This window comes from Haematobia irritans, chromosome 3, assembly GCF_050003625.1.
Source record: "Haematobia irritans isolate KBUSLIRL chromosome 3, ASM5000362v1, whole genome shotgun sequence".
Classification (NCBI taxonomy): Eukaryota; Metazoa; Arthropoda; class Insecta; order Diptera; family Muscidae; genus Haematobia; species Haematobia irritans.
The window spans coordinates 201,302,348-201,374,436 of NC_134399.1; the positions used below are offsets into that span (position 1 = coordinate 201,302,348).

Consider the following 72,089-nt stretch of genomic DNA (forward strand, 5'->3'; position numbering starts at 1 on the left):
CAATTTACGCTACATTAGGTTAGGTTAGGTTATGTGGCAGCCCGATGTATCAGACTCACTTAGACTATTCAGTCCATTGTGATACCACAGTGGTGAACTTCTCTCTTATCACTGAGTGCTGCCCGATTCCATGTTAAGCTCAATGACAAGGGACCTCCTTTTTATAGCCGAGTCCGAACGGCGTTCCACATTCCAGTGAAACCACTTAGAGAAGCTTTGAAACCCTCAGAAATGTCACCAGCATTACTGAGGTGGGATAATCCACCGCTGAAAAACTTTTTGGTGTTCGGTCGTAGCAGGAATCGAACCCACGACCTTGTGTATGCAAGGCGGGCATGCTAACCATTGCACCACGGTGGCTCCCTACATTGGTCTCATTAAAAAAATTAAATATCAATTAGTTGCGCATATATGCATGTTAATGTCCAAGGCGGTATTAAGATAATAATTGGCTTCAAAAACATGTTAGTTTGTATTTTCTTGAAAATAACGCACACACTAATAAAACGTACTTGGTTTGTAAGACCATGTATTGCATAATTAATGGATTTTTAAGTTGTGGGAAAATCAATTACTTTTTTTTATATTTTTATTAAAAAAATTAAATATCAATTAGTTGCGCATATATGTTAATGTCCAAGGTGGTATTAAGATAATAATTGGCTTCACAAACATTTTAGTTTGTATTTGCTTGAAAATAATGCACACACTAATAAAACACACTTGGTTTTTAAGACCATGGATTGTACAATTAATGGATTTTTAAGTTGTTAGAAAATCAATTATTTTTTTATATTTGTTATTATATATCATTATAACTTAAGATGCGTATAAGATTATCTTACATATCCCTCAGACAATGACGCGCACACATGGGCCTGTCCACCGCTTTCCAAAATAAACTTAAATGCATAACTGATATAGCCTATAGCTGATCCCATAGCAATTAATGTCTGGCTTAAAAAGTCATCTCAAAAAAAAAAAAAAAAATTATCTTAAACCCATCTACAGCTATGCAAAGGAAAATTAATTGGATAACTGTTGTTGTCTATAGTGAATATCTAGGCAATTAAACTTTAGTTTAATAAAACGCCCAATACAATTTATCATCTCAAATTTGTAGAATTTACTAGCTTTTTTTTTTAATGGGCTTTTCATTAAAAAAATGGGCTTTCCATGCGAAGTCACAATTGAACAACAATGCACACAAAAATGAAATGAAATGAAATGAAACTTTTTTTGTAAGACAAAGCAGTGTATACTTAATGGGTATTTAAGTTGTTGAAAAATCAATTTGTTTTAGATTTTTTTTTTTATTATTTAACATTATTACCCTTGATTTTTATAATATTATCTTAAATATCCCTTAGACAATAAATTGCACACATTTATCGGTCCACCGTCAGCCAAAAGAATCTTTAATCTGTAACCTCTGCAGCCTATTGGTAATGTCATAGCAATTACAAAATAGTTAAAAAAAACCCATTTCAAGTCATCGCCTTTGTAGAATTTATTCTTATGAAATTATAATTTCGCTGTTCTGTAGTTAATGTCATACACACACGAGAAAAGTGAAAAATCAATTAGTTTTTCTATTTTAATAATTTATCATTATGATTTTCGCTGCATATAAGATCGTTTTTAATTTTCCTCAGGCAATGAAGTGCACACATATACCCGTCTAACGGTGTCTAAAAGAAATTTAAATAAATATTCTTTACAGCCTTTAGCTAATTTCATAACAATTAAAGTGCAGCTTAAAATGTCCACATACAATTTGTCATCTCAACTTCGTAGAATTTATTCTTTTGAAATTTGGCGACAATAGCATTGAATCTCATATTGTGGAACTTGTAATCGTTTCTTCCAAATTCCCCTAATAATGGGAAGCCTTTATGGAGTTAACCATTGTATATATTTAGCCTAGGTTAGGTTAGGTGGCAGCCCGATGTATCAGGCTCACTTAAACTATTCAGTCCATTGTGATACCACAATGGTGAACTTCTCTCTTATCACTGAGTGCTGCCCGATTCCATGTTAAGCTCAATTTGGCTTAAAAATGTCGTTCTCTCACAATGTAAAAAAATTTACATTTTGAAACCCTATATTACTCTAAATTCAATATGCACACATTGATCGGACCATATAATTGTGAAAGAAGATGCAATGTAATATTTTGTAGCATTCTGGTTTTTAATATAACAGTTCAATTTAAATTGTATATATTTTTTTCAACTATAGGTTTTTTTGCAATATAATTTTTTTTTTGCAAATTATAAAAATTTTCTTTTCTATTACTTATGCGAAAAGTGTTTCGAAATGTTATTGAGTATATACCCTACGGGAAATGGAACAACCACAGGACCTGTACAGGATTAGTCCCTGGTGTGTATGGACCAGTCCCAGTTCTGGTCAAAACGTATGGAAGGGACCGGTCGCTTTAACATGGGTGTGTCATTGACGGGGTAAATTTACACTTTAGGACACGTCTTAGACTCATTCCAAAGGACATGTCCTGGGACAATTTAGCAAGAGCATCCCATAGACAGGTCCTCAGGAACCACTCTCGGAGAAACACTAAGAAATCTGTTTCATTTTGGGCATCCGAATCGCATTCGGAATTAAAAAAAACTTTTGAAATATGTCAAACATTAGGTTATTCTGATAATTTTATTTCACTAAATGTCTAGATCCAATAAGATTTTAATATCAAGCGAGTACGGGAATCAATAAATCACGACTATTTCAAAATAGCAACTAACTGGAACTCCGGTACCAGTTCTGCGGTAGGTCCATTAGTGGCAATTTGCATCAATTTCCCGTAGGGTATTTATCTCTTCAAATTTGTAGTAATTATTTGGTTATAAAAACATTATGTAAAATTTTCTAAAATATCAATGCACACATAAATTGGATAGTGACTATGTTAAAGGTGTTGCAATATTCTATTTGAAAATGTTAAATACAGCTAAATAGCAATTACTTTGAAAGTTTAAATTTCCTAATGATTAAACTATTTTTTTCATTTATATGATCGAAATTTGTTCAATTTCTGTATTAAAAAACACAGAAAATCAAGAAATTCAGTTCAGTATTTTTAGTTCTTTGGAAGTACAAATAGACTGGCTAAATTTATAATAATTAATATAATAAAATTTAAAATAAATATTTTTTTAGGGATTTTCATGGAATTGTTTTTCTTATTTAATAATTTATTTGTTTAAAGTATATAAGTTTGTGTTATTAGTTTTCTCGTTAAACATACAAATTAAATGTTCTAAATTCACAGTTTCCTGTTATAAAACTTGAATTAAAAAATAAAAAAATTATCATAATAAAATAACTAAATTTAAAGTAACAATAACAACACAATATAATACATTTTTAAAATATAATAATAAAATAAAATAATAGTAAAATATATATTAAATTAAAAACATATAACATATACAAATTAATTAAAATAAATTAAAATAATATATATTACTATGTAAATTAATTTTGTATTAATAATTAGTTCTGATCGAAACTATAATATTTTACGACATTTATGTAAATAACATTTATTTAGTATAAGCAAAAAACATTTATATTTTTTTGTAAATTTTTTTATATTTTTATTTTTTTTTTAAGTTTTTGTAAATTTTTTATTTTTTTTTTGTTTGTTTTGTTTAGATTTTTTTTTTATATGCCATATATCGTATATCTTAATAAAGTTTTATAATCATTAATGATGAATTAACAAAGACAAGCATTAATAGATGTAACATTGTTTTCTTTTTCTGGTTAGTTTGTTTTTTAAATAGACACCGACATTTATAGAATAATAATAAGATTTTTTTGTTCAAATTTATATATTTATTTAATTTGTATAATATTGTTATAATTTTAATGAACTTGACTAAAAATACATTTGCTTAATTGTTTGTGTGTAATTTCTTATTTTTTTTTAATATTTATAGTAATTTATAATTCTGTGTATTTTGTCTACTTGCTAGGAATGAATGGATATTTATTATTTAATATATGTTTATAGTAAAATTGAAAATAAAAACTATGGGAAAAAACAAATTTCGTCGTAAAGTGAAAATTTCTGGTCTTATTTAAGATCAAATTGATATTTGAGAAAAAATCGTAACATACTTTTGGGGCTCTGTTGTAAAGCATGTACGATGTGATTGTGTAAGGTATATAAGGGTGGTAGTTTAATTCCTTGCGTTTTCTAAATGGGGTTTTGTCTTGGTTGTCTAAAAGAAATTTCCATTTTACAAGTACTTTAGTATGTAAGGAAACATGTGTTAAATAAATAAAATAATTAATATATAAATTGTTTAACGAGATTTTTTATATAAATATTAATATTTATTCAAAAAATATACTAAACTGATAAAGAAAGTGTTTGTGTCTTTTTAGGAAATTTCCTAATTTTTGGAATTTAAAGAACTGAACTGAATTTTTAATAGACGGCTAAGTTTATAGTTATTGGAATATTTTATAAAAATTGAAAAAATGTCACTTAAGATTATTCAAGATTTTTTATTATATTTGTTAGAATAATCTTATTCTAAAAGTTCGAGCAAAAGGTCCTCCCAAGTGTGCATTTCAATGTATGTATATTATTTTTAAATTCTTCTAAAATGTTGAAAATTTTTTTTAAATTGTTTTAATTGAAAATTGGATTTACTGTTTTAAATTAATAAAAGTTTTTAAAAGTTGTGTGTTTTTCTTAACAATTTATGCATTTATATTTAATTTTAAATTTGGCTTTGTTTGTTGTCTTTGATTTTTTTTATTTTTTTCTAAAATATTCTATTACATTTATTTCTGTAGTTGCTTACTATTTGCTGGTTTATAGATTTCTATGGTTTAATGTATTTTTCCATTCCTATTTGTAATGAATTCCTAATTTTCCTAGTATTTTTATAGTTTTCAAATTTGTTTATTGTATAAATAATTTATTCATTTTATTTTAAATGTCTTAATTTTTTTTTTCAAATGATACCGCCATATTTTGTTAGAGCTAGTTTTGGAAATACTCATAAAATATGTTAGATTTGTCTCATTAGAATTTCCGAAGCGATTGTAGTAATAAAGTTGACAAAAGTTTAACTAAGGTAGATATCGTTACGGTGTACTAAATTTTATGCAGGTATTCAAATTTTATTTTAATTCAAAATTTTATTCACTTTATATACGTTCTCTACACCAAAACCGAGAGTGCACACAAGCACAAGAGATATTGTATTTGAAAACTAACACAATTTTTCATAGAAGCGCGGAAACAATTATTGTAAATCAATTTCTATTAATATTTCAAAGATAATTGAATTTTCTCTTTTGTAAGTTCTGGGAATTTCATTTAATTAACAGTAGTATAGAAATAAGTACAGAAATCGGTAAGAGGCTATTTGTAACACTGAAAAAAGTTGGATGTAACAATTCAATTCGTTTGAAGTCCTTTATTGATCTGCATTACAAAATAGAAACGCATACAAAAATTGGGGCTACTGTATTTAAAAGTGGAAACGGTATTTAAGAGTGGAAACGGTTATAGTAAATCAATTTATTTCCAGCGGAAAACTTGTAGTAAATAAAATTACGTTTATCAAAAATATCCTGAATTATTTTCCATATTAAAAAACTTTATATTTTTAAGTTCTTTATATGTATTTAGAATGGTAAGAGTCTAATTCAAATACTGCATCAGCAGATGTAAATTCGTTTGAAATTATATGTAGTGTGGGTCTCCTTAAGAAGCATATAAAACTAGAGTGAAGATCCCTAAAATCTTAAAATTTTAATTAAATTATTCATTTATGTTTTTGTTTTATTTATTACAAATACTGAAGTTTACTCTGATCTCGTTATCTATAACACACACGTCAAAAGATCTAGCATATATATAATATATCGAATGGCATGTTTGTATATTGAAATACTTTGATGTTATAGATTAATTTGTTTTTTTCATAAAAAAATAGTCGTTAAAAATAGTCCTGTGTCGTTCCGGAACGAACTAGTTCCAATGAACGGTTCACTAAAAGAAACGATTGTCACTAGTTCCACCTCTTTCGCTCTCATCATTCCTTTTGTCATTTATTTTTATTTCTAATTTATATTCCATCGTTCCGCGGATCGCATTTTGATTTACATTTGTTTGACAGTAACTATTTGCTAATTCGTTCATTTTGCATTGATTAGTATGCTGCTATTTAATAGGATCATTGTTTCCATCTCAATCTCTTCACAAAATACAAAAAAATCTTTTAGGATATTGTCATTGGAAATTTGAGTTTAGTTTTGTAAATTCTCCATTTCGTTCTTTATTTTTTCTAATAATAATTTTCGTATCTTTCATTTGACCACGAACTTCGTTGCAAACAAACAATGTCTTTAGTAGATGACTGTGATGACAAATATAAAAAGCCGGAACGAAAAGGAACGATGGAACGATTTGAAAGAACTAGTTTCTTTGTACAAAAGGAATGATGAGTCCGAATCACTACGGTGAAGGTTTTCGTCCAAGACTAGTTAAAAACATAATTATGGGGTTAGATTAAATTTTAAGTCATTATGTTAGGTCGCATAAACTCTTAATTTTTTTACTATAGTCATAGAATACTATTTTGGAAATAAATTGAATTATAGCATATGAACTTCTGAATGTTAATAATATACATTTTGAAGGTAGACATATTTTTTTTTAATCCCTTTAAGGAAGCTTGAATGCACACACAAAAAATCTTATAGAATCTGAAAGTTAGGGTTCCATATTATTAACTGATATAAATGGAATTTTCATATTAATTCGCTTATTTTTTTAAATCTCTTATAGGGAGCTTGAATGCACACACAAAAAATTCTAATAGAATCTGAAAGTTAGGGATCCATATAATTAACTGATATAAATTCAATTTTCATGTCAATTCGCTTTTTTTTTAATCTCTTAAAGGGAGCTTGAATGCACACACAAAATATTCGTATAGAATCTGAAAGTTAGGGACGCATATTATTAACTGATAGAAATGAAATTTGCATACCAATTCGCTTATTTGTGTAAATCTTTTAAAGGGAGCTTGAATGCACAAACAAAAAAATCTTATAGAACCTGAATGTTAGGGACCCATATAATTAGCTGATATAAATGCAATTTTCATATCAATTTGCTGATTTTTTAAATCTTTCTAAGGGAGCTTGAATGCACACACAAAATATTCGAATATAATTTGAAAGTTAGGGACCAATATAAGTATCTAATATAAATGCAATTTTCATATGAATTCGCTTATTTTTTTAAATCTCTTAAAGGGAGCTTGAATGCACACACAAAAAAATCTTATAGAATCTGAATGTTAGAGACCCATATAATTAACTGATATAAATTTAAATTTTCATATCAATTCGCTGATTTTTTAAATCTTTCAAATGCACACACAAAAAATTCTCATAGAATCTGAAAGTTGGGGATCCATATAATTAACTGATATAAATTCAATTTTCATATCAATTCGCTTTTTTTAATCTCTTAATGGGAGCTTGAATGCACACACAAAATATTCGTATAGAATCTGAAAGTTAGGGACCCATATTATTAACTGATATAAATGAAATTTGCATACCAATTCTCTTATTTGTGTAAATCTTTTAAAGGGAGCTTGAATGCACACACGAAAAATTCGGACATAATCCAAAAAATTGGGACCTACATAATTAACTGATATAAATGCAATTTTCATATCAACTCGCATATTTCTTTAAATCTCTTAAAGGAAGCTTGAATGCGCATACAAAATATTCGTATAGAATCTGAAAGTTAGGGACCCATATTATTAACTGATATAAATGGAATTTTCATATTAATTCGCTTATTTTTTTAAATCTCTTAAAGGGAGCTTGAATGCACACACAAAAGAAAATCATATAGAATCTGAATGTTAGGGACCCATATAATAACTGATATAAATGAAATTTTCATATCAATTTGCTGATTTTTTAAATCTCTTAAAAGGAGCTTGAATGCACACACAAAAAATCGTATAGAATCTGAAGGTTAGGGACCCATAATATTAAGTGATATAAATTGATTTTTCGTATCAATTCGCTTATTTTGTTTTAAATCTCTTAAAAGGACCTTGAATGCACACACAAAATATTCATATAGAATCTGAAAGTTAGGGACCCATATTATTAACTGATATAAATGAAATTTTCATATCAATTCGCTGATTTTTTAAATCTTTCAAAGAGAGCTTGAATGCACACACAAAAAATTCTCATAGAATCTAAAAGTTAGGGATCCATATAATTAACTGATATAAATTAAATTTTCATATCAATTCTCATATTTCTTTAAATCTCTTAAAGGGAGCTTGAATGCACATACAAAATATTCGTATAGAATCTGAAAGTTATGTACCCATATTATTAAGTTATATATATACAATTTTATTTTTGTAAATCTTTTAAAGGGACCTTGAATGCACACACGAAAAATTCGGACAGAATCCAAAAAATAGGGACCTATATAATTAACTGATATAAATGAAATTTTCGTATCAATTCGCTGATTTTTTTAAATCTTTTAAAGGGAGTTTGAATGCACACACGAAAAATTTCGGACGGAATCCAAAAATAGGGGCCTATATAATTAACTGATATAAATATAATTTTCATATCAATTCGCTGATTTTTTTAAATCTTTTAAAGGGAGTTTGAATGCACACACAAAAAATTCGTATAGAATCTGAAAATTATGGACCAATATTATTAACTGATATAAATGCAATTTTCATATCAATTCACTTTAATAAGTAATTTCATCGTTTGCTTTTATTTTCTATATGGTTGAAATATATATTTCTGTTTTATCAGAAGTTGAAATCATGATTTGTTTTTTTTTATTGATGGTTAAACCCATCTTTCTTATTCTAATCAAACTTTTGTCAACTAAACTATTCCAAGTGGGGATTTTTCAATATTTCATTTATCTAATAATTCAACAGTATATTTATATCATATTCTTTACATGCAACATTTTTCTTTTTTTGGTATCTAAAACTCAGCCACTTCAATTTAGTTTTAGCTTTTTCTCTTAAACTCACTCAGTATAACATTCACATTCACATTTTCTATAGTTTCTTGTTTTGCATTCACTTAATTTTAAATTAATTATTATTTGTTTGTTGTCAATTAAACTAAAACATTAAAACTATTCTCAAAAATAATGCCTTAATATGCTAATAGTATTTTTTTGTGGTTTATAACATGTTTTTCATTCTTCTTGTTTTTTTTTTAATAGCATCCTTATCTTTTAAGATTTCTTCAAAAGAATATTTCTCCGAAAAATAAACAAAGGTAGCCGTAGTTTGTGCTTTTCCGACACAGCTTTCATCACACATTTTCTTTAGATTAAGTTTAGTTTTTTTTCTTGTTGCCAAATTGTTTAATCTCTTGATGATTTCAGCATTTGTTTTTTTAGTTAAATATCTTAAACATTATATTGGCTTTATGGTTTTTTTGTTTCTCATATACTTTTCTTTAACTTACCATCATCGTTTTCATTTTATTTTTGTTCTGCTTTCATTTATTTGTGAATATTTTTTTTTTTTTTGGTTTTTCTTCTTCTAAGTTTTAAGCCTATATATTTTGTAGATTTTATTTTCTATTATTTTCTTTAGCATAGAATTTCATAGCTTTGTGGTTGTTTGGGATATTCTTGATGTTGCAAATGTTTTGTTTTTGTTTTCGGCTTTAGCGGCGGTGATTTCTTGTGTCATTTTTTGTAGGTTTTCTTTTTAAGAATTTTATTGACCACTTTGCGAAAGAGATTTGGTTTTATTCATAAATACCCAAGTGTAGCATAGGTTTTGGTGAAGGTACCATCACTGGTTGTTACATTTCTGTAAAGATAAACAATACTAGATTTTTATATATTTTTGACATTTGGTCGCTTGGCTTGATTCAATGGTGGTGGTGTTGGTGCTGGTTTGAAGATGAAGCCAAAAGCTAGCTAAGCTAATACTTTAATACTGCGTATATACCATAATATAGAGGAAAGCGATAAAATATGTTGATATAGCTTTAATGCTGACTGCTAAATAATTTCATAGTTATAAATAATTAAATTCAATTAATTATAGCGGAGAAACTATTTGTTCGAATATATAATGGGATGCTATTATTATATATTTTGGTAATTAAAAAATAAATAACTACTAGAAATTTTATATAGCTTTAATGCTGACTATTAAATAAATTAAAAAAAAAAATAATTAAATTAATATTATTTCAATTCACCTAATTATAAAGCAAAACATTGCTGTTTACAAGATTTTAGATATTTTTTAATATTAGAAATCATTCCGTTTCAAATTGAAACTTTAGAATAATCCAATAAATAATTTAATTTTTTTAATGTAGAGTGATATTATATATTTAAATATTGAAACTATTTCGATTCAAATTTTAATATGATATATAAGAAAAAATCTTTCAAATTGTTTATAACTTGATTGAATAACATTTTGCAATATAAAATTTTTGATAAATACTATAATGATTTTTCCAATTATGTTCGAAAATAAATTGGAAAACATGTTACAATTTTTCCAAAAGCCTGTTATTCAACAACTTCTTTTAGCTTTTATGTAGTGTGGATCTCTTTATAAAGCATATAATGAAGCATTCGAGTAAAGATCCTTAAGGTGATTCAATTTTAATATTTACTCTTTTTACTCTTTAATATAGTTATCTATAATTCATACGTAAAAAGTCCTAATAAGGATTAATAAATATCATGTTTTTATATTGAAGTAACTTTATGTTATGGATAACTTTTCGTTTCATTAAGAAAATAATAATCTTTCAAAAATAAAATAATGCTTAAATTTTTATGTCATTAGTTCGGATGAAATCTGCAAAATTCATTTTTATATTATAGTGAACGTACGGAAAAATATTTTGGGAATGAATTTAATAATAGCATATTAATTTATATACTGTAATTTTAATAACATAAATGATTAAGGTAGAATTTTTGTGTCAATCTTTTAAAGGGAGATTGAATGCACACACAAAAAATTTGAATAGAATGAAAAAGTTAGAGACCCACATAAATAACTGATATAAATGTAATTTTCACATCAATTCGCCTACATTTATAAATCTTTTATATGCACCTGCACACACAAAAAATTCGTATAGAATCGTTAAGTTAGGTTCACATATAATTAAGTGATATAAATGCATTTTTCACATCAATTCAATTAGTTTTTCAAACATATAAAGAAAGCATAGTTAACTGATATAAATGCAGTTTTAGCATTAATTCGCCTATTTTTTTACATCTCTTATATGAGTTTGCACACACGAAAAATTCGTCTAGAATCAAAAAGTTAGGGACCCATATAATAAACCGATGTAAATGTATTTTTCACATCAATTCGCTTATTTTTCTAAATCTCTTATGTGAGGCTGCACACACGACGAAAAATTCGTATAGAATCATTAAGTTAGAGTCCCATATAATTAAATGATGTAAATGCATTTTTCACATCAACTCAGTTATTTTTCAATCTTCTAAAAGAAGCTTGAAGGCACACACGAAAAATTTATGTAGAATCCAAAAGTAAGACACCCACATAATTTACTGATATGAAGGTATTTTTCACATCAATTCAGTTACCCATATAATTAACTGATATAAATGCAATTTTCACATCAATTCGCTTAATTTTATAAATCTTTTATATGCGGCTGCACACACAAAAAATTCGTATAGAATCGATAAGTTAGGTTCCCATATAATTAACTGATATAAATGCATTTTTCACATCAATTCAATTATTTTTTCAAACTTTTAAAGGAAGCATAGTTAACTGATATAAATGCAGTTTTAGCATTAATTCGCTTATTTTTCTACATCTCTTATATGAGTTTGCACACACGAAAAATTCGTATAGAATCAAAAAGTTAGGGACCCATATAATTAACCGATGTAAATGCATTTTTCACATAAATTCGCTTATTTTTCTAAATCTCTTATGTGAGGCTGCACACACGAAAAATTCGTATAGATTCAAAAAGTTAGGGACCCATATAATTAAATGATGTAAATGCATTTTTCACACTCAGTTATTTTTCAATCTTCTAAAAGAAGCTTGAAGGCACACACGAAAAATTTATGTAGAATCCAAAAGTAAGACACCCACATAATGAACTGATATGAATGTATTTTTCACATCAATTCCGTTATGTTTTGTTTTCAATCTTGTAAAGGAAATTTGAACGCACACAAGACAAATTTATGTAAAATCCAAAAGTTAGACACCCACAAAATTAACTGATATAAATGCAGTTTTCACATTAATTCGCTTATTTTTCTAAATATCTTATATGAATTTGCACATACAAAAAAATCGTATAGAATCGAAAAGTTATATACCCATATAATTAACTGATATAAATGCATTCTGCACATCAATTCATTTATTTTTTCAATCTCTCACACACACGATAAGTTTGTATAGAATCCAAAAGCTAGAGACGCAAGTAATTTACTGATATATTTGTAGTTTCTATATCAATTCGCTTTAATGAATAATTTCATGGTTTACTTTTATCAGCAAAGTTTTTATTTATATCAGCTTTTTGGTGATTGATTTGGTCAGGTAAATTCTATATTAGATGTTGATTTATTGAACTGTAACATAATAGTAACAATATTGCCTAGCCGTTTGAAATTTACTACTGGAACGGTACACGATACTCTATGAATTGAGATCAGTAGGCCTTACTGTAGAAAACGTTCATTATTTGAAACAATAAACGAAATGTTTAAAATCTATAAGAAAAAGATCTGTAAAACTGGGATATCGACGTATGTAGGGAATATATCGAAATATGACCTGATATATGAAAAATATTATAAAATAAACATTTTAGGAAAATTTGATGAAAACGTCGACTTTTAAAACTTCAAAAATGAAATCTGTAACAATAAATGAGGCGACAAAACGTGTCAAGGCAATAGGAGACATTGCGGTTAGATTGCATTGCATGGGGCATGGGAGACGTCTAGTACGATATGGACCAATGCAACGGTCAGAAGGGCGATGAAAATACTATGAGGTGACATAGAAAAAAAAAACTGGAGAAATACTTTAAGGAGAGTAGGACGACAGTCCATGCGACGGTGTGATCCCATGCAACTAGAATTGAGAGGACATCAGTGCCGAATAGGAGCAGCAGAGGATGGTGATGATGATGAGACCTTGGAACACTACATTTATCACTGGCCTGCCTCTACTAGGCAAAAAGTTATCATATCGACGAAAAGGTGATTTGAGACCTAGCCCATCTGGGAAAGTGGAAGAAAATTAGGGAATTCGTTAGAGATACAGAGTTGCTGGCATAAAAGAAGGCTATGATGGAAAGAAGGCTTATGTGTATGTCAGGTTGGGAGCCACCGTGGTGCAATGGTTAGCATGCCCGCCTTGCATACACAAGGTCGTGGGTTCGATTCCTGCTTCGACCGAACACCAAAAAGTTTTTCAGCGGTGGATTATCCCACCTCAGAATGCTGGTGACATTTCTGAGGGTTTCAAAGCTTCTCTAAGTGGTTTCACTGTAATGAGAAACGCCGTTCGGACTCGGCTATAAAAAGGAGGTCCCTTGTCATTGAGCATAACATGGAATCGGGCAGCACTCAGTGATAAGAGAGAAGTTCACCAATGTGGTATCACAATGGACTGAATAGTCTAAGTGAGCCTGATACATCGGGCTGCCACCTAACCTATGTCAGGTTACATGACATGAGGCAAACTGAATCCTCTTTTGAACCCAACTCAACCATATTTGTTTCATGGTGGTAGGTATTTAGAATTCAGCCCGGCCGAACTTATTTTTCCAATTCTCTCATTTCAAATGATCTACTAATGAAGCCATTAAAATGACGTGCAAGTGAAAAGCTTCTGGCGTATGACAGATTTCGAATTGTTCTCTAATCTTGTATAGGAGTAATGAAGAATGGACTATGACCATGACCATGCTAGGGGCTACAGCAATTGCATTTTTTTATGGAATATGACCGCCACCAATTGAAAAGCAATGCATCCAAATAAACAATATTTATACTCACTCGTCCTCCCAAGGACAAACTGTGGTTAGATCCGCTTCCGGTTTGGCACTACTACTCTCTTTTACCACTGTGGCTGTAGTGACTGTTGCCCCCGCCGCTGCTGATGTACTGGCTTTCTCTTTCTCTTTTTCCTCGGCTGACATGGATTTCTTAGCCTCAAGATGGCGCTTCTTACGTTTCTTGCGAGCCTCTTCTGCGTTGGTGCTGCTTTTATTTATGCTACTTAATTTAGCTGATTTGTCTGTTCCAGCAACTTCTTTGGGTTTAAGTTCTTCACTATATTCCTCATCTACCGTATCGGTGTCCATTTCAGCCAAGGGTGCCATCGAGGGCGCTGGTGTTGGAGCAGGTGGTATATAACCGATTGCAGACTCCGAATCGGCTATATCAAAATCATTTTTACCATCATCACCAAATTCGAGACCCTCTTGATATTCATCGGTAGTGGGTGAAAGTTCTTCGAGAGGTGAAGATGGTGGAAGCTCTTCTTGGGGTGGTTGTGCAGGTGATTCCTTGTCACCTTGGCTATGGAGATTTTCAACGATTTCCTTTTCGGGACTTTGCTTGGCCGAAGAGGAAGGATTCTTTTGGGTATCGGCATTTGGTGGCACATCTTCCTGTTCCATTTTGCTGGATATGCATTCACAACTTTGATGTTGTGAGACTTTTGTTTCGGCTTTCACCTCCTCACCACCATCATCAATTTGTATTGTGGGTGGTGACATATCCAAACATTCCTGACTTTCGCAAAGTTTTTCATAACCTTCTGAAGATTCTATTAATTCGATTTGCACCTCTTGAATTTCTGAATTTACTTCAGCTCCGTATTCTCCCTCTCCCGCTGGGACACCTTCATCGGCATGCAAAGAATCACTGGGTGAACTTTCCCTGGGACTTTGTTCGGCTTGTGTTTGAGTTTCTGTGCTAACCAGAGCCGTTTGTTCCTCAGGGGGTGGTGTTATTTTTGTCACTGGTGGTGGTGTGGGCGTGGCATTAGGTGTCGGCAGTACGGCAGAGCCTGAAGACTCACTATTACGTTCTGAAATCGCCAATTTATTTAATTCCTCCTCTACCTCAGCATCAGAAGATGATGGAGGATCTTTGGTGACGATCGCGCTAGAGGAGGCAACATTACCACCTAAAGCTACCACAGCTGTGGTAGCTTGCTGAGCTCCCTGTAATGGAGTAAAGAGAGCGGAGAAATTACCTTGTTGCAAAGTCACCGTTGGCGAGGGTGTCGTGGAAGTTTTGGCACCAGTGGACGGTCGACCCGTGGGGAATTCAGAAATGCGGCTAAAGTGATAAGAGTCTATTAAGTTTCAAAATCTCTTTTAGCAAATCGAAAATACTTACCTCGGTGTAAAAGACACTGATGCTCTTCGTTGTTCGGTGAAATTTGGTAGCAAACGTTTCATGCCCGCCGCCTCACCACTGTCGACGGTGTTTTGATGACGTATGCCTAGATTGCGTTGCAATCTATCAGAGACTTCGGTATTATCCGAAGAGGTGCTAATATTAAAAATATGTAAAAATATAGGAAAATTTAATAATTGGCAAAATTTTATAATGGAATTATGCTAAAATAAAGGTTACGGGGTAGTTGGAGAGTTTCAGGAAATTTTTAGATACAGAAAGGGGGAATTTCATTTGTCTGAAATTTCGTTCCTAGTGTTGATATCAAATACCATGCTATAGCATCGATTTAGCAGGACACTCCACATTATAAATTCCATATTTTCCCAAATTTCTTTATCACGCCACTTACCTGGTTAATCTTTGTGCGCTTGTTTTTATGGCTGGTACTTGAACTGGTGCAGCTGGAGTTGGAGTCGGTTCGTCTTCTTGTTCCCATGGACACACAGACAATTGAACTGGTGCAGCAGTAATGGCTGCTGGAGGTGGCACTGGCTTTGGAGCTTGTGTAGCGGGTGGTTCATCTGGTTCGTCCCAAGGACATACAGCACTACTTCCACCAATTTCCACAGTAGTTTCAAGACGACCTGCTTTGCCTTTTGGTGTATCTCTGTGAAGTTTTGAGAAATTCGGGGGAAATTCAAAGTCATTGCAATGTAATTAAGTTAAACACTATAAAGTTAGTAAATGAATAAATTGGTGTTAAGACAGTAATTAATTTTTGGGTTATCACAACATTTATATGTTTGGAAATTTCAATGTACCAATGTTATTACAATTGAAGAAATAAAATAAGATAAATTCTATTCGGGCCAAAATAACGCAGAGCCATTTTCGTTCAGAGTGTAATGTTTTTGTCGGCTGTTTGAAGGCCATAATTTGTGCCTAACGTAAACAATTTGTGTAAATTTCAACTGATTCTATTAGTTTATGTTATTTCCGACATTTTCTGTGGAAACCCCGTACTGTAGTAGTAAGCCTAAAAATTTGTATTTCTATTCTATATCCATATTGAAGAAAATTAAGCCGTACAAATATAAGGGAGCTATATCTTACTCCGATACGATATGATATTCGATCGGATTTATTGCAAATTCAAAAGAGATCCCTCATTGCCCTATAGTAAACAAAGCAATACCATGTACCAAATTTCATCGAAATTGATTACTAATTGCTACCGAAATCTTGCGAACAACAAATACATGGACAGATGGACGGACAGACGGACGGACGGGAGATCTGAGTCGATCGTTAGACATTATGTGCTTAAGGGTACCAAATTTCAACCGGATCGGACGAAATTTGCTCCTACAAGAGTCTCTGGAAGTCAAATCTGGGGATTGGTTTATATGGAATCTATACCTAAAAGTGGTCCGATATAACCCATTTGCAATAGCATCCGATCTATACTTGTGACAAGTTTCAAGCGGAGAACTTGTTTCTTTAGAAAGTTAGTGTGATTTCAACAAACGGGCGGACGGACATCGCTACATCGACTCAGACTTCCTCCATAGAATGACAAAGTTAATATAATGCGCGCCTTGCATACACAAGGTCGTGGGTTCGATTCCTGCTTCGACCGAACACCAAAAAGTTTTTCAGCGGTTAGGTTAAAGTGGCAGCCCGATTAAGATTCAGGCTCACTTAGACTATTCAGTCCATTGTGATAAACCTCAGCCTTCAGCGGTGGATTATCCCACCTCAGTAATGCTGGTGACATTTCTGAGGGGTTTAAAGCTTCTCTAAGTGGTTTCATTGCAATGAGGAACGCCGTTCGGGTTCGGCTATAAAAAGGAGGTCCCTTGTCAATGAGCTTAACATGGAATCGGCCAGCAATCAGTGATAAGAGAGAAGTTCACCAATGTGGTATCACAATGGACTGAATAGTCTAAGTGAGCCTGATACATCGGGCTGCCACCTAACCTAACCTAACCTAATATACTCTATCGTGGAGGGTTTAAAATTGTAAAAAGTCTGCCAGGTGTTTGTCAAGTTGCAGGATATGCCTTAGATCTATTGTGGAATAACGAAGAATGATTCAGAGAAGAATAAGGAGCCAATCCATGAATGAGTTTAAAAGGCCATTCAATGCGTGCCGTTTCGGTAATATCTCTACGGAAAATTGGTGCAAATTGCCACTAACGGATCTATCACAGGACTGGTACCAGTTCTCCAATTTGTCGCTCTCTATACAAAAATATACTCTCCTGATATTAAAATTTACTGAAATACCAATAGCAGAATAATTTATTGTTCAACATAAAGGGTGATACGGTCAAAATTTGGTCAAGGGAAAACGCGTGTAAATCGGTGAAATCGTTTATTTAAAAAATAAAATTAAATTTCTTTTTCAAGTTCAATTAGTATAAAATTCAGGAAAAATATTCAGTTAGGCTTTCGCTTTTCCAAATCCGAATTGCCGGGCTTCACGCTTGACACCTGCCATCAGATTTTGTACAGCCACCTTGTACACCTTCTTCGCAGCAGAAAGCCAGTTTGCCTTGAACTGCTGCTCGTCCTTAGCAGTTTTTTTTTTGTCTTCTTTAGGTTCCGCTTGACAATAGCCCAGTATTTCTCAATTGGGCGGAGCTCTGGCGTGTTGGGAGGGTTCTTGTCCTTGGGAACCACCTGCACGTTGTTGGCGGCGTACCACTCCATGGTCTTATTACCGTAATACGGCCAAAACAGTACGGAACAACCGTGTTTCTTCAGGAAAGGCAGCAGACGTTTATTCAAACACTCTTTCACGTAAATTTCTTGGTTGACTGTCCCGGAAGCTATGAAAATGCTGCTTTTCAAGCCACAGGTACAGATGGCTTGCCAAACCAGACATTTCTTTGCGAACTTTGACAGTTTTATGTGCTTGAAAATATCTGCTACCTTTCCCCTTCCTTTTGCCGTATAAAACTCCTGTCCCGGAAGTTGCTTGTAGTCGGCTTTGACGTAGGTTTCGTCGTCCATTACCACGCAGTCAAACTTCGTCAGCATCGTCGTGTACAGCCTCCGGGATCGCGCTTTGGCCGTCGTATTTTGTTTATCATCGCGATTTGGAGTCACTACCTTCTTGTAAGTCGATAGTCCGGCTCGTTTTTTGGCTCGATGCACGGTTGTAGACGATACACCCAGCTTATTTGTGCCATCTCGGAGAGAGAGGTTAGGGTTTCGCTTGAAACTACCGGCAACTCTCTTTGTCATCTCAGCGGCTTCCGGTTTTCGATTTCCCCCCGATCCAGACTTCCTGGCTGTCGACAAACGTTCCCCATACACTTTAATTACATTTGTAACGGTTGATTTGGCAACTTTTAGCGATTTTGCCAGCTTTGCGTGCGAGTAGCTCGGATGTTCGCGATGCGCGAGCAAAATTTTCATACGCTGCTCTTCTTGCTTGGACAGCATTTTGACAATTGAAGAGTGAATTCCAAAATCAAAATAGGAGCAACATTCTACACACACACACACACACCTTCAAAATGAGGGGTGTTCAGGTTTTTTTAAATGCAAAATTTAAAGAAATACGTGAAGTTTATATTGACCAAATTTTGACCGTATCACATTTACATATTTCAAAAGGTTCTCGTTTCTTATGCAATTGAGATGCCGAAAATGAATTAGTTTCCTAAGAGTTTTTTCGTCCCAGACTTGCTCATGAGGACTTGTCTATGGAGTATTCCTACTAAGTTGTCCCTTTCAAACGTGTTGACCAGAACTGGGACTGGTTATAACAGTCTGAGTCTCGCCCAGAAGAGAGCTCTTAAATATGTTTGGTTTAACACGTGTTTGGTGAAAACCTTACAGTGGATACTGAAGGTTGAAAATTGTGTTAACTGAAAAGAGTCGACGTGGATGTTTAATCGCGGCTAATTCATATAGTTAGACGTTGGCACCACGGTCGCATTTCAACTTTCTAATTAATATTAAGCAATATCAAGCCATTATTCATCAATCCATGGAAATGCAATGCTTTGATAGTAGGTTAGGTCAAAGTGGCAGCCCGATTAAGTTTCAGGCTCATTTAGACTATTGAGTCCATTGTGATAATGCTTTGATAGTAAATTGGTTTGTCTTCTTTCCCAGAACAAATTATCACCTAACATTGGGCGCCACCGATCGACGATCCTCTCTATCGATCTATCTCCTATGGAAGTGGTTACCTTCTGCCTCTCGACCATGCTCAGTCTTGGATGATTTCGTTTTCTTCAGCGATTGATTTTGGATCCGAATACAAAAATTGAGAAGATAAGGTAGCTTTTAAAAGTGTATGTATATTGTTGTATCCTTGGGTTAATCCACTTATCGTTGCGGAAATATAAGGAAATTCAATGCAAAATAACACACAAAGAAATATGTTTGTCTTCAATTACGATATTAATTGATCCAATTAAATTTTAAGTGAAATGTCTTCACTCACAGAAATGAAAGTCAATTAAAAAACAAGTATATACGACCGTAACTTTTACTAAAGACTGTCATCTAAAATCGAATTACTTGGGTTGTGGTAATACTTGCCGATAGCAAGGTATCTTAAAACTTCTTAACATCGTCTTCTAACCTGTAAGTTAGTCCATACGGGGTTCTCTAAGTGGTTTCTTGCAATGTGGAACGCCGTTCGGACTCGGCTATAAAAAGGAGGTCCCTTGTCATCGAGCTTAACATGGAATCGGGCAGCACTCATTGATAAGAGAGAAGTTCACCACTGTGGTATCACAATGGACTGAATAGTCTAAGTGAGCCTGATACATCGGGCTGCCACTTAACCTAACCTAACCTAATCTAACTATAGACCGATATGGACCAATTTTGGCATGTTTTGGCATATACTAACACCACGTACCAAATTTCAACCAAATCGGATGAAAAAGTTTTCTCCTCCAAGAGGCTCTGGAGGTCAAATCTGGGAATCGGTTTATATGGGGGCTATATATAATTATAATCCGATATGGACCAATTTTTGCATGGTTCTTAGAGACCATGTACTAACACCACTTACCAAATTTCAACCGGATCGGATGAAATTTACTTCTCTAAGAGGCTCCGCAATCCAAATCGGTGGATCGGTTTATATGGGGGCTATACGTAAAAGTGGTCCCATATTGCCCATTTGTAATACCATAGGACCTACATCAATAACAACTACTTGTACCAAGTTTCAAGTGATTGACTCTTGTTTCAATTAAAAAAAAATTTTGAATCAATTAAATTTTTAATTGAGTATTTTTATACCCTGCGCCACACTGTGGAATAGGGTATTATAAATTAGTGCATATGTTTGCAACACCCAGAAGGAGACGAGATAGACATATGGTGTCTTTAGCAATATTGCTCAGGGCTGGCCCCTGAGTCGATCTAGCCATGCCGTCTGTCCGTCCGTCCGCCTGTGCGTCTGTCTGTGAACACATTTTTGTAATCAAAGTCTAGGTCGCAATTTTAGTCCAATCTACTTCAAATTTGGGTCTGAATACAACCCTATTGATTTTGGAAGAAATCGGTTCAGTTTTAGAATTTCAGCCTGATTTACTTTAAATTTTACACAATAAGTGCAATTGATAGTGTCGTAAAATGTGCCGAATTTGGTAGAAATCGGTTCACATTTAGATATAGCTCCCGTATATGTCTTTCGCCCGATGTGCACTTATACAGCCTCAGAGGCCGGAGTTTTGCCCTAATTTTCTGTAAATTTTGCATAGAGAGTAGAATTAATATTGTAGCTTGCCAAATTTGGTTGAAATCGGTTCAGATTGTTATTAGCTCCCATATATATCTTTCGCCCGATTTTTTTTTTTTGAAATTTTGTTAAATTTAAAATTTAAGTTTTTAATATTTTGTCATTGAAATTTCCAAACATTTTGTTTTTATTGCAAAAAAAATCATTTTTATTATATAGCAAAATATGTAAAAACGTTTAAGAAATAAATAAATAAGAATTTCTTTATTTTATATATGGAAATAAATCAAAATAATGGTATCTTGATATTGTGAGAGATAGTAAAGTGTAGAGATTTTGCAACATCGAATTTTGTGGTAAAGAACATACACAGACATGATAGGCTATTTTTTTTACAAATTTTACATTCCTAAATCACTTAGGCTATAGGATACATATACGGATTTTTTAGGAAACAAAATTCTTCTATTTTTTTCTTATTTATAGGAATACATCTTAAGAAGAACATCAATAATTAAGAGAAGAGCAAAGAGAACATTGGAAGTTTATAATTACAAAAGTAACAATGGTTCTTGAGCAAAGCAAAGAGGTATTAAAGATAGTTTGAAAAATTTTTTTTGGAATGGAGTCGGGTTTTTTTATGGGAAATCTTACTGATTTTTGGCCAAACTTTTTTCGAGATAGTCCTGAACCAGACGCTTTTGAGTCTCTTGATAAGCCAATGCTGCCGGCATATCACCGCGATAAACACTTTCACTACTGTTGGTGTTGTTGATTTTGGTGATGATGGTGATTTTGGTGATGGTGGTTATTTGATTTTACGATTTTTAGTTTGATTATTAAGTTTTGTTTGTATTAATTAACAAATATGGGTGAGTTGAACCGAAAAATATGGAAAAATTTTGAAATTGTTATTTTGAAAAGAAAAAATAAAAACAAAAAACAAATAATATTATTTTTTTTATAAAAATAAATAATAGAAAACCAATCTCATTATCACAATTCATAAAAATCCATAAAAAGCATTATGATTATTTTTTAAGATATTAGTTTTAATCCAAAAAAAAAAATTATTTATTATTATTAGTGATCGATAAACCGATTTTTGTTTATCTATGATCCACTTACCTAAATGGTATCTCACTGAGATTACTCTGCGAATGAGAATGTGGCACCTTGGAGCTGCTATCCTTGTTCACACCTATCACCGCCAATTCATGGGCCGAACCACTAAGACTACGATCACTGCCGCGTCGCCTAGTCAAACTTCCTGGTGGCGGTGCAGTGGACATTATAAACGAATTACCACTGGACGCCATTGTATTTTTACTACTGGATTCATTGCCACCCAGATTCGGTTGGCTGGACAAAGCGGCAGTCATTTTCTTTTTGGCACCACTAACCCCACCGAAATTGAAGAAGCGTTTCTTGTGGGCCGGTTGTATACCGGTCTCCACCAGGCGCTTATAATGATCGGAACGTACAAAGCGTGGATAGCAATCCTTCTTCAGCAACAGCATATAGATATGATCCGAGGCCGAATCGAAGGTAAAGCGGGAGGGATTCTGTAAGCCCTTCAAAACACTTTCCATTGTCTTGCCATCGATATTGATTTCACAAGGAGCTCCGGGCTTTAGGAATTCCCTGAAAATATGAAAAAGTATATCCAGTAATCTCCAGTATCTAAAAACGTTTATCGAAAATTTATGGCTTACTCATATATCTCTTGGACTTTCCTGGGGACCTGAGAATGGGCCGATCTTCTCAAACGATTTACTGCTATCCAGAATCTTATATTCTCATGGGAGTATTCTTTTTCCAAAAATGTTGTAAACTCTTGCAGACCCGTGGGATCCGAGACCAGCTCCTCAATGGATATGGCCCAACGTTTCACACGTTTCTCTGTGGGTATATCAACAAAGGTGTTATTCAATTGCCAGAAAGTTGTGTCCTCGGTAACCCAAGGATTAGACGGTAGAACGGGTTGTAGGAAGAAATCATAGTCCGAAAAAGTTTCCGAATAGATAACCAATGATTCACAGGCCTGTGACATTTTCATTCTTGTACGATTCAGAGATTTCTTCAGATAATCCACTTCTCTTTGCATATCCTCCAAAGTTTTCTTTTTATTCTGCTTGGTTCCTTGACGATCCCTTGAGGGCACTGGACATGGTTCCAAAGGTGTAAATTGCCCTGGTGGAGGCCGATGTACCCTCCAGTATGCCCTTTCTTGTGAGTCACCCACAATTTTATCACCCTTTTTACGTTCTTTAGCCAAGCGGACTTGCTCTTCGGCTTGCATAGAGATTATCTCCCATTTCCCTTTGAGGTTTTTGTGTAATGAAGCCAAAGCTTCTACTTCATAATCTTCGAGAGCATGACGTTGTTTATTCCTTAAAGATCGTTTCACCAGATATATGGCATATTCCACATTATCCGGAGCCTTATGCTGCCATGGCCAATAATAGGGTGTTTGAAAACGATACAATGAGGAATCATCTTTGACTGTTAGCGTCTTGGAATCGTTGACAGGAAAAAAGTAACCATGAAGACATAGTTGATTGGCGATATTAAGGGCTTCAGATTCTTCGATTTGTAGGCGATCCATAAGCCATTCGATAAGATCGTATCCTGGAATGAAATTTATGACGTAAGTGGAGACATTTAGTTTGGGAAAATATACAAATTCGGTTGAGGAAACCGAATCGGTTTCAAGGAAATTTACGGAGTAGCTAGATCAAATTCGTACTCAGCTATCTTAGATCAATCGAGAAAGAGGGGTTTTCTGATAGACTGATACTATAGACTGATACTATAGACTTTACAATAGTTACCTAGCAAAAAGCGATGAAAATGTTCTTCTTGGATGCGGAAGTAGTAAAAAATGAATGAATTTTACATGAGCTTGTCATAAGGTGGAAGTCATATTTTTCAGCATCCGCTGTATTGCTTTCACATTAGTTCTTCAAATGTGTTTCTATTTCAGTATTTCGGATTTCATTAAAAAAAAAATAAGGAAAACCTTACATTTTTTTATTTTTTTTTTTATTTCCACAGTGGATTTAAACGGCTCTACGAAATAACGCCCCAACGAGGAAATGAAAGAATGCCCTAAAAAATGGCGCGTTTTTTTCATAAGGAAATAAATCCCCATTTTAAATATGAATTAAGGCCCCAAAATATGAAATAACGCCCCAATTGTATATGAATAACACCCAAAAATATTTTGAAAAGAAGACAAACCATTCAGGACTTAGGAACAACCCAAATTAGCATAAAATTTATACAATTTTAAAACTGGGAGGATTTGTGGCTAATTAGCCTAAATTTATACAATTAGAAAGCTTCGAGGATTCGTGGCTAGGCATATCTGTTTATTGGCCTGACAGCAATGGAACATATTAGTAACAACCAGGGCTGTGGAGTCGAGCCAATTTTGCTAGACTCCGCCTCCAGCATTTTTCATCAGCTCGACTCCGGAGAGATTTAGACTCCGACTAAATCTCATTTTAATACCACTAATTTGTAGTTCTATTGTGGGGGTACCATAAGTAGATCGATATAAAGTATCGTATTTATTTATGTGTGCAAAAAAAGGTCTTAATTTCACATTAGATGACAATTGAACTCTATATTTCACATTTAGGGCAATGTTTAATAAATAAAATAATGATATAACATTAATACCCATCATAATATGCGAAGATACCAACAGTATATGTATTTGTGGACTAAAAATATTGATACTATCTCAAATCCTTTAAATTTGTTGCGAGCTATATAAAGGTTTATATTCCCATATGCATGAATTTGAATATGAATTTATTTAGACAAAATTGTATATACTTCTACAAAATCTATGTACTTAAAATTTAAATCTAACGTTATGGGACGTAACACAATTTTAACAAAAAATAAAAATGCAAGGAAAGTCTAAAGTCGGGCGGGCCGATTATTATATACTCTGCATAATTTTGTATTTAGATCTACATTTTGATAAAATCTCAAATCAGACTTCTACAAAATCTCGGGCAATATTTGGGAAATATTTATAATTGTTTAGACAATTTCGCAAAAATGCATTTATGATTCATTCATTGAAAAATTTGAGTCATTTCTACAAGTTTTCGACTTAGCAGTGAGTATCAGTGAGCACACAAAATTGGAAACATTTTTGTCACGTAAATAAAATTTTGACTAAATTTTCTATAGAAATAAAATTTTGGCAAAATTTTCTATAGAAATCAAATTTTGACCAAATATATAGAAATAAAATTTTGAATAAAATTTTTATAGAAATAAAATTTGGCAAAATTTTTTATAGAAATAAAAGTTTGAAAAAATTGTCAATAGAAATACAATTAAAAAAAATGTGTAGCAAACAAAATTTTACAAAATTTTCTATAGAAATAAAATTTTGCCAAATATTCTATAGAAACAAAATCTTGACTAAACTTTCTATAGAAATAAAATTTTGACTAAATTTTATATAGAAAAAAATATTTCTAAAGTAATAAAATTTTAAATACATTTTTTATAGCAGGGAGTATTAGTGAGTATAAGAAAAAAATTTTGAGAAAATTTGCTATAGAAATAAAATTTGTCAATTTGTTCTTATAGAAATAAAATTTTGAAAAAATTATCAATAAAAATACAATTTTAGAAAAATTTTTGTGTAGTAAATAAAATTCTGAAAAATATTCTGAGGAAACAAAATTTTGACTAAATTTTCTATAGAAATAAAATTTTTACCAAATTTGCTATAGAAATAAAATTTTGACCAAATTTTCTAATAAAAAAATCTATTACTATAAAATTTTGCCAAAATTTTCTATAGAAATAAAATTTTTACCAAATTTTCTAATAAAAAAATCTATTACTATAAAATTTTGGCAAATTTTTCTATAGAAATAAAATTTTGACTCAATTTTCTTTAGTAATAAAATTTTGAATAAATTTTCTTTAGTAATAAAATTTTGAATAAATTTTTTATAGAAATAAAATTTTGACAAAATTTGCTATAGAAATAAAATTTTAACAAAACTTTTTATAGAAATAACATTTTGACAAAATTTTCTATGAAAAACAACTTTGAAGAAATTTTCTGTCAATATTCCACTTTTGTATATGGCCTTAAAATAAAATTAAAAAAAAATAATTTCGATTGTTCGAAATATTTCAAATAAATTAATATGGGCACTAATGGATCGATTCAGCCCATCTGCTAGTCTAACATTCCAGGAAACATAAAAAGATAGCCGTAATTGGAAGTTGATTTTCATTTACAATCATGCTGTCCATTGATCGAATGAATAACGCAATGTAAACTAATTTGCGTAAAAACTTGCTTAGTTACAAAAATGTGAAGTGTTTTAAAAAATTTGGTTTAGCTGGAGTCGGAGTCGAGCAAAATTTTTACGACTCCGACTCCAGCAAAATCTTCAGACTCCGACTCCAAGATTCTGACTCCGACTCCGGCTCCACAGCCCTGGTAACAACGGATATATTTTTTAGTGTTATCTGAAATGAAGAACTGTTTTTCAAAACATATATTTAAGGAGTATCGATAATATTCCAAAGAAGACGATACGAAAATATTACAGTAAAACTATTGTAATTTTCGGACAATTGAAAATTTAAGTAAAATGAATTAACGCCCCAAAATATTTTATTTTACGACTTTTTTTTTCATTATGCTCTTAAATCAAAATCTTAAAAATGAAACAAAGCCCCAAGAAATCGCGATCCAAAAAATGTTGGTTTTACTATTTGGTTAAACATTTGGGGTCTAAATTCATTTTCTCTTTGTGGCGTTATTTCGTAGAGCTGATTTTAACACCAGAGAGAGAAATTCTTGTGAAGTGAAAACTATGTCCATCTCTAGAAGAGCATTTTTGGATGTACCTTAAATGTAATGACTTAAGAAGAACATCCCATTTTGTAGCGCTGGATAGTTGAATTTACCAAATTGATGGCAAACTCATAGTGTTCATAATAACTATCACCATAATTTACTTACCCATGAAAGCATAGGGAATGGATGTTAAAAACATTTTTTGCTGCCTCACTGGTACACCGTGTTCAGGATCTTGCATTTCTCGTACTAAGGATTCCATCTAAAAAGAAAGAGAAATAAATTGATAGTGGTTTTGGAGTACACAAGAAAAACTTAATACAATGTCTAGAACTTTTTTATTGATATTTTCGAATTGCCTGAAATATGGAATCTGTTATTTATCGGACCCATTTTTATACCCTACGCCACACTGTAGAACAGGGTATTATAAGTTAGTACATATGTTTGCAACACCCAGAAGGAGACGAGATACCCACATGGTGTCTTTGGCAATAATACTCATGGTGGGTCCTTGAGTCAATCTAGCCATGTCCGTCTGTCTGTGAACACATTTTCGCAGTTTTAGTCTAATCGACTTACACACAGAGAACATATTAGTTGGAATTCGGTTGTATTTATGAACATTCTACATTTAGAAATAAGTAAAAGTTGCTTATACCAATTTTCTGTACTTTCATGCATTAGTTCATACTTGTAACCAATAGATGTGATTTTTAACAGATTTTCTGTCGTGCCACAAGATCATTGATTGTGTTAACCAAATCTACCACATTTGAATAATTTTGATTCAAATTGGTTGATACCAATAATCATAAGGAAATTTCTCAACTATCATTTAGCACACAGAAAAAAAATCACAAAAAATTTTCCCATTAAAATCTTAATTGAGTTTTAAAAAATATTCAATTAGAAATTTAATTGATTCAACAAATTTTTTAATTGAAACAAAAATCAATCACACAATTTAATAGTATCAATAAATTTTTTAATTGGATCAATTAATTTTTCATTTCTGTGATTGAAGATATTTCAATTAAAAAATTAATTGGATCAATTAATTTCGTGATTGAATCAGGAAAAAATTTTTTTGTGTGCAGCCATCATTTTCATATGGTCTTCACAAACGAATAACATTTCGTATTTTTTAAATGTCATTTGTATTAATGAAAATAAATTGAAGATTTTTTTTTTGAAACTATAAAACAAACAAAATATAGCAAAACTATAGAATATTATCTGCTATTTGGGATCTGTGAAGAGGATGTACACAAAAAATCAAAACAATGGTTTGTATTGGAAATAATTTCTTTAGAGAACTCAAAATAACTCAATGTACCGAATTTTTAGCATGTACATACATACATATATATGTATGAAAAATAAATTCGGAGGTTGAGCAGTTTCCTTTGAAAACTTTTCATCGTAGCGGGTTACTTGCAGCTAATCGAAGTTTAGGTAGATTGGATGACAGATACTCTCCCAAGCAGATCGGTCCAAAGGGTACGCTTGCCGAAGGTAAGTATAAAGTTTATACGTATGGAGACTAAATTAGATTCTGTGTTTATAATAACCATTTTGGGTTAAGTTTTAGAGGATTCTCAAACTTCTCGTTCAGATTTAAATATTTCCCATATTTATACCCTGCGCCACACTGTGGAACAGGGCATTATAAGTTAGTACATATGTTTGCAACACCCAGAAGGAGACGACATAGACACATGGTGTCTTTGGCGAAAATGCTCAGGGTGGGCTCCTGAGTCGATATAGCCATGTCCGTCTGTCTGTCTGACCGTGAACACATTTTTGTAATAAAGTCTAGGTCGCAGCTTTAGTCCAATCGACTTAAAATTTGGCACAAGTATGTGTTTTAGCTCAGAATAGAAGCCTATTGATTTTGGAAGAAATCGGTTCAGATTTAGATATAGCTTCCATATATATATTTCGCCCGATTTTTTTATATATTTTTTATTTACTTCAATTTGTTACAATTCATAAATTCTATGTTGCCCCAGCGCCCTAATGGCTTTATAGGAGCTAACCTTATCAGTACCTATAGACGTGTTATGAATATTCACTTTTTATATAACAAATTAATTTACGATTAAAAATTGTTTTACGTTGAAAATTAAAAATAATTTAGTTTAATTTACATGAAAACTATTTACATCAGAAGCATTTCCATATCACGTAATAAAAATGATTTTATTTCTCTTTTAAATGCAGAAATTCTTGATATATTCTTCAAATTATCGGGAATTCGGTTAAATGCTACACATCCACTATGCTCGATTCCCTGTTTAGCCACTTCTAGACGACATCGTTTTACTTTTAGATTTGTATTATTTCTTGTATTGAATGCAGTTTGATTTATGAGAAATTGTATTGATCCCAGTCCGATATTATTAGTAGCCTTGAACATATATGTCAATAATTGAAATTTGTATATGCCATACACTGGTAAAATTGTTTTAGCAATATTGCTGTATAACTCCGAAGTAGGGTATAATATCGGTAAATTGAAAACAATTTTGAGTGCCTTATTCTGTGTTCTTTGCAATGCTCTCAAATGAAAGTTATTTTTGTGAGCATATATTATTGCCAAGTAATTTAAATGGCTTTGAATCAAAGAATTATATAGTAAAAGTTTTGTCTTTACATTAAAAACATTACGAAATTTATGCAGCATGCCAATAGCAGGTGACACTTTTTTCTTCAACTCTTCCATATGCATATTCCACGCTAAGTTGTTTTGTAAATGAATACCAAGATATTTCATTGATTGACACTCAGAGATCCGTACACCTCCAATCGTTATATTAAATGTTTCCTCAACTGGCGGACATCGAGGTCAAATTATTTACACTCATATGACCACAGTGGCCAATCTTTTACTCCGATTTAATTGAAATTTTGCACAGGGAGTAGAATTAGCAATGTAGCTATGCGTGCCAAATTTGGTTGAATTCGGTTCAGATTTAGATATATCTCCCATATATAGCTTTCGCCCGATTTACACTCATATGACCACAGAGGCCAATTTTTTACTCCGATTTAGTTGAAATTTTGCACAGGGAGTAGAATTAGCACTGTAGCTATGCGTGCCAAATTTGGTTGAAATCGGTTCAGATTTAGATATAGCTCCCATATATATGTTTTTCTGATTTCGACAAAAATGGTCAAAATACCAACATTTTCCTTATAAAATTGCCACTGCTTACTCGAAAAGTTGTAGAAATGTCTCTAAACTTCTAATGCACATCTATCTACCGATAAATCATAAATAAACTTTTGCGAAGTTTCCTTAAAATTGCTTCCGATTTAAATGTTTCCCATATTTTTTACTAACATTATGTTCCACCCTAGTGCATTAGCCGACTTAAATTTTGAGTCTATAGATTTTGTAGAAGTCTATCAAATTCTGTCCAGATCGAGTGATATTTAAATGTATGTGATGTTTAAATGTATTATTTATATATAGCCCCCAACACATTTGACGGATGTGATATGGTATCGAAATTTAGATCTACAAAGTGGTGCAGGGTATAATATAGTCGGCCCCGTCCGACTTTAGACTTTCCTTACTTGTTATACCCTCCACCATAGGATGGGGGTATATTAACTTTGTCATTCCGTTTGTAACACATCGAAATATTGCTCTAAGACCCCATAAAGTATATATATTCTGGGTCGTGGTGAAATTCTGAGTCGATCTGAGCATGTCCGTCCGTCCGTCCGTCTGTTGAAATTACGCTAACATCCGAACGAAACAAGCTATCGACTTGAAACTTGGCACAAGTAGTTATTATTGATGTAGGTCGGATGGTATTGCAAATGGGCCAATCGGTCCACATTTACGTATAGCCCCCATATAAACGGACCCCCAAAATTGGCTTGCGACTGCTCTAAGAAAAGCAAATTTCATCCGATCCGGCTGAAATTTGGTATATGGTGTTAGTATATGGTCTCTAACAACCATGCAAAAATTGGTCCACATCGGTCCATAATTATATATAGCCCCCATATAGATCGATCCCCCGATTTGGCTTGCGGGGCCTCTAAGAGAAGCAAATTTCATCCGATCCGGCTGAAATTTGATATGGTATCGAAAAATGCTTACAACAATATTTTCTCCAGTGTACCTTTTGATTCCATTGTATTGTTTTTAATTGGTCCCTAATGTTGTTTTGCAATTCTTCTTTAATGCATTTTTCTATTGTCTTTTTATATTCAACTTCCAACAGACCATTAATAAAACGAAAAGAAAATATGATTGAGACTTGAACATAGTATCGAGGCCTAATTAATAATAATTGATGAGAGAACTCATGTCCAATAGCCTTGGTTCTTTTGTGATGAAGACGATAATAAGGAACCCTCAAAGAGATATGAATTTAGAATAGCTTGTGACACGGTTATTGAATGCATATGCAAGAGATTTAATTACCAGTCCCTCTATGTCTCATGACCGGATGTCCTTTATGCATATTTGCCTGCAAGCAATGTAACCAACAACCCGACCAGAATGTAGATACCTATTAATTTGATTAACTAGTAATGGATTATTTCTTACATGAAACACTTATTTCTACAAAAATTCATTTTACTCTATAATGATTTTAATGAGCTCGCAATTAGTGTTAGGCATATTGTTTGCACAATGGCTTATGGAATGGAGAAGGATGAAAATGGGGGTCTATGTAGGCCTTTTCATTAGTGCAACGTTAACCTTTCAGTTTGCTGGTCTTGGAAAAAAGTCAAATTCGAGTGAGGCCGATAATTTATTTCGAAATGTTAGCCTGAAACTCGTGTACAAATAAAACAAGTAATTCATTTAGTTTAAGAACAGTAACCGCAAAATTTTTAAAAGGTGGTGATATGTGAACTTAAACCAAACAAAAAAAACTATAACTTTGAGCTAATTAAAATGGAAATTTTTATTTGGAGTTTTTCTACCCAAAGGAAAGTCTAAAGTCGGGCGGGGCCGACTATATTATACCCTGCACCACTTTGTAGATCTAAATTTTCGATACCATATCACATCCGTCAAATGTGTTGGGTGCTATATATAAAGGTTTGTCCCAAATACATACATGTAAATATCACTCGATTTGGACAGAATTTGATAGACTTTTACAAAATCTATAGACTCAAAATTTAAGTTGGCTATTGCACTAGGGTGGAACACAATGTTAGTAAAAAAATATGGGAAACATTTAAATCTGAAGCAGGGAGCCACTGTGGTGTAATGGTTAGCATGCCCGCCTTGTATAAACAAGGTCGTGGGTTCGATTCCTGCTATGACCGAACCCCAAAATTTTTTCAGCGGTGGATTATCCCACCTCAGTAATGCTGGTGACATTTCTGAGGGTTTCAAAGCTTCTCTAAGTGGTTTCACTGGAGTGTGGAACGCCGTTCAGACTATAAAAGGCTATAAAAAGGAGGAGGAGAGAGAAGTTCACCACTGTGGTATCACAATGGACTGAATAGTCTAAGTGAGCCTGATACATCGGGCTGCCACATAACCCAACCTAACCTAACCTAAATCTGAAGCAATTTTAAGGAAACTTCGCAAAAGTTTATTTATGATTTATCGCTCGATATATATGTATTAGGAGTTTAGGAAAATTATAGTCATTTCTACAACTTTTCGACTAAGCAGTGACTAAGCAGTGGTATTTTGACCATTTTTGTCGAAATCAGAAAAACATATATATGGGAGCTATATTTAAATCTGAACCGATTTCATTCAAATTCGGCACACATGACTATATTACTAATTGTACTCCAAGTGCAAAATTTCAACCAAATTGGGGCAAAACTCTGGCTATAAGTCCATATCAGGCGAAAAATATATATGGAAGCTATATCTAAATCTGAACCGATTTCAATCAAATTTGGCACACATGACTATACTATTAATTGTACTCCTTGTGCAAAATTTCAAGCTAATCGGGATAAAACTCTGGCTTTTGGGTCCATATAAGTACATATCGGGCGAAAGATATATATGGGAGCTATATCTAAATCTGAATCGATTTCAACCAAATTTGGCACGGACGCATAGCTACAATGCTAAATCTACTCCCTGTGCAAAATTTCAACCAAATTGGGCCAAAACTCTGGCTTTTATTTATTTATTTATCTATTTATTTATTTATTTATTTATTCAAGTCTATGGAAATACAACATTCCTTACAGACTACTTAAAACTAAAACTTAGGACCATATTAGTCCATATCGGGCGAAAGATATATATGGGAGCTATATCTAAATCTGAACCGATTTCAATCAAATTTTGCACACTTGACTATACTAATTATTTTACCCTTAACGCAAAATTTCAACCAAATCTGGCCACAAATCTGGCTTCTGGGCCCATATAAGTCCATATCGGGCGAAAGCTATATATGGTAGATATATCTAAATCTGAACCGATTTTAACCAAATTTGGCTCGCATGGCTACAATGCTAAATCTACTCCCTGTGCAAAATTGCAACTAAATCGGAGTTAAAAATTGGCCTCTGTGGTCATATGAGTATAAATCGGACGAAAGATATATATGGGAGCTAAATCTAAATCTGAACCGATTTCAATAAAATTTGGCACGCATAGCTAAAATGCTAATTCTACTCCCTGTGCAAAATTGCAACTAAATCGGAGTTAAAAATTGGCCTCTGTGGTCATATGAGTATAAATCGGACGAAAGATATATATGGGAGCTATATCTAAATCTGAACCGATTTCAATAAAATTTGGCACGCATAGCTAAAATGCTAATTTACTCCCTGTGTAAAATTGCAACTAAATCGGAGTTAAAAATTGGCCTCTTTGGTCATATGAGTATAAATCGGACGAAAGATATATATGGGAGCTATATCTAAATCTGAACCGATTTCAATAAAATTTGGCACACTTGACTATAGTACTTATTTTTCTTCTTGTGCAAAATTATGGCTTCTGGGCCATATAAGTCCATATCGGGCGAAATATATATATGGGAGCTATATCTAAATCTGAACCGATTTCTTCCAAAATCAATAGGGATCTATTCTGAGCCAAAACACATACTTGTGCCAAATTTGAAGTCGATTGGGCTAAAACTACTACCTAGACTTTGATTACAAAAATGTGTTCACGGACAGACGGCCATGGCTAGATCGACTCAGGAGCCCACCCTGAGCATTTTTGCCAAAGACACCATGTGTCTACCTCGTCTCCTTCTGGTTGTTGCAAACATATACACTAACTTATAATACCCTGTTCCACAGTGTGGCGCAGGGTATAAAAATATGTCTCTGAAGCGGAGCACACCATGCGTCAATCCGTGCGTTGATGGAAGGGTTGATTTTTTCTGTTTGCGGAAGACTATTCGAGCTTTTGATTTCAAAGAGAAAGTTTAACTCTTCAATCATCGGACGCATTTAACTCATGAACGCATGGTATGTAACATAATTTTACCTTTATTTTATTATTTATTGAACACATGTGGAATACACCTTGTGAATGTTGAATAAAAATGTATATTTGGTATATCATACATTGAAATACTTGTCTTTTAATTGAAAAAAATATTCCAAGCAAAACGAAAAAAAAATCACATAATTAACAATTATAACTCAATATATTTTGCTAAAAATATGAAGAATTTCTACGTTATTCTATTAATTGTGATTGGTAAGAAATAATGCATTAATTAAGAAATAACATTAAGTGAATCTCTCTCTATATTTTTAGCCATAAGCAATTCTGATCCGATTTTGGCTTTGAAACGTAGTAAACGCAAGTCATCGAAGGAATTCAATAACAATATATTTTCCAAAGATTTTGTTGTAGTACAGAAAGAAGAAAACAATAACGTTAGGAGTAAAACATTTCCCAAGATTAAGGGTAAAAGTTTTCTGTTTTTTAATTTGGTCATTTTAATATAGTTATTAATTATATGTGTTTTCTTAATGTTATCCCTAGCAGAAGGTAGTACTCTAAGAATACATAAATCAGATATGAACGAAAATAATGCAAAGATTAACAAGATTTCCGATAAACATGGATACAGCCCCAGTCTGCCACATATCCTCAACGGTCTGAATCATAATTTAACTCATGATCGTATACAGCTTAATATCGCCAATAACACGAATAAAAATATATCCACGTTAGATATTTCTCATGATGTCTCCAATATTTTTCCATATGAAACAGCAAATTTAGTGGGGGCCCATGTTATTTTACCCACAAATGCAATAAAATCAATGGCCTTGCTACCTTTTTCACCCTATAATCAAATGATGAGATATATGATGTTATTATATGACAATGGAGAGGGTAAGTTTCTCTATTTATTTTTCTTTTTATGAGTTAGCAGAAAAATCTACTATCTATACCTATTTTTTATTTATTTATTTATTCATTGAATCTTCCTAGTGCATTAAGACATATACACATAACATACATATATAAAATTCAAAGTATGTTTATTTGTTTGTTTGTATGTTCAGGGAAAGCTCTGAAACGGCTGAACGGAAACTTTCAGAGATCGTAAGGAGCGCTTATGTGGTGAAAATAGGGTAGCCCATTTTTTGATACCTGGTCGCGGAGGTATACCTCGCCTTTGTCCGTCTTATTGAAAATTGGACCAAAGTTGACCAATTTGAAATTGTCAGTGAAGGTTGCCGTTGGCATCTAGACAAAGACCCGATACTTTATTTTTCGATATTTGGTCGCGGAGGGGGACATCCCCTTTGTCAGACTTTTTTAAAGTACAACGAAAAAAACTAAAATTCTCTAAATTACCTGAGATTTACAGAGAACATGCGGTGAGGTTATGAAATTAATGTGGGGTTCATATTTGGTCGGGAAGGGGGACCTCTCCTTGCCCAACTTTTTGATACTTGGAATAAAATTATCCAATTTGCTTGAAATTTTCAGGAAGGTTGAAGGAGGCGTCTAAACAAAGAACGGCTTCTTTATTTTTCGATATTTGGTCGGGGAGGGGGACCTCCCCTTTGTCCGACTTTTTGAAAGTGCAATAAAAACAAAACTAAATTCCTCCGATTGAAATTTTACGGAAAAACAGGACGAGGTTATGAAATTTATATCAGGTTCTTGATTTTGTAATATTTGGTCGGGGAAAAACAAAAGGGCATAGGAAGACATCCGCTACTCCTTAAGTATATGTATGCCCATGTTCCCAAATCCACTTCCAGGTAAATGTGAATCAATTCCACGATTTTCGTGTCCTACAATCCACTTTCACCGGAATTTTCGTGAAATCAATTCACTTGCAAAAGTCTTGGTGAAAGTTGAATTATGTCCAAGATGGGTGTATTTCCGGTTAAAAAAAGTACTCGCGTTAAAAATTTGAAATGTTTTATATTTAATACATGAGTTTTATTAAAACTGCGTCTATTGATTCCATTTATTTTGATTTCCGCCTTAGTGAATTTTTGGGTGATTTGTGCAACCCAGCTGGTTACAGAAAAGTTCAAAAAAGAACGTGGAATTAAGAACACCAAATTTTCATGCTCGTGGATTTGACGTGAATAGTGGAAGTGGAATTGAAGTGGATATCCGAATATGGGTGATAGAGAAACAATTAAAATTTTTCAATTTACTTGAAATTTAGAGAGGAGAGGTTATGAAATTTATATTGGATACATGATTTTGTGATATTTGTGAACGGAAAGAGGGGCCGCCCCTTGCTTCTTATAATTTGCTTGACATTTTCTGGGACGTTTACACAAGATACGCTATATCACATTTCGATATTTGGTCGGGGAGAGGGGCCTCTTCAAAAACTGAAAAAACTTAAATCCTGAAGTTTTCTTGAAATTTACAAAGGTCTTGGGGGAAGGTTAAGAAATCAAAGAGGGAACCTCCTCCTTGCCCCACACTTGAACGAGAGTTTCTAGATTTTCTTGGAAATTTCAGAGAAGGTTAATCCTGCTATTCAGACAACGTAGAGGGTACACCATTTGCCGGTCTATGCTCGAGAAAGGCATGTTCTCCATGACCACATTTTAACAAATATTAATGTGGTAATTTTTATACCCTGCTCCACACTGTGGAACAGGGTATTAAATATAAGTTAGAGCATATGTTTGCAACACCCAGAAGGAGACGAGATAGACACATGGTGTCTTTGGCACAAATGCTCAGGATGGGCTCCTGAGTCGATATAGCCATGTCCGTCTGTCCGTCTGTTCGTGATCACATTTCTGTAATCAAAGTCTAGGTCGCAGTTTTAGTCCAATCGACTTCAAATTTGGCACAAGTATGTGTTTTGGCTCAGAATAGATCCCTATTGATTTTGGAACAAATCGGTTCAGATTTAGATATAGCTCCCATATATATATTTCGCCCGATATGGACTTACAGCTGCGCTCAAAATAATAGTAGTAGCAAATAAATTAAAGCACCATCGTGATTTACAGTTTTTGTCGTAAAATTGGTACTGTACTCAGTGTTTTTAGGTTGCCGAACATATAGACGGGATCCTCTTCAATCATAAAGCACCATTTTTGACTAATCCATCCAATGTTCCTCTATTTCTGTACTGGGAATGTTCCTCCATTTCTGTACTGACCAATGGAAATCCTCTTGGGCATACTTTATTCTTTTCGATACATGTTTTTTTTTTTTGAAAGGAGAGTGACTTTTCTTGGACTATGGACAGCTAAATTATTTTCGTCTTTTGATTGTTTGTAAGCTAGCTTATAACTCTTTTATTTGTTTTGGAGCTTGCAAATGGATTCTTCTTATGTCGATTTTTTTACAACAACAATAGCATCAGAAGTTAAACCAACGGTATTTTTTTATTATGCACACTCCAAACAATGATATAGTAAAAAACAAAGATAAAATAAACCTTTAGTGGAAGGAATAGAAGAAGCAGAAAAAAATTCAGCACAGCATTACTATTATTTTGAGCACAACTGTATATGGCCCCAGAAGCCAGAGTTTTACCCTAATTTACTTAAAATTTTGCACAAGAAGAACAATTAGTACTATAGTCAAGTGTGCCAAATTTTATTTAAATCGGTTCAGATTTAGATATAGCTACCATATATATCTTTCGCCCGATATGGACTAATACGGTCCCAGAAGCCAGAGTTTTCCCCAATTTGGTTGAAATTTTGCACATGGAGTAGAATTAGCATTGTTGCTGTGCGTGTTAAATTTGGTTGAAATCGGTTCAGATTTAGATATAGCTCCCATATATAGCTTTCGCCCGATTTACACTCATATGAACACAGAGGCTAATCTTTTGCTCCGATTTAGTTGAAATTTTGCACAGGGAGTAGAATTAGCATTGTAGCTATGCGTGCGAAATTTGGTTGAAATCGGTTCAGATTTAGATATAGCTCCAATATATAGCTTTCGGCCGATTTACACTCATATCACCACAGAGGCCAATTTTTTGTCCGATTTAGTTGAAATTTTGCACAGGGAGTAGAATTAGCATTATAGCTATGCGTGCCAAATTTTGTTGAAATCGGTTTAGATTTAGATATATCTCCCATATATAGCTTTCGCCCGATTTACACTCATATGACCACAGAGGCCAATTTTTAACTCCGATTTAGTTGAAATTTTGCACAGGGAGTAGAATTAGCATTGTAGCTATGCGTGCCAAATTTGGTTGAAATCGGTTCAGATTTAGATATAGCTCCCATATATATGTTTTTCTGATTTCGACAAAAATGGTCAAAATACCAACATTTTCCTAGTAAAATCGCCACTGCTTAGTCGAAAAGTTGTAAAAATGACTCTTATTTTCCTAAACTTCTAATACATATATATCGAGCGATAAATCATAAATAAACTTTTTCGAAGTTTCATTAAAATTGTTTCAGATTTAATCGTTTCTCATATTTTTATACCCTGCGCCACACTGTGGAACAGGGTATTATAAGTTAGTGCATATGTTTGTAACACCCAGAAGGAGACGAGATAGACACATGGTGTCTTTGGCAATAATGCTCAGGGTGGGTCCCTGAGTAGATATAACCATGTCCGTCTGTCCGTCCGTCTGTCTGTGAACACATTTTTGTGATCAATGTCTAGGTCGCAATTTAAGTCCAATCGCCTTCAAATTTGGCATATGTTCCTAATTTGGGTCAGAATAGAACCCTATTGATTTTGGAAGAAATCGGTTCAGATTTAGATACAGCTCCCACATATATCTTTCGCCCGATATGCACTAATATGGACCCAGCAGCCAGAGTTTTGGCCAAATTTGGTTGAAATTTTGCACTAGGAGTACAATTAGTAGTATAGTCAAGTGTGCAACATTTTATTGAAATCGGTTCAGATTTAGATATAGCTTCCATATATATCTTTCGCCCGATATGGACTAATATGGTCCTAAAAGCCAGAGTTTTATCCCAATTTGGTCGAAATTTGGCACAGGGAGTAGAATTAGCGTTGTAGGTATGCGCGCCAAATTTGGTTGAAATCGGTTCAGATTTAGATATAGCTCCCATATATAGCTTTCGGCCGATTTAGACACATATGATCACAGAGGCCAATTTTTTCTCCGATTTAGTTGACATTTTGCACAGGTAGTAGAATTAGCATTGTAGCTGTGCGTACCAAATTTGGTTGAAATCGGTTCAGATTTAGATATATCTCCCATATATAGCTTTCGCCCGATTTACACTCATATGACCACAGGGGCCAATTTTTAACTCCGATTTAGTTGAAATTTTGCACAGGGAGTAGAATTAGCGTTGTAGATATGCGTGCCAAATTTGGTTTAAATCGGTTCAGATTTAGATATAGCTCCCATATATATGTTTACCGATTTCGACAAAAATGGTCAAAATACAAATATTTTCCTCATAAAATCGCCACTGCTTAGTCGAAAAATTGTAAAAATGACTCTAATTTTCCTAAACTTCTTATACATATATATATAGAGCGATAAATCATAAATGAACTTTTGCGAATTTTCCTTAAAATTGCGTCAGATTTAAATGTTTCCCATATTTTTTACTAACATTGTGTTCCACCCTAGTGCATTAGCCATCTTAAATTTTGAGTCTATAGATTTTGTAGAAGTCTATCAAATTCTGTCCAGATCGAGTGATATTTAAATGTATGTATTTGGGACAAACCTTTATATATAGCCCCCAACACATTTGACGGATGTGATATGGTGTCGAAAGTTTAGATCTACAAAATGGTGCAGGGTATAATAAAGTCGGTCCCGCCCGACTTTAGACTTTCCTTACTGGTTTTAAGGAATTTAGCCCTTTCCGATTTATTGGACGGGAAAAAGTGATTCTTTGTATGTTGTTGCAATATAATGCTTAATTTTCAGGTATGTTGAGGAAAAGGTTACCTCTCTTTAACAAAACACACATAAAATTCACAGGAAATGTAGAAGATTGTCCAACTACTTGAATACAGAACATAATTTAAAAAAATTGGTGGAAAAGGAACACTCTCTCCCCGACATTTGTTAAGGCAGACCGTTTTACATCTGCATATCCGCCGTTTTTCTATCTATCTATAAATGAAAAAATTCAACTCTTTTCAATTTTGTTTTCAGCATGAAGGATATGGTTGACTAAGTTAAGGCAAAATGTTCCTATAAATACGCTTCGCAAGGCCCAGCGGGGCGGGCCGGGTTATGCTAGTAACTTATAAAAATGTTGAGAGTGGCCAAGTCGGAAGTCGATTTGTTTTAATAATCGAAAAATTCAAATGTTTCAGTATTCAAAGTAGAATAATCATTCTTTTTTTTAAATTTTAACAGCCCCAAAATTTTTAAAAAACTTTCAAAAGTCCTATTCTATTTTTTGGCCCCCAGCACAATTAATGATGAAGAAAGGATGCATGGGCATTGGTAATAGATAGAGCGATGTGGGACTTTTGGAATGACGTGACCCATACATGAAAACTACTAGGGACCCACTGTAGGAGAGAAGTTGTGAAAAAACTGCACAACTACTGGCATATTTCCCGTAGGGAAAATCAGTTTAGGGGTGACAGAGGAAATGCTCCCAATGTTCATAGTCTAGTCCATACACGCTCACAAAAAATCGCTTCTGTAACATATACTCCCAAACATATTTTGCTTCAAGCATATACATTTTTGGGTATTGCCCAAACATTTATATGTTTGATCTCTTCCAATATATAATATGTTTGAAAGCATATTGGTCTAAACAATATATGTCTGGGTAGTCTAAGTTCCAAACATTTTGTATTTTTGCATCCAAATTCAATAATGTTGTCTTCCAAAAAACAATATGTTATTATGTGAACATATAATATGTTTGGAAGCATTTTGCACCCAAAAATATTATATGCTTAAAAAAATTCTCCCAAACAATATTGTGCTCAAAATTTTATTATTTATTTATATATTTACAATCATAATGAATTATGAAAATAAACAGGTAATATAGGTGCTAACAACATAGGTTTTCGACCTGAATGCTCAAAATTTTGTTTCTGCCCAATTGTATATTCCCCCACATCTTTCTCACTTCCACGAGATTTTTTAGTTCTTAGCACCTTTTTCTGTAATACAAACATTGTAGAAGAAATTATTCAATTGTATGATTTTTTTTATTTTAATTTTACCTTTTGCCGAACGGGGATTCGAACAGCGGACTACACAGTTTGTAAGGATCAAAGAAGTAGCTGATCAATTGTCCAAGGAAAAATAAAATGTTAATTTTGTAATAACAAGCAACAACCACCAACTTAATTCAATATCGCTCCCTGTTAAATAGCGCTCCAAGCTACTAAACACATATATGTTTATAGGCTATTTCTATAGGCCAAACATAATATGTTCTAACATATTAACATATATGTCCCAAACAAGATATGCTAGTTTATGAACATTATATGCTTGCACTCAAAAATATTGTGTTTAAAAATTTGTGTTCCAAACATATAATGTTTATAGCCAAACATATGAAAACAGTCTTTTTCAACCGTGTAGGCTCCAATTCACTTCTCCTTTTATAATCACCACTAAAGAATAGTGATGGGGTGTATAATAAATTTGTCCATTTGCAACACATCGAAATATCTATTTCCGATTTTATAATCAGAAAGAAATTCAAAATGTTGACAAAATAGAAATATAATTTTGACAATATTTTTTATAGAAATAAAATTTTGACAAAATTTTCTGAATAAAATTTTGAGAAAATTTTCTTTAGAAATAACATTTTGGGAAATTTTCAATAGAAATAAAATTTTGAGAAAAATTTTCTATTGAAATAAAATTTTGAGAAAATTTTCTATTGAAATAAAATTTTGAGAAAATGTTCTACAGAAATAAAAATTTTGAGAAAATTTTCTATTGAAATAAAATTTTGAGAAAATTAATCAAGCTTGAGATCGTTTTTTGTATGTATTGGTTTCTTTATTTTTCAATATTTCGCAATTACATTGAATTGCTTCATCAGGAGTCGATCTATAATAAAAGTGGTTTGATAATTTTTAATCATGACATGTAAAATTCTTTCTCAAAATTGTTTTTAAAATCGCAAATAATTTTAGTGGTAATAACAGCTATTGGTTTTAGTTTACAAATTTTTTATAAATAATTAAAGATTTTAATAATTGTAATTAACAAGTATCAGGAGACCAGGAAAAACAAAAGGAATTACATTATACACTTACGTATGCAAAACATTTAAGTGTAACACAACAACAACACATAAAGCTTAAAACTAGAGTAGTATCACTACGTTCGTCTATTACTTTTATTGCACTGATTTCCCTCTTGCTTTCTCTGATGCTGAGTACTTGCATATCTAGTTGTCTTGTCTATGATGTGTCTGTATATGTGAGCAATGTTATCTGTATCTGATTTGTAGTTCATTCTCTTCTCTGTGGGTACATTGTTAATGTACAACATTTCTAATGTTAATCTTTTGCTGTTGCTACTCTCTCTCTCCAATACTCTCACATCGTCAAAGTTCGGGTGATGTTTCGTTGTCGCACAGTGTGTTGCAAGCGCGGTTTTTTGGAGTTTGTTGTTATTGCGGAGTTTTATGTCTGATTTGTGTCCCGACAGTCTTGTTTTTAATTTATTTTTCGTAGTTCCAATATACATTTTGTCACATGGTTCTTTGTTATCTCCATTACATGTTATTTGATAGATAACATTAGATGTTTCCATAATAGGCGTCTTGTCTTTAGTTTTTGTGAAAATGTTTTTTAGTGTATTGTAATTTTTATGGGCAATATTGACTTTATTTTTGTCTACTATGTTAGAGTTTGTTATCCTTTCCGAAATTCCTTTTACATAGGATAAGGATCTGTAAATTTTGGGTTCTTTCTCTATATTTTCTTTGTCCAAGTAGGGTTTGTAAGATGAAATTAGTTCTTTTATTAGTTTTGGTGGAAAATTATTTTCTTGAAGTATATTTTGCAGCTTTTTTCTGTTGTTTTTATGGAATTTATTATCGCTTATTGTCAGTACTCTGTTTACTAAGTTTTTGGCCGTATTTATTAGCATGGACCTTGGGTGATTGGAAAAGAAGTTCATTATTCTTCCTGATGCTGTATCTTTCTGATACCAGTCTGTAATAAGTTTTCCATTTTCTTTTATTAGTAGTATGTCCAAGTAAGGCAGTTTATTATCCGTTTCTATTTCCATCGTAAAACTTATGCTTTTATGAAATTCATTAAGGCATTTTAATGTGTTATCTATTTCGTCCTCTTTTAATATCGCAAATAGGTCGTCAACGTACTTAGTCATAATTTTGGGTTTTTCTTTTTTTTTTTTTGTTAGACACATCTATGGACAAGTTAAAAGAAAAACCCAAAATTATGACTAAGTACGTTGACGACCTATTTGCGATATTAAAAGAGGACGAAATAGATAACACATTAAAATGCCTTAATGAATTTCATAAAAGCATAAGTTTTACGATGGAAATAGAAACGGATAATAAACTGCCTTACTTGGACATACTACTAATAAAAGAAAATGGAAAACTTATTACAGACTGGTATCAGAAAGATACAGCATCAGGAAGAATAATGAACTTCTTTTCCAATCACCCAAGGTCCATGCTAATAAATACGGCCAAAAACTTAGTAAACAGAGTACTGACAATAAGCGATAATAAATTCCATAAAAACAACAGAAAAAAGCTGCAAAATATACTTCAAGAAAATAATTTTCCACCAAAACTAATAAAAGAACTAATTTCATCTTACAAACCCTACTTGGACAAAGAAAATATAGAGAAAGAACCCAAAATTTACAGATCCTTATCCTATGTAAAAGGAATTTCGGAAAGGATAACAAACTCTAACATAGTAGACAAAAATAAAGTCAATATTGCCCATAAAAATTACAATACACTAAAAAACATTTTCACAAAAACTAAAGACAAGACGCCTATTATGGAAACATCTAATGTTATCTATCAAATAACATGTAATGGAGATAACAAAGAACCATGTGACAAAATGTATATTGGAACTACGAAAAATAAATTAAAAACAAGACTGTCGGGACACAAATCAGACATAAAACTCCGCAATAACAACAAACTCCAAAAAACCGCGCTTGCAACACACTGTGCGACAACGAAACATCACCCGAACTTTGACGATGTGAGAGTATTGGAGAGAGAGAGTAGCAACAGCAAAAGATTAACATTAGAAATGTTGTACATTAACAATGTACCCACAGAGAAGAGAATGAACTACAAATCAGATACAGATAACATTGCTCACATATACAGACACATCATAGACAAGACAACTAGATATGCAAGTACTCAGCATCAGAGAAAGCAAGAGGGAAATCAGTGCAATAAAAGTAATAGACGAACGTAGTGATACTACTCTAGTTTTAAGCTTTATGTGTTGTTGTTGTGTTACACTTAAATGTTTTGCATACGTAAGTGTATAATGTAATTCCTTTTGTTTTTCCTGGTCTCCTGATACTTGTTAATTACAATTATTAAAATCTTTAATTATTTATAAAAAATTTGTAAACTAAAACCAATAGCTGTTATTACCACTAAAATTATTTGCGATTTTAAAAACAATTTTGAGAAAGAATTTTACATGTCATGATTAAAAATTATCAAACCACTTTTATTATAGATCGACTCCTGATGAAGCAATTCAATGTAATTGCGAAATATTGAAAAATAAAGAAACCAATACATACAAAAAACGATCTCAAGCTTGATTAATTATTTTCTATTGGAAAAAAGAAAGATCGAATAAAATCAAAATTTCTAATTTTGAGAAAATGTTCTACAGAAATAAAAATTTTGAGAAAATTGTCTATGGGAATAAAATTTTCGCAACATTTTCTATATCAATAACATATTTAGGACATTTTCTATAAAAATAAAATTTTGAGAAAAATGTCTACAGAAATAAATGTTTAGCAAAATGTTCTATAAAAATTAAATTTTGAGAAAATATTCTATAGAAATAACATTTTGAGAAAAATTTCTTTTTCTTTTGGTATAATATTTTTGAAACGTGTGACATCCGTGCTTGTACCTTGTAAGAAGTCTCACTTCCTCTTACCTATATACGATTTAAACAATTTTCCTTGTATCGGCATTTCGTTGAACTAATCTTTCATTACCTACCCCTAGAAACGGAACCATCAATGTCGAAACATGAAATGGACTTAGGAACTCAAGATGGCAAATATGTAACCAGAAAATATAACCACGGAGAATCTAATGATTCAAGAATGGCAATATATCCAAAATCCTGGATTTTTAGAAAACCCATACATCACGAACCAGAACCAGTCCTGGATGTTATTGAATATGATATATATAAACCATTGATTCCAAATAGAAACCTGGTAGCAAATCATAAATCTCCCAACTTAGATGACAATAATCATTTGAATAATGAAAAAGTTGTAAACATATGGAAGGACTGGAGTTCTCCCAAGAAACTCACAGAAGAGCCCAAAGCAAAAGGACTAAAGTAAAAGCGGCATTATTATTATTATTATTTTTTTTTAATATTTTTATAAATCGTAAATAAAATTTAAAATTTTATTTTTATTTACTCACCTTATCGAATGCCATGGGCCTTGAAAGCTTTTCCAACGTCTGCTGTTGGCTACTACTGGTTCCACTGCCAGCCGATGTTGTTGACTGCAAAGTGGTGGAACTACTACTACTGCTACTTCCACCAACATGATGTTGTGGGGCTGCTGCAGTTCCCGATGAATTGGAATGAGTCGTTGCACCACCGCCATGATGTTTAATCAGGGCATGACCAATGGAGGTTCCACTAAAAGCTGTGGCCGCTTGTGTCGTCGCCGAATAGGTGGTGGCTGTTGAAGCAAATGCTGGATTTGGGGTTACAGCTGTTGTTGGTATTGCAGTGCTGGCTTTGCCACACAGACTGGTATCGGGTCTTTCGTGAAATGTCACCATCTGTTTTAGAACCAATTGACGATCTCTATCTGGCGGTACACCGCCAGGCGGCTCCATGGCCCCAGCACGTATATGGGTGAGCGCCGTTGCCTTCGCCGCCGCTTTGAGTGACCCAATGTGACACTCGTTTTGTTAGTTTTTTTTCTCTCTAGTTTTAGAAGTCAAATCAATAGGCTTGGGAGAGGTACAAAATTCTTTAATATTTTCTTAGTTTCTGAGATTTTGTTTTTTGATAGTTCTTCAGGTCTCTGCAGCTGAGAATCGGCGGTCCTTTTGTGCTTTTTTGGTTAATTTGTTGGTGGGAGAAAATCAAAGATTTGGGAGTTTTCTGTTTTGTTGTTTTTCTTTTGTTTGGTTAGACAGAATTACAGCTCTACCAAAATTGAGATTAAGTATGAATTTGGCTTGTCGTCTAGAGTAGGAGTTGATACCGTTTGGTTTCTTTTCTGTTTTACTTTTTTTTGGAGGGGTTGCGAAGATTTGTCGTTATAAAGAAATAGTATTTAGATTGTTATTAAAATGTTTCGTTTACTTCAATTTTATGATAACGCTATGTTGCTTTATATCCTTGTAGAAGCCAAATTAAATGCATTCTTATTAACCAAATTCCATCATGTCTTTGTGTATAAAAATATTTGCTGTAAAAATTGAAAACAAAAATATTTGATCTTGAGTATAAAGTTAATGCGATATTTATTAAAGTTTGTTTTTTAGTTGTTTGAGAAGGAAACAATATATTTGTTGGATTTTCCAAATTCGTATCTGTGAAAGCAAGTCTATTCATAGTATTTATGCTACGTGACTAAGTGATGGACCAGGGAGTAAATTATGACAAATTACGTTACGTTACGTTACGTAAATTATGACAAATTACAGGTCGTCGCCTTATTCAAATGTTTGATAGATAGGAAGTTTGAGCACAACAAGTAAAATTCCAAAATTCAATTTGAATGAATTATTTTAAATTCTATATCTCAAAAACTCAATGTATTGGCAAAATTATTTTTTTGATTATACTCTGCGTCACACTTCAGAACAGGGTATTAGAAGTTAGTGCATATGTTAACAATAACCAGGAGGACACGAGATGGACGCATGGTGTCTTTGACATTAATGCTCAGGGCCGGCCCCTGAGTACGGTTACCAAAGTTGGTAGAATTCTACAAAATATCGTACATTTTTTTTTGCTATTTGGTAGATTTTGAAAAATATTCCTCCACAACTAATATAACACAAATGTTCTTTATAAATAACATTTGACAAAATTTTCTATAGGAATAAACATTTTCTTTAGAAATAAAATTTGGCAAAATTTTTCTATAGAAATAAAATTTTGAAAAAATTTTCTATAGAAATAAACTTTCGGCAAAATTATCTCTAAAAATTTTGGCAACATTTTCTATAGTAATTTTTTTCAAATGTATGAAAAACAAGTAAGTAAAGTCTAAAGTCGGGTGGGACCGACTATATTATACCCTTCACCCCTATGTAGGCCAAAATTTGTGTTACCATCTCAACTACTTCACATTTGCTGGAAGCTATATAAAGGAGACAATTTTTTTTACTTCTACAAAATATCTAGAATTAAAATTTAAATCGGCTAACGCTATCCTGTTAATTGGAGGAAACTTCCATTGAAAATGGGTCTAAAATGTATAACAGTCTACCATATTTCCGCAACTCTGGTGTACGTATATATGGGAGCTATATATAATCTGAACCGATTTTGACTAAATTTGACATGTATAGTTAGAATAATAATTCTGCTATCTAAGCAAAATTTCACGTAAATGGGAGTATAACTTTGGCCCCCCTGGTCATATGAGTGCAAATCGGACGGAAGATATATATGGGAGCCATATCTAAATCTGAACCGATTCTAACCAAATTTGGCACAATTACCAATACTACTAAACGTACTACTTGTGCGAAATTTGAAGCAAATCACGGCAAAACCCTGGATTTTGAGGCCATATAAGTTAAATTCGGACGAAAGATATATAAGGGAGTTATATCTAAATCTGAATCGATTTTGACCATATTTAGCACATACAATAGTACCGTTAAAAGTACCGCTTGTGCAAAATTTGAAGTAAGTCAGGCAAAACTCTGGCTTTTGGGACCATATAAGTCCAAATCGGCCGAAAGATATATATGTGAGCTATATCTAAATCTGAACCGATTTTAACAAAATTTGACTATTAAACGTACCCCTTGTATAAAGGGTGATTCTTTTGAGGTTAGGATTTTCATGCATTAGTATTTGACAGATCACGTGGGATTTCAGACATGGTGTCAAAGAGAAAGATGCTCAGTATGCTTTGACATTTCATCATGAATAGACGAACGATCTGCCACAACGTCGAATTTTCAGTGAATGGGCCCTAGAAAAGTTGGCAGAAAATCCGCTTTTTTATCGACAAATTTTGTTCAGCGATGAGGCTCATTTCTGGTTGAATGGCTACGTAAATAAGCAAAATTGCCGCATTTGGAGTGAAGAGCAACCAGAAGCCGTTCAAGAACTGCCCATGCATCCCGAAAAATGCACTGTTTGGTGTGGTTTGTACGCTGGTGGAATCATTGTACCGTATTTTTTCAAAGATGCTGTTGGACGCAACGTTACGGTGAATGGCGATCGCTATCGTTCGATGCTAACAAACTTTTTGTTGCCAAAAATGGAAGAACTGAACTTGGTTGACATGTGGTTTCAACAAGATGGCGCTACATGCCACACAGCTCGCGATTCTATGGCCATTTTGAGGGAAAACTTCGGAGAACAATTCATCTCAAGAAATGGACCGGTAAGTTGGCCACCAAGATCATGCGATTTGACGCCTTTAGACTATTTTTTGTGGGGCTACGTCAAGTCTAAAGTCTACAGAAATAAGCCAGCAACTATTCCAGCTTTGGAAGACAACATTTCCGAAGAAATTCGGGCTATTCCGGCCGAAATGCTCGAAAAAGTTGCCCAAAATTGGACTTTCCGAATGGACCACCTAAGACGCAGCCGCGGTCAACATTTAAATGAAATTATCTTCAAAAAGTAAATGTCATGGACCAATCTAACGTTTCAAATAAAGAACCGATGAGATTTTGCAAATTTTATGCGTTTTTTTAAAAAAAAAAGTTATCAAGCTCTTAACAAATCACCCTTTACAATTTGAAACAAATCACGGCAAAACTATGGCTTTTGTGGCCATATAAGTTCAAATCGGACGAAAGATATATATGGGAGCTATATCTAAATTTGAACCGATTTCAATCAAATTTACCAAGCATTGGTAGAATGTCGATACTACCCTCTGTGCAAAATTTCACGAAGATCGGTAGTAAACTTTGGCCTCTGTGGTCATATGAGTCTAAATCGGACGAAAGACATATATGGGAGCTATATCTAAATCTGAACCGATTTGGCTGATATTTTGCAAGATTTTCGAGACTCATAAAATATTTAAACGTACGGTATTTCAAGAAAATCGGTTGATAAACACGCTAACTATGACCAAATCGGGGATAAATATATATGACAGCTATATCTAAATCTGAACCGATGTTTTCCAAAACCAATGGCGATTGTCTCTGTCCCAAGAAACGGCCCTATGCCAAATTTGAGGACGATCGGACTTAAATTGAGAGCTGTACTTTGTGTAAAAAATTACATATACAGACAGACGGACGGACAGACAGACAGACGGACGGACGGACATCGCTAAATCGACTCAGAATTTAATTCTAAGCCGATCGGTATACTAAAAGATGGGTCTATGACCAATATTTCTTGGCGTTACATACAAATGCGTTACATACTTATTATACCCTGTACCGCAGTAGTGGTGAAGGGTATAAAAAGGCCGATTAAATACGTATATAATTAAGTTTGACAAAATTTTCTATAGAAATAAAATTTTGACAAAAGTTTCTATACAAATAAAATTTGGACAACATTTTCTACAGAAATAAAATTTTAACAAAATTTTCTACAACATTTTGACAAAATTTTCTATAGAAATAAAATTTCTATATTCCATGTTAGCCTGATACCGAAACAGGCAATTGACGTCCAAATGCATTATATCTAATTATACAATTATTTTTCGAGCTTTATGGAGCTTCCTTAATCTATATCTGTCCATAAAGCTCGAAAAATAATTGTATAATTGGAAATAAAATTTCGACAAAATTTTATTTCTTATTTCTAATTAATATGTTGACAAAATTTTCAATAGAATTAAAATTTTGACATTTTCTATAGAAATAAAATTTTGACAAAATTTTCTATAGAAATAAAATTTTGACAAAATTTTCTATAGAAATAAAATTTTGGTAGATTATTTTTGGTTCGAGTGGCAACCATGATTATGGACCAATTTTTGTGTGATTGGGGATCGGTTAGATATAAATATAGAGCGATTTGGCATGGTTATTAACGACCATATACTAACACAACATTGCAAATTTCAACCGAATCGTATGAATTTTGCTTCTCCAAGAGGTTCCGGAGGTCAAATCTGGGGATCGATTTATATGGGGGCTATATATAATTATGGACCGATATGGACCAATTCATGAGTGTTTGTTAGTGACCACATTCCAACACCACGTTCCAAATTTCAACCGTATCGGATGAATTTTGCTCCTCCAAGAGGCTCCGGAAATAAAATTTGGGAATCGGTTTATATGGGGGATATATATATATATATATATATATATATATATATATATATATATATATATATATATATATATATATATATATATATATATATATATATATATATATATATATATATATATATATATATATATATATATATATATATATATATATATATATATATATATATATATATATATATATATATATATATATATATATATATATATATATATATATATATATATATATATATATATATATATATATATATATATATGTATATATATATATATATATATATATATATATATATATATATATATATATATATATATATATATATATATATATATATATATATATATATATATATAATTATAGACCGATATGGACCAATTTTTGCATGGTTGTTAGAGACCTTATACTAATACCGTCTACCAAATTTCAGCCGAATCGGATGAAATTTGCTTCTCTTAGAGGATCCGCAAACCAAATACGGGGATCGGTTTATATGTGGGCTATACGTAAAAGTGGACCGATATGGCCCATTTGCTATACCATCCGACCTAACTATTGTTACATCAATAACAACTACTTGTGCCAAGTTTGGAGTCGATAGCTTGTTTCGGTCGGAAGTTAGCGTGATTTCAACAGACTGACGGACGGACGGACATGCTCAGATCGACTCAGAATTTCACCACGATCCACAATATATATACTTTATGGGGTCTTAGAGCAATATTTCGATGTGTTACAAACGAAATTACAAAGTTAATATACCCCCCATCCTATGGTGGAGGGCATAAAAATATGTTCCACCCCAGGGCATTAGCCGACTTAAATATTAAGTCTGTGGGTTTTGTAGAAGTCTAACAAATTTTGTCCAGATCCAGTAGGATTTAAATAAATATGTATAGAGGAACAAAAACCTTTGTATATAGCACCCAACACATTTGACGGATTTGATATGGTATCGAAAATGTGGATCTACAAAGTGGTGCAGTGTATAATATAGTCGGCCCAGTCCGACTTAAGACTTTCCTTACTGATTTTTTACCAGCATTGTGTTTTCTTCCAGGACATTGGCCGATCTTAATTTTAAGTCTAGAGATTTTGTAAAAGTTTGAACAATGTTATCCCAATTGGATCCGATTTGAATACATATATTCATTCAAATGTGTATAGATAGCTCTCAATAAATTGGAAGGATTTTAGATAACAGGCTGGCTGATAAGTCCCCGGTCTGACACATAGATGGCGTCGCTAGCATTAAATGCATATTATTTTTTATATAGTACCAACCTTCAAATGATTCGTGTCAATATTTGAGGTCTGTAAGTCAATTAGTTTGTGAGATAAAGCGTCTTTTGTATAGCAACTTTTGTTATTGTGAAAAAAATGGACAAAAAAGGAATTTCGTGTTTTGATAAAATACTGTTTTCTGAAGGGAAAAAATACGGTGGAAGCAAAAACTTTGCTTGCTAATGAGTTTCCGGACTCTGCCCCATGGAAATCAACAATAATTGATTGGTATGCAAAATTCAAGCGTGGTGAAATGAGCACGGAGGACGGTGAACGCAGTGACGCCCGAAAGAGGTGGTTACCGACGAAAACATCAAAAAAATCCACAAAATGATTTTGAATGACCTAAAATGAAGTTGATCGAGATAGCAGAGGCCTTAAAGATATCAAAGGAACGTGTTGGTCATATCATTCATCAATATTTGGATATGCGGAAGCTCTGTGCAAAATGGGTGCCGCGCGAGCTCACATTTGACCAAAAACAACAACGTGTTGATGATTCTGAGCGGTGTTTGCAGCTGTTAACTCGTAATACACCCGAGTTTTTCCGTCGATGTGTGACAATGGTCCAATCGACAGCCAACTGAGTGGACAGCGACCGGTGAACCGTCTCCGAAGCGTGGAAAGACTCAAAAGTCCGCTGGCAAAGTAATGGCCTCTGTTTTTGGGATGCGCATGGAATAATTTTTATCGATTATCTTGAAAAGGGAAAAACCATCAACAGTGACTATTATATGGCATTATTAGAGCGTTTGAAGGTCGAAATCGCGGCAAAACGGCCCCATATGAAGAAGAAAAAAGTGTTGTTCCACCAAGACAACGCACCGTGCCACAAGTCATTGAGAACGATGACAAAAATTCATGAATTGGGCTTCGAATTGCTTCCCCACCCATCGTATTCTCCAGATCTGGCCCCAGTGACTTTTTCTTGTTCTCAGACCTCAAAAGGATGCTCGTAGTGAAAAAAATTTGGCTGCAATGAAGAGGTGATCGCCGAAACTGAGGCCTATTTTGAGGCAAAGGAGTACTACCAAAATGGTATCAAAAAATTGGAAGGTCGTTATAATCGTTGTATCGCTCTTGAAGGTAACTGTGTTGAATAATAAAAACGAATTTTGACAACAAAATGTGTTTTTCTTTGTTAGACCGGGGACTTATCAGCCAACCTGTTATAAACAAAGTGGTGAAGAGTATAATATAGTCGGCTCGGATCGACTTTAGATTTTTCTTATTTTTTTTCAGTATAGTATAATGCATATGCTATTTATACTTACAATGTTTCATTTTCCCTTTTATGTTGTTCTTGTTGCTGCTGCAGCTCTATTTATTGTATATATATATTGTTGTTGTTGTTGTCAATATTTGGGATTTGTTTGTTTTTGTTTTGTTTCTATCGAAAAATCTTTAAGATGATTGATCTTCAGATATAAAGTAAATCTCTTCCTGTTTCTGTTGTTGTGGCTGCTGCTGTTTTTGTTGTTGTTGTTGTATAAATTCTATACGACAAATTGCAAAATAAATCTGTTGTAAAAACAGCTCGTTGATCGTTGTTCTGGTTCACATTACGATAATGGCCATCTTTACTCTCACATTCTGTGGTGTCATATTGAACATGCCATACCTCGAGCATTTGGACATATGATCGAGGTTTTATGTACGTATCGATGGGCGGGTAAAAATTTCTTTCGTCACTTTGGTATTTAATCTAAGTCCAGGATAATGGAATAGGTGAAAATATGTCATTAGCCTTTTGAAGCTTATGAGTAAAACGTTCTCAGTGAATCGATTCGGGAGACAACAATTGACGGTGGCCGTAGTGATTCACCAGCGGTTGTGGAATTGTGTCATCATCAATGCCAGTTGCCTGCCTAATGGTGGAGGTGATTTGCAAACTTGCCTCAAGGACATATTCTCTGCACGTAGCTGATGGAGGTGCTAATGTAGACACTGGATTGACATGATCTATGGCAGTTACATTGCACGTCGCACCACCATTAGGGAAGGGAATGCCACCGTTGGATAATTTGTGAAATGTTGGGAAATATTTTAGTAGTTTCCGTTTCCCCTCGTTTTGTTGATGATGTAGCAGTAATTTTTTACGATTCTCTAGATTACGATTGCGATAGTGGTAGTTGTTGCGTTGTTGAGAAAGTAGTAGTGGGTGGCCGCTAGAATGCTTAAGGTATTGCCGCCTATGGTATTGGTTGGATTGGAGATTTTGGTGCTTTAATAGTAGTTGGAGAGAAAAGTTTGTATGGCTGTTGGTGTTGTTGTTGCAGTTGCAGTTGCTGATGCTGATGCACTCTGTACCGTAGTCCAACAATTCCGGTCGATTGATTTTTTCAATTTTTCGTCGTATGCAATGTGAAGGAGTTTTGAGGGGCGGCCTCTGAAGGCTACCAGCCATTATGCGTCATTACAAAATTGTTTGACCAATAAACACACAGCTCAGTTTCGTGCTGTTTTCTTCGTTCCTTCGTTTGTCCTGGGCTCACCACCATCCAGAGCTAGAGACACCCAAGGCCTGATGTTGAAAATGACACTAAAATTAAACCAAAGTAATAGTAAAAGAGGAAAATTAGTTTTCTTATCTTAAGAAACTTAATTTAAAGCCCTGCGGCAAGTAGGGTTGGAATTGGAAAGGCTATCGAAAATGGGTAACAACGAAATGTTATTTGTGATATTTTAACAATTTTTTTGTGCTGTTAAGAAGCATTTTTTTGTGTAGTTCCATTATTGCCTTTAGTAAACATGCACATAGGAAGCGCTACGAATATGCTCCCCAATGAAAATTCGTTCCCAAATGAAATAGGACCCCAGAAAATTATATGGACCAAGAACAAGACCAATTTTTTATGTATTTTAGGAAGTAATTTAATTTTATATTTTGGGGCTCGTTTGCATCATGAAAATAAACCCCAATATTTCAAATGAAAACTAATCGGTTCACTTATAAACAATTTCTATGAACTACGAGAAGATGTTAAATAAATCGGTTCCGCTACTGCCTTTAGTAAACGTGCACATAGGAGCCGCTATGAATATGGGACCCATGAAAATTAGCCCCAAAATGAAGTAGGATCCCAACAACACAAAGTTTTTATGTTTCTTGAGCAGTAACTTAATTTTATTTTTGGGACCCGTTTGCATTAGGAAAATAAACCCCATTTTCACAAAAGTGAATTTTAAGATTTTTGTAGGATAGGTTAAAAAGAAAGACAGGTTTCCCTATCTCATTTCGGCTGGCATACTCAAAAGGCAATATTTAGCTTCTTTTTTCCATCGTAGCTTTCCTTTATTTCGGGAACTCTGTGTCTGCAACGAAATTCCTAATTTGTTTTCAGTCTCTGTTTTTCAAGCTGGGCCAGGTCCCAAATCACTTCTTCACCGATGTGGTTAACTCTAGTAAAAGCAGGGCTGTGACAAAGGGTAGTTTTCCAAGGTCTCATCATCCTCAAAACATGCCCTACATGCACCATCCTTTGACACTCCTATTCGACACAGATGTGCTGTACCCAGTCCTTATTGACAAGGCCCACGATCGTCCTAGTCTCCTCGAGTAATTCTCCAGACTTTTTCTTGTCTGGGTCATCCCATAGAATTTTCGTCGTCCTTCCGAACGTTACCTTTCTCCTTTGTCCATTCTTTCAACTCGGCCCGCGGGGTTTGAGTTATCTAAGTTTACTTCATTATGTGTTCTAACACATATCGCAATTTCATTTGCCTTTACGTTTCCTCTTATTACGGGATGTCCCGGAATCCATACAATGTGGATCCTGTCGAATTATTTTGTAATTTTAGTAGGTTCACTGTTGCCATTGGAGCCAAAACAAATAAAAAATGTTATTTTCGCAAAAATTTATTTCTATAGAAAATTTTGTCAAAATTTTATTTCTATAGAAATTTTTACAAAAATGTTATTAGTCAAAATTTTATTTCTATAGAAAATTTTGTCAAAATTTTATTTCCATGGAAACAAATAAAAAATCTTATTTTGGCAAAAATTTATTTCTATAGAAAATTTTGTCCAAATTTTATTTATATAGAAATTTTTACAAAAATGTTATTTGTCAAAATTTTATTTCTTAAGAAAATTTTGTAAAAATTTTATTTCTATAGAAATTTTTACAAAAATGTTATTTGTCAAAATTTTATTTCTTAAGAAAATTTTGTCAAAATTTTATTTCTTAAAATTTTGTCAACATTTTATTTCTATAGAAATTTTTACAAAAATGTTATTTGTCAAAATGTTATTTCTATAGAAAATTTTGTCAAAATTTTATTTCTATAGAAACAAATAAAAAATCTTATTTTGGCAAAAATTTATTTCAATCGAAAATTTTGTCAAAATTTTATTTCTATAGAAACAAATAAAAAATCTTATTTTGGCAAAAACTTATTTCTATAGAAAATGTTGTCAAAATTTTATTTCTATAGAAATTTTTACAAAAATGTTATTTGTCAAAATGACATTTCTTAAGAAAGTTTTGTCAAAATTTTATTTCTATAGAAATTTTTACAAAAATGTTATTTGTCAAAATTTTATTTCAATAGAAAATTTTGTCAAAATTTTATTTCTATAGAAACAAATAAAAAATCTTATTTTGGCAAAAATTTATTTCAATCGAAAATGTTGTCAAAATTTTATTTCTATAGAAACAAATAAAAAATCTTATTTTGGCAAAAACTTATTTCTATAGAAAATGTTGTCAAAATTTTATTTCTATAGAAATTTTTACAAAAACGTTGTCAAAATTTTATTTCTATAGAACATTTTGTCAAAATTTTATTTCTATAGAAACAAATAAAAAATCTTATTTTGGCAAAAAATTATTTCTATAGAAAATTTTGTCAAAATTTTATTTCTATAGAAATTTTTACAAAAGTTTTATTTGTCAAAATTTTATTTCTATAGAAAATTCTGTCAACATTTTATTTCTGTAGAAAATTTTGCCAAAATTTTAGTTCTATAGAAAATTTTGACAAAATTTTATTTCTATAGAAATTTTTACAAAAACGTTATTTGTCAAAATTTTATTTCTATAAAAAATTTTGTCAAAATTTTATTTCTATTGAAACAAATAAAAAATCTTATTTTGGCAAAAATTTATTTCTATAGAAAATTTTGTCAAAATTTTATTTCTATAGAAATTTTTACAAAAATGTTATTTGTTAAAATTTTATTTCTATAGAAAATTTTGTCAAAATTTTATTTCTAAAGAAACAAATAAAAAATCTTATTTTGGCAAAAATTTATTTCTATAGAAAATTTTGTCAAATTTTTATTTCTATAGAAATTTTAACGAAAATTGTATTTGTCAAAATTTTATTTCTATAGAAATTTTTACAAAAATGTTATTTGTTAAAATTTTATTTCTTAAGAAAATTTTGTCAAAATTGTATTTCTATAGAAATTTTTACAAAAATGTTATATGTCAAAATTTTATTTCTATAGAAACAAATAAAAAAATCTTATTTTGGCAAACAATTATTTATATAGAAAATTTTGTCAACATTTTATTTCTATATTTAGAAACAAATAAAAAATCTTATTTTGGCAAAAAATTATTTCTATAGAAAATTTTGTCAAAATTTTATTTCTATAGAAATTTTTACAAAAATGTTATTTGTCAAAATGTTATTTCTATAGAAAATTCTGGCAACATTTTTTTTGATAAAATTTTAATTCTATAGAAAATTTTGACAAAATTTTATTTCTGTATAAAATTTTGTAAAAATTTCATCTGTATAAACATTTTTGCCACAATTTTATTTTTTTAACAGTTTTTGCCAAAATTTTTATACCCTGCGCCACACTGTGGAACAGGGTATTATAAGTTAGTGCATATGTTTGCAATACCCAGAAGGAGACGAGATAGACACATGGTGTCTTTGGCAAAAATGCCCAGGGTGGGCTCCTGCGTCGATATAACCATATCCGTCTGTCCGTGAACACATTTTTGTAATCAAAGTCTAGATCGCAATTTTAGTCCAATCGACTTCAAATTTGGCACAAGTATGTGTTTTTGCTCAGAATAGAACCCTATTGATTTTGGAAGAAATCGGTTCAGATTGAGATATAGCTCCCATATATATCTTTCGCCCGATATGCACTAATATGGACCCAGCAGCCAGAGTTTTAGCCTGATTTGCTTAAAATTTTGCACAAGAAGAACAATTAGTACTATAGTCAAGTATGCCAAATTTTATTGAAATCGGTTCAGATTTAGATATAGCTCCCATATATATCTTTCGCCCGATATGGACTAATACGGTCCCCGAAGCCAGAGTTTTATCCCAATTTTGTTGAAATTTTGCACTAGGAGTACAATTAGTAGTGTAGTCAAGTGTGCCGAATTTTATTGAAATCGGTTTAGATTTAGATATAGCTCCCATATATAGCTTTCGCCCGATTTACACTCATATGACCACAGAGGCAAATTTTTTGCTCCGATTTAGTTGAAATTTTGCACAGGGAGTAGAATTAGCATTGTAGCTATGCGTGCCAAATTTGGTTGAAATCGGTTCAGATTTAGATATAGCTCCCGTATATAGCTTTCGCCCGATTTACACTCATATGACCAAAGAGGCCAATTTTTTGCTCCGATTTAGTTGAAATTTTGCACAGGGAGTAGAATTAGCATTGTTGCTATGCGTGCCAAATTTGGTTGAAATCGGTTAAGATTTAGATATAGCTCCCATATATAGCTTTCGCCCAATTTACACTCATATGACCACAGAGGCCAATTTTTAACTCCGATTTAGTTGAAATTTTGCACAGGGAGTAGAATTACCATTGTTGCTATGCGTGACAAATTTGGTTGAAATCGGTTCAGATTTAGATATAGCTCCCATATATATGTTTTTCTGATTTCGACAAAAATGCTCAAAATACCAACATTTTCCTTATAAAATCGCCACTGCTTAGTCGAAAAGTTGTAAAAATGACTCTAATTTTCCTAAACTTCTAATACATATATATCGAGAGATAAATCATAAATAAAGTTTTGCGAAGTTTCCTTAAAATTGCTTCAGATTTAAATGTTTCCCATATTTTTTTATTAACATTGTGTTCCACCCTAGTGCATTAGCCGACTTAAATTTTGAGTCTATAGATTTTGTAGAAGTCTATCAAATTCTGTCCAGATCGAGTGATATTTAAATGTATGTATTTGGGACAAACCTTTATATATAGCCCCCAACACATTTGACGGATGTGATATGGTATCGAAAATTTAGACCTAAAAAGTGGTGCAAGGTATAATATAGTCGGCCCCGCCCGACTTTAGACATTCCTTACTTGTTTTTTACTAAAATTGTGTTCCACCCAAGTGCATTAGCCAACTTACATTTTGAGTCTATAGCTTTTGTACATGTGTATCAAATTCTGTCCAGATCGAGTGATATTTAAATGTATGTATTTGGGACAAACCTTTATATATAGCCCCCAACACATTTGACGGATGTGATATGGTATCGAAAATTTAGACCTAAAAAGTGGTGCAAGGTATAATATAGTCGGCCACGCCCGACTTTAGATTTTCTGTACTTGTTTCTATTGGAAATTTGGTTTCTATTAAAAAAAATTGAAGTACTTCTACCTTGGAGTGGAATATTTTGTAAAATCTACCATTTTTTTGGTAGAATTCTAACAACTGTGGCAACCGTGGTTTCCGTCCATTCTCCCAATCAGTGTACCAGTTATTTTTCTCTGGCATCTGTTTTGCGGTTCCATTCTCCCAGGACCATCATACTATGGCTATGACCACCTTATGTGTACGATCATGGATTGTTGCAGCATCAGCCATTCCACCAAGTATCTAACCTATTATCCTTTAATGGTTCTTCATGCTTCTTGTTTGCATCCATTCTTCCAATGCTCGACTGGCGTAGTCCTCATTGCCCCAGTTATGGCAAGACAAAATGTCCATTTGACCCGTTGTTCTATTCCCAATTATTTGCAAATATATTTTAAGCGAAAATCTAATATTCTTGAATACCTGTTCTGGATTAATAAATCCAGTGAAAGTGAGAGGATTCGAACATCGCTCATAGCCTTAATCATAAAAGAAAAATCTATTCTGATTCGAAAAAACTTTCCATAGGTATTAGAGTTGGGCGATCCCGGCTCACTAAAGTGATCGGTCTTTTCAGATCCGCTCCTAAAAAGGAACTAGTTCCATCATTTAGTTCCATAGTTCCTTTTGGATCCGGATAAGGAAAGTGCTTAAAGAATAATATATATTTGACATTTTCTTTTAGCTCCGCAAGAAAATAAAGCGCATGAACACTAAATTTAAGTAAAACATAAAAGTTCACAAGAATTTAATAAAATTTCTTGAACATTAATAATTTGTATAATAAAGATTTTGGGACTAAAATTAGATAATGTTATGATTCTGTAGAACATTTTTCAGAGATCAATACTAATACAAAGATCTACATTTATTTAGAAATATCGTGTTTAATTTTTTTCATAGAGAAAATCAAAAGTTACTATATAAAAAATTATTTTGCCGACTTTAGACCAAAAGAGTTGACCTTCCGTTTATGATATGTTTCTATTGCGTAAAATATTCTTCCGCATTGTACAGGTTTAGCTGATTTACATAATTTTTGTAAAGCATGTTGGTATTAATATTTAGGCTGGAACTGTTTCGATATCTTCATTAAGGATCTGGCAACTTCAATTTAAGTGAGAGCTGTTGTCATAAAGAGCGGAAGAAATGGAAAAAGTACACAACGAAATGAATATAAGGAACTGAGGAGCTGAAAGAGTAAAGGTATGGATCCAGTTCATTTAGTTCCAGCCACGGAATAGTTCCAAAGAGCTAGTTCGCTCCGGAACTACCCAACTCTAATAGGTATCGACCTTTAATACTCGCTTATAAGCAAATGATAACAGTTTTAATACATCTCCAAACTGTGAAATTTACGAGCATTTCGCTATTTCCGGGAATATATGGATAAGAACTCAAAACTTTTATCATTAATTATTTAGTACTTTAGCAACAAATGCCCAAAAAAAGAAACTTCACCGAAAAATGACCAGGTTTTGCAATATTACAAAAAATGGCAAACCGCTTTTTTTGCCCTCTCTATATTTCAACAAATGTTGCCAGTCATGGCTCATGGTGGGTGGCTTGAGAGTTTATTGGCAGGAAATTTACATATTTCCTGTTGAAGAAAAACAAAAATTGAACTGAAATCTGTATAAGAAAATACAGACACGTTAAATATTAATTCCATTTCGTATTACATTTGGGAGTTAACATTGGGATTTTGCGGACTCTAGCGATTTGCAAGTGGTTATCGTATTTTTGTTGATGGGCGGAAAAATTCCCATATTTCATAGGAAATGAACTGATGAACTTTTAAAAGTGTATAAATGAAGTTCATGCTTTAATGGCTTTTTAAAGTGGGAGTGAATTTAACAAGTGATGTTCGTTTCCATAGTCCGTATTCATAGAAATGAAGTAATGACCTTTATTACTGTGCCCCTCCAAAACAAATATTTAGCAAGTGAAAAAAGGTCAAAAGACCTTACCGAAATGAAAATGTTGCTCAATTGATTTTATGGGGGCGCAATATAATACTTCATGTACCAGCATATTTTTTTTTTTTACTTTGACCAGTGATAGAGTGAAAGGAATGATAGGGAACACAAAAGTTCCGTTTAATTTAAAATTTTCATTTATCATTGATGGAGTTCCTAAGCAGAAATTTAACAATCTCACATATAGATATTTGAATGGCAAGCAAAACTTTCCTCCGAGGTTTTTTGCAACGGTATTTTCTATAGGTTAATATTTGTTGTAATATTTAAAATCGACTTTATTATCAAGCCACCGTGGTGCAATGGTTAGCATGCCCGCCTTGCATACACAAGGTCGTGGGTTCGATTCCTGCTTCGACCGAACACCAAAAAAGTTTTTCAGCGGTGGATTATCCGACCTCAGTAATGCTGGTGACATTTCTCAGGGTTTCAAAGCTTCTCTAAGTGGTTTCACTGCAATGTGGAACGCCGTTCGGACTCGGCTATAAAAAGGAGGTCCCTTGTCATTGAGCTTAACATGGAATCGGGCAGCACTCAGTGATAAGAGAGAAGTTCACCAATGTGGTATCACAATGGACTGAATAGTCTAAGTGAGTCTGATACATGGGGCTGACACCTAACCTAACCTATTATCAAGATTTTCTTTTGGCCTCAATTTTGTTGTTTATTTTTAGATGGCCAAAAATGTTACTTTCGATGGAAATTAAACCGATTTTATTGGTATACCCTCCACCATAACACGGGGGTATACAAAGTTAAACAAGCCGTCTCTAACACATCGAAATAATGGTCTAAGACTCCTGTTTAATGTATTTTGTTATTCTATCATATTACTGAATTAAGCATATCATACTAATTTGGAATGAATTAAATTGAACTGAATTGAAATAGATTGAATTGTATTCACATAATTTTTGAATTTCTTTTTCCCTTATTAAGTTTCCATTATCCATTAAGATGTAATAGATTAAAAGAAAATAATGTAATAGGCTAAAGAAAAAACAAATAATTTAAGTGGCAACTCTGTTTCTGTCTGTCCTTTTTATACCCACCACCATAGAATGGTGATGGGGGTATAATAAGTTTGTCATTCCGTGTGTAACACATTGAAATATCGATTTCCGACTATATAAAGTATATAAAGGGTGATACGGTCAAACTTTGGTCAATATAAACTTGACGTATTTCTTTCAATTTTGCATTGAAAAAAACCTGAACACCCCTCTGTATGTGTAGAATGTTGCTCCTATTTTGATTTTGGAATTCACTCTTCAGTTGTCAAAATGCCGTCCAAGAAAGAAGAGCAGCGTATCAAAATATTGCTCGCGCATCGCGAAAATCCGAGCTACTCGCACGCAAAGCTGGCAAAATCGCTAAAAGTTGCCAAATCAACCGTTACAAATGTAATTAAAGTGTTTGGGGAACGTTTGTCGACAGCCAGGAAGTCTGGATCGGGGGGAAATCGAAAACCGGAAGCCGCTGAGACCACAAAGAGAGTTGTCGGTAGTTTCAAGCGAAACCCTATCCTCTCTCTCCGAGATGCCGCAAATAAGCTACAACCGTGCATCGAGCCAAAAAACGAGCCGGACTATCGACTTACAAGAAGGTAGTGACTCCAAATCGCGATGATAAACAAAATACGACGGCCAAAGCGCGATCCCGGAGGCTGTACACGACAATGCTGACGAAGTTTGACTGCGTGGTAATGGACGACGAAGCCTACGTCAAAGCCGACTACAAGCAGCTTCCGGGACAGGAGTTTTATACGACAAAAGGAAGGGGAAAGGTAGTAGATATTTTCAAGCACATAAAACTGTCAAAGTTCGCAAAGAAATATCTGGTTTGGCAAGCCATCTGTACCTGTGGCTTGAAAAACAGCATTTTCATAGCTTTCGGGACTGTCAACCAAGAAATTTACGTGAAAGAGTGTTTGAATAAACGTCTGCTGCCTTTCCTGAAGAAACACGGTTGTTCCGTACTGTTTTGGTCGGATTTGGCATCTTGCCATTACGGTAAAAAGGCCATGGAGTGGTATGCCGCCAACAACGTGCAGGTGGTTCCCAAGGACAAGAACCCTCCCAACACGCCAGAGCTCTGCCCAATTGTGAAATACTGGGCTATTGTCAAGCGGAACCTAAAGAAGACCAAAAAAACTGCTAAGGACGAGCAGCAGTTCAAGGCAAACTGGTTTTCTGCGGCGAAGAAGGTGGACAAGGTGGCTGTTTTTTTTATTTTTTTATTTTTTTTTTTTATCATATTATTAATTATATTGTCATATTTCATTTTTGTCATATTATTAATTAATCTATTTTATACCTTATATATGTAATTATACTTTTTATATACTCGCATATATTTTCACATTGTCACAACTTCAATTATACTTTAGTCACGGTTAGTAGTCCATTGTAATTTACATAAATTGGCCGCTATGTGGCTTCAAATTACATAATGAAAATAAAATAAATAAAATCTGATGGCTGGTGTCAAGCGGATTTGGAAAAGCGAAAGCCTAACTGAATATTTTTCCTGAATTTTATACTAATTGAATTTGAAAAAGAAATTTAATTAGATTTTTTAAATAAAATTGAAAATCTAGAGGTACTTGAGGACCATAAAAACGTGTGGTGAAAATGGTGACCATAAAAACGTATGGTGAAAATGGTGGTATAGCCTCCATATAAACCGATCTCCCGATTTTGCTTCTTGGGCTTCTAGAAACTGTATTTTCTATCCGATTTGCATGAAATTGAAAATCTAGACCTATTTTATTATCATAATGTGGTGTGTCGAAAATGGTCCGTATCGGTCCATATTTTGGTATAGCCGCCATATAAACCGATCTCCCGATTTTTATACCATCCACCATAGGATGGGGGGTATATTAACTTTGTCATTCCATTTGTAACACATCGAAATATTGCTCTAAGACCCCATAAAGTATATATATTCTGGGTCGTGGTGAAATTCTGAGTCGATCTGAGCATGTCCGTCCTTCCGTCCATCTGTTGAAATCACGCTAACTTCCGAACGAAACAAGCTATCGACTTGAAACTTGGCACAAGTAGTTGTTATTGATGTAGGTCGGATGGTATTGCAAATGGGCCATATCGGTCCACTTTTACGTATAGCCCGGGGCTATTAGCCCCCATATAAACGGACCCCCAAGTTTAGCTTGCCGATCCTCTAATAGAAGCAAATTTCATCCGATCTGGCTGAAATTTGGTACATGGTGTTGGTATATGGTCTCTAACAACCGTGCAAAAAGTGGTCCACATCGGTTCATAATTACATATAGCCCCCATATAAACCGATTCCCCGATTTGGCTTGCGGCTCTAAGAGATCCGGCTGAAATTTGTTACATGGTGTTAATATATGGTCTCTAACAGCCATGCAAAATTGGTCCCCATATGAACCGATCATCAGATTTGACCTCCGGAGCCTCTTGGAAGTCCAAAATTCATCTGATTCAGTTGAAATTTGGTACGTGGTGTTAATATATGGCCTCAAACATCAATGCAAAAATTGGTCGAAATCGATCCATAATTATATATAACCCCATATAAACCGATCACCAGATTTGACGGATCCTTGGAAGAGCAAAATTTATCCGATTCGATTGAAATTTGGTACGTGATGTTAGTATATGGTATCCAACAACCATGAAGGAATTGGTTCATATCAGTCCATAATCATATATAGTCCCCATATAAACCGATCTCGAGATTTGGTTTTGGAGCCACTTGGAGGAGAAAATTTCATCCGAGTCAGTTGAAATTTGGTACATTGTGCTAGTATATGGCCGTTAACAACCATGCCTAACTAGGTCCATATCGGTCTTTAGTGATATATATAGGCCTCAGATAAATCGATCTCCAATCACACAAAACTTGGAAATTGGATAATCGACCACCATATTTCAATTCTGGCTCTCTACGTACCGTGCAAAAGTCCATATCGATTCGTAATTATTTGTAGACTTACCTATACATACCTTTTTTGTCTAATATATACCACGTATGGACTAACTAACAATTTAGAAAACGATGTTAAGAAGTTTTAAGATACCACAACCCAATTAATTCGATTGTGGATGACAGTCTTTCGTAGAAGTTTCTACGCAATCCATGGTGGATGGTACATAAGATTCGGCCTGGCCGAACTTACGGCCGTATATACTAGTTTTTAGTTAATTTTTTTTTTTCCTAAAATCATAAATTTCTCGGGTGGCTATATTTAGAAAACGTCTTAATCAGTTCCCTTCCATGTTTAAAAAAAATCCTATGCCTCATCATGGCAATGTATGTGTCTTTTTTTTTTTTTGGAGGATGTTTATGTGTTTAGGGACTTATACCAGCTTCTGTTGTTGTTTTCCAAGCTCAATAATCGAATAAAAGAGGCTAACTAACAAATACACAACAATCAACACATACGGGAATTTATTTTGGCCGGGAAAGCACACTGAAAAAAAAGCATACTCGGTTCCAAAGATTTTGTCTTTACTTTAAAAAATTTGGTATTGATTCCGAGCCAAAGAAGCGGAGAATACAAGTAAGGATACTTTTAAGACACAATTCTCTTTTAAATTTAGGTTTTGTGTACTTGCTTCTAGGAAGAAAATTTTAATTTTTCGCTTTTTCAGCTTTTTTTCTTCATATGCTATAAAAGTCCTTTAAAAACGAGTTAACGTCAACTTTATTTTCCAAATTAGGACTCGACTTCCAGTAGAAATTATGCTATGTTTGAAGTAAAAAACTTCTTTAAAATAAAGTTTTGAAAAACATGTCCTATATTTGAACGATTTTTTGCTTTGTAGTCAAGATGCAAAAAGACAACAAATTTAAAGACAATTTCATTAAATTTAAAGAATTTTTCTGAATTATTAAAGTCAAGTTGACCTTAGCCCAGACATTTTTTCTTACATCTTATGACACCCATTTGTAAGTCAAATCACTTAATTATAAGGACAATACGACTTCATTGAAAAGTTTATCGACTTTTGGACAAGGAAAATAACTTTATTTTAGAGAAATGCGTCTTCTATGCTAAGCAAAATTTGTATTCGTATTTTAAAGACATGAAATCTTTGACCTCACGACAATATTTTTTTCAGTGCATCCTATATTGACAAAAGTTATTAATATGATTGTCATCGGCACAATTCCTCAATTTACATAAATAAATACGTATGTCGCAAACAAAACTGAAGTACGAGTATGTATGTGTGCATTAAATCTACATACTCACATACTCTAATAAACGATTTTCGTCGAGTCCTAAAGCCTTTATATACGATTGGTATGGATATGAGTATTTTGGTGTACGTGTGTGTGTGTGTGCTCATGCGTTTTTGAACTATGAATGTCTACAAAAGTTTCCGAATATTTGCACAAATACAAAAAAACCCAAAGTTTTTGTTTTGTGATCCCCATTTGTTTTTTGGGCATAAGCTCCAGTAGTACCCCCATATATAGCCCTGACTGTAGGATAGGCAATGATTTTCGTTACCATATTGGATTATGTTATTGTTCTCTTTCGTTGTTTTTTTTTTTTTTTCGTTTTTATTGTAGTTTGTTTTGTTTGGATTTAATATTTCTCCTTAATTGTAGATGTATTTGTTTGTGTTTGGCAGAAAGGACATTTTTTTATTGTTTACCCATATCGATGGATAACTGTTTTTCTTTTGAATGTAATACAAATACGTACATTGTGAGGGTTTTTGGTTATTTTTGTATATGGCTTAAAGAGGAGCCAATATCAGGGTGCTAACCAAATTTTGCTAAACATTCATCGATGATGCTTAAGGCAAACTATTCGTTAAAACAGATGTCAGAGTGTTTATTTTGGTTTGTTTTAACAATGTAAAAGGACATTATGGATATTTTATTCAAAACACGAAGAAGGATATTTGCTAGAAAAATTGTGGAAGCTAATAAATACACAATTTCAAAAAGAAATAAAAGCAGAATTTGTTTTTTTCTACACGCAGAGAAGAAATATGGTTCCTACACTGCAAAAATATTGTCGTGAGGCCACAGATTTCATGTCCGTAAAATACGAATGCAAATTTTACTTAGCAGAGAAGACGCATTTCTCTAAGTCGTATTGCCCTTATAAGTAAGTGATTTTACTTAAAAATGGGTATCATAACATGAAAGAAAAAATTTTTAGGGTAAGGTCAACTTGACTTTAATAATTCTGAAAAATTCTTTAAAATTAATGAAATTGTCTTTTAATTTGTTGTCTTTTTGCAACTTGACTACAAAGCAAAAAATTGTTAAAAAAGAGGACATGTTTTTCAACGAATTTTTCTTTGCATAGAAGATGCATTTCCATGATATAAAGTACTTTTCCTTGTCGAAAAGTCGATAAACCTTTCAATGAAGTCGTTTTGTCCTTACAGTTAAGTAATTCGACTTAAAATTAAAACAATCAAATTTTCGATAAAAATCCTCAACAATTTCAAATTTTTATATAAAAAAAATTATTTTGGCCATAATTCCTTAAAGATGTGTCCTAGAGTCAAAAGGACCTTAATCGTGATCACCCTCAAAAAAAAAATTTCGATAAAAATTCTCAAAAATTTCAAATTTTTATATGAAAACATTATGTTGGCCATAATTCCTTAAATATGCGTCTTAGAGCCAAGAGAACTTTAATTCACGATTACTCTCAAAAAATCAAAATTTCGATGAAAATCCTCAAAAAATTCAAAATCCCAAAAAAAATCAAAAATTACGATAAAAATCCTCAAAAATTTCACATTTTTATACGAAAAATTTATTTTGGCCATAAGTCCAAATATGCGTCTTAGAGCCAAAAGGACCTTAATCGTGAGCACCCTCAAAAAACTCTTAATCAATGAAAATCCTCAAAAAATTAAAAATTTTTACATGAAAAATTTATTTTGGCCATAACTTCTTAAATATGCGTCCTAGAGTCAAAAGAACCTTAATTCGTAACCACCCTCAAAAAATCAAAACTTCTATGAAAATCCTCATTAAATTCTAATTTTTATATGAACAACTTATTGTGGCCATAACTCCGTAGATATGCGTCCTTGAGCCAAGAGGACTTAAATTCATGACCACCGTAAAAAAATCAAAATTTCGATGAAAATCCTCAAAAAATTCAAATTTTTTATATGAAAATCTTATTTGGGTCATATAACTCCTTAAATATGCGTCCTAGAGTCAAAAGGACATTAATTCATGACCACCCTCAAAAAATCAAAATTTCGATAAAAATCCTCAAAATTTTCAAATTTGTATATGAACAATTTAGTTTGACATAATTCCTTAAATATGCGTCCTAGAGCCAAGCGGACTTTAATTCATGACTACTCTCAAAAAAATCAAAATTTCGATGGAAATCCTCAAAAAATTCAAAATCCCAAAAAAAATCAAAAATTTCGATAAAAATCCTCACAAATTTCAAATTTTTATACGAAAAACTTATTTTGAAAAATCCTGAAAAAAATCAAAATCAAAACAAAAAATCAAAAATTTCGATGAAAATCCTCAAAAAATTCAAATTTTATATGAAAAACTTATTTTGGCCATAACTCCGTAAATACGGGTCCTAGAGTCAAAAGGACCTTACTTCAAGACCACAAAAAAATTGTGATTCAATCACGAAATTAATTGATCTAATTAATTTTTTAATTGAAGTGTCTTCAATCACAGAAATGATAGTATCAATTAAAAAATTAATTGATTCAATTAAAAATTTAATTGATACTATTGTGTGATTGATTTTTATTTCAATTAAAAAATTTGTTGATTCAATTAAATTTTTAATTGAATATTTTTTAAAACTCAATTAAGATTTTAATTGAAAAAATTTTCGTGAAATTTTTTTCTGTGCACCCTCAAAAAATCTAAATTTCTATGAAAATCTTCAAAAAATTCAAATTTTTATATGAAAAACTTATTTTGGCTATAACTCCTTAAATATGCGTCCTCTAGAGCCAAAAGGACCTTAATTCGTGATCATCCAAAAAAAAAATAAAAATTCCTGTGAAAATCTTCAAATCTTCCTAGAGTCAAAAGGACCTTAATTCAATTTTTTTTTACGTGAAAAGCTTATTTTGGCCATATCACTCCTTAAATATACGTCCTAGAGCCAAAAGGACCTTAATTCGCCATCACCCTCAAAAAATAAAAATTCATTTGAAAATCCTCAAAAAATTAAAATTTTTTTTATGAAAAGCTTATTTTGGCCATATCACTCCTTAAATATGCGTCGTAGAGCCAAAAGGACCTTAATTCGCGATCACTCCCACAAAACAAAATTTCGATAAAAATTCTCAAAAAAATTCAAATTTTTATATGAAAAAATTATTTTGGCCATAACTCCTTAAATATTCGTCCTAGAGCCAAAAGGAACTTAATTCGCGATCACCCTCAAAAAATAAAAATTCCTTTGAAAATCCTCAAAAAATTCAATTTTTTTTATGAAAAGCTTATTTTGGCCATATAACTCCTTAAATATGCGTCCTAGAGCCAAGAGGACTTTAACTCATGATTACTCTCAAACAATCAAAATTTCAATGAAAATCCTCAAAAAAATCAAAATCCCAAAAAAATCAAAAATTTCGATAAAAATCATCAAAAAATTTCAAATTTTTATACGAAAAACTTAATTTGGTTATAACTCCTTAAATAAGCGTCCTAGAGCCAAAAGCACTTTAATTCCAAAAAACAGCAACAATTTCGATAAAAATCCTCACAAATTTCAAATTTTTATACGAAGAACTTATTTTGGTTATAACTCTTTAAATATGCGTCCTAGACGCAACAGGACCTTAATTCGTGATCATCCTCCAAAAAATAAAAATTCCTTTGAAAATCCTCAAAAAATTAAAATTTTTATACGAAAAACTTATTTTGGTTATAAGTCAGTAAACATGCGTTCTAGAGCCAAACTGACCTTAATCCGTCAAAAATCAAAAAATCTTAAAAAAAAATCAAATTTTTTTATTAAAAACTTATTTTGGCCATAACTCCTTAAATATGCGTCCTAGAGTCAAAAGGACCTTAATTCGTGGCCACCCACAAAAAAATCTTTATATGAAAAACTTATTTTGACCATATCTCCAAATATGCGCGATAGAGCGATTAGGAGCTTGATTCGTGACCACCCACAAAAAAACCTCATAAAATCCACATCAAAAACTTATATCTTCTTAAATATGCGTCCTAGAGCCAAAATAACCATAATTCGTAACAACTCTCAAAAAATCAAAATTTCGATGAAAATCCTCACAAAAATCAAATTTTCATATAAAAAACTTATTTTGGCCATTAAGCTGAGTACTATGTTCAGTTTTCAAGCTGAAAACCAGTTTGTTTTCACGGTTACTTTTTTAAATTAATTAAATTATAAATATAAAATGGTTCACAATCAATTCCTTAGATCTTTTCCATTCATTATTTCACAAGACTTTATAAAAATATAATCGTCTTCATATAGATTTTTGTACTTTTTATTTAGTGTTTTGGTGAAAAATACGAACATAGTACTCACCTTAACACCTTAAATATGCGTCCTAGGCCAAGAGGACTTTAATCAGTGACAACTCCCAAGAAATCAAAATTTCGATGAAAATCAAAAAAAAAATCAAATTTTTACATGAAAAACTTATTTTGGTCATAACTCCCTATATATGTGTCCTAGAGCCAAAAGGACCTTAACTCGTGACTAACCTCAAAAAATCAAAAATTCCTTCCAAATCCTAAAAAAAATTAAATTTTTATATGAAAAATTTCTTTTGCTCATATCTCCTAAACTAAGCGTCCTAGAGCGTCCTAAATTCCATCGAAATCTTAAAAACATTCAAATTTTTTTATGAAAAATTTCGTTTGCTCCTATCTCCTAAACTAAGCGTCCTAAAGCGAAAAGGAGGTTAATTCGTGACCATCCCAAAAAATCAAAAATTCCACCCAAATTCTAGGTTAGGTTAGGTGACAGTCCGATGTATCAGGCTCACTAGAGATTGTGATACCACATTGGTGAACTTCTCTCTTATCACTGAGTGCTGCCCGATTCCATGTTTAGCTCAATGACAAGGGACCTCCTTTTTATAGCCGAGT

General features: G+C 32.8%; 2 protein-coding genes across 2 annotated transcripts; one reads left to right on the forward strand and one right to left on the reverse strand.

Annotated features, from left to right (window-relative positions):
* Positions 1-8,478: 8,478 nt before the first annotated feature.
* LOC142231601 (uncharacterized) lies at positions 8,479-54,207 on the reverse strand. The gene is made up of 9 exons (XM_075302227.1): positions 53,713-54,207; positions 46,111-47,117; positions 27,232-27,328; positions 22,928-23,843; positions 22,341-22,856; positions 15,903-16,160; positions 15,491-15,646; positions 14,138-15,430; positions 8,479-9,899 (listed from the first exon to the last, which is right to left on the reverse strand). The coding sequence occupies exons 2-9, from the start codon at positions 46,534-46,536 to the stop codon at positions 9,839-9,841; spliced, it is 3,723 nt and encodes a 1,240-aa protein (XP_075158342.1). The 5' UTR covers positions 46,537-47,117; positions 53,713-54,207; the 3' UTR covers positions 8,479-9,838.
* LOC142231602 (uncharacterized) lies at positions 34,603-46,101 on the forward strand. The gene is made up of 4 exons (XM_075302229.1): positions 34,603-34,744; positions 34,805-34,957; positions 35,039-35,392; positions 45,676-46,101. Exons 1-4 carry the CDS (start codon positions 34,708-34,710, stop codon positions 46,023-46,025), a joined length of 894 nt encoding a protein of 297 aa, XP_075158344.1. The 5' UTR covers positions 34,603-34,707; the 3' UTR covers positions 46,026-46,101.
* Positions 54,208-72,089: the final 17,882 nt, after the last annotated feature.

Coding starts and splice junctions, on each gene's coding strand:
- LOC142231602 (XM_075302229.1), top strand. CDS start 34,708: ATGAAGAATTTCTACGTTATTCTATTAATTGTGATTG. Junction 34,745..34,804: donor TATTCTATTAATTGTGATTG/GTAAGAAATAAT, acceptor CTATATTTTTAG/CCATAAGCAATTCTGATCCG. Junction 35,393..45,675: donor ATTATATGACAATGGAGAGG/GTAAGTTTCTCT, acceptor ACCTACCCCTAG/AAACGGAACCATCAATGTCG.
- LOC142231601 (XM_075302227.1), bottom strand. CDS start 46,536: ATGGAGCCGCCTGGCGGTGTACCGCCAGATAGAGATCGTCAATTGGTT. Junction 22,857..22,927: donor AAAGTCCAAGAGATATATGA/GTAAGCCATAAA, acceptor TCATATTTTCAG/GGAATTCCTAAAGCCCGGAG. Junction 16,161..22,340: donor CTCAGTGAGATACCATTTAG/GTAAGTGGATCA, acceptor AAAACTTCACAG/AGATACACCAAAAGGCAAAG.